The sequence below is a fragment of the Megalops cyprinoides genome, chromosome 7 (genome assembly GCF_013368585.1).
Source record: "Megalops cyprinoides isolate fMegCyp1 chromosome 7, fMegCyp1.pri, whole genome shotgun sequence".
NCBI lineage: Eukaryota > Metazoa > Chordata > Actinopteri > Elopiformes > Megalopidae > Megalops > Megalops cyprinoides.
The window spans coordinates 12728714-12800802 of record NC_050589.1 but is presented as its reverse complement, the minus strand read 5'-3'; the positions used below and the strand labels follow the sequence as shown (position 1 = coordinate 12800802).

The 72089-nt window shown below is 41.5% G+C and overlaps 3 protein-coding genes across 4 annotated transcripts in view; 1 reads left to right on the top strand and 2 right to left on the bottom strand.

Moving 5' to 3' along the window:
- The window catches only part of slc6a22.2 (solute carrier family 6 member 22, tandem duplicate 2), an 11248-nt gene extending 3445 nt beyond the window's left edge, over nucleotides 1-7803 (bottom strand). Inside the window, exons 1-10 of one of the 2 annotated variants that reach the window (XM_036534161.1) lie at nucleotides 7672-7803; nucleotides 6781-7003; nucleotides 6077-6211; nucleotides 4467-4607; nucleotides 4026-4107; nucleotides 2872-3004; nucleotides 2469-2603; nucleotides 1538-1641; nucleotides 1220-1344; nucleotides 1024-1136 (exon numbers count right to left, since the gene is read on the bottom strand). In XM_036534161.1, coding sequence (XP_036390054.1) covers nucleotides 1024-1136; nucleotides 1220-1344; nucleotides 1538-1641; nucleotides 2469-2603; nucleotides 2872-3004; nucleotides 4026-4107; nucleotides 4467-4607; nucleotides 6077-6211; nucleotides 6781-6919 — 1107 coding nt within the window. In that variant the 5' untranslated portion in view covers nucleotides 6920-7003; nucleotides 7672-7803. Of the gene's footprint in view, nucleotides 1-1023; nucleotides 1137-1219; nucleotides 1345-1537; nucleotides 1642-2468; nucleotides 2604-2871; nucleotides 3005-4025; nucleotides 4108-4466; nucleotides 4608-6076; nucleotides 6212-6780; nucleotides 7023-7671 lie in introns of both variants that reach the window. The other variant, XM_036534162.1, reaches the window with a different exon arrangement.
- A 5948-nt stretch (nucleotides 7804-13751) lies between these two features.
- Nucleotides 13752-28730, top strand: slc6a22.1 (solute carrier family 6 member 22, tandem duplicate 1). The gene is made up of 15 exons (XM_036532607.1): nucleotides 13752-13923; nucleotides 16697-16896; nucleotides 19338-19472; nucleotides 21090-21230; nucleotides 21607-21694; nucleotides 21840-21972; nucleotides 22205-22339; nucleotides 22895-22998; nucleotides 23172-23296; nucleotides 23382-23494; nucleotides 23633-23770; nucleotides 24345-24447; nucleotides 24703-24803; nucleotides 25691-25861; nucleotides 26900-28730. Exons 2-15 carry the CDS (start codon nucleotides 16701-16703, stop codon nucleotides 27056-27058), a joined length of 1842 nt encoding a protein of 613 aa, XP_036388500.1. The 5' UTR covers nucleotides 13752-13923; nucleotides 16697-16700; the 3' UTR covers nucleotides 27059-28730.
- A 10528-nt stretch (nucleotides 28731-39258) lies between these two features.
- fkbp5 (FKBP prolyl isomerase 5) lies at nucleotides 39259-65922 on the bottom strand. The gene is made up of 11 exons (XM_036533706.1): nucleotides 65639-65922; nucleotides 52567-52698; nucleotides 47973-48117; nucleotides 47051-47193; nucleotides 45548-45662; nucleotides 43255-43411; nucleotides 43026-43116; nucleotides 42743-42826; nucleotides 42214-42399; nucleotides 41121-41360; nucleotides 39259-39365 (listed from the first exon to the last, which is right to left on the bottom strand). The coding sequence occupies exons 2-11, from the start codon at nucleotides 52669-52671 to the stop codon at nucleotides 39270-39272; spliced, it is 1362 nt and encodes a 453-aa protein (XP_036389599.1). The 5' UTR covers nucleotides 52672-52698; nucleotides 65639-65922; the 3' UTR covers nucleotides 39259-39269.
- Nucleotides 65923-72089: the final 6167 nt, after the last annotated feature.

Sequence of the window (72089 nt, the reverse complement as noted above, 5' to 3'; positions counted from 1 at the left end):
ACCATGATCTTTATGTTGTGGTCATTCTGAAACAAAGCAAAAATAAAAAAAGAAGAAAAAACAATACAAAAAGATATTTGCGAAGTTGTGTTTTAAGCCAGAAAAGAAATGAGTAAATCAAAGGTGGATTTTTAAGCGGTAAACTGACTCATCTTCATGATAATCATAATCTGATGATCATAATATCATTACAGTTTTCACGTGTTTTGATACCGCCATAAATATACAATGCTATTAATTTCTTATTCCCTTTCAACCCTGTAGTGAGGAGTTTGTTCAGTAGGTGCAGGTCACAGGGGTTGGCAACCTTAGGCACGCGTGCCACCATTTTAACTAATTAATTTTTTAAACCCTTTTGCACGCATAACATAAAAAACTTATTTTTTATGCTATGTAGCGTGCAAGTTATGTTACATGGCTCATTATGTTTTCATTAGCATTATTAAGCTTCTCATAGTTTTCAGTAAGCATTTGCTATATTTTTTTATAGCAAATTAGTTAAGTTAGTTAAGAATTAGTTAAGTTTATTGCTGATGAACAAGACGAGTGGGAGGTTGGTGGGGTTAATGACATAAAATGATCATTACAATGTCCTGATTATGAGAGAAAAATGTTTCTTTAAATTGTTATGCTATGCATGTAACCTATACGGATGGAATAAAATTCCAGGTCTGTTGGAAATGTTTTTTTGATGTGGTGTCATTATTAAACTTAATGTTAAACTTAATGTTGATATGGCACACTAATTAAGGAGAACATTTCAAACTGGCACTTCATGTTAAAAAGGCTGCCGACACCTGGTGTAGGACAAGGTAGGATGTTGGGGTCAAACCTACCTGACCTAATACCGTAACCTCTAAAAGCCACCAAAAGTTGCAGATTCCCAGTGGCTATTGTTGCAAAAATTAACAGAAGCTGGCTAAATCAAATAAATGCAACTAAATGTCTAACTTTCTCATGGGTTTTGATTTCTCCAGGTACGTCAATGAATCATCAGCAAAACCTAAAAACAATGAATCCTACCTCACTGTCTAGCCCCAGTAAGATGATCATGATGAAGAAGAAGATGGCCCATAGTTGGGGTACAGGCATCATAGCCACAGCCCGAGGGTATGCAATGAAAGCCAGGCCAGGACCTGCACAGGGAAGGAAGTGGTTACAGCATGTGGAACATGGGCTATTTTACGCTCCAGTCCTGTCTCTTTGGCGAAGTCCTCACCTGATTCGGCTACCACTGAGATGTCCACCCCCTGTTCACGCGCCATGAAGCCCAGCACTGAGAAGATGGCAAAGCCCGCCACAAAGCTGGTCCCGCTGTTCAGAAGGCACAGGTAGAAACAGTCTCTGCAACACAGGAGACACGTTCAGCTTCATCTTACAGCACTGCGTCTGGATTCCATCTTCAGCCCAAAACACCATGTCTGTAGCTCTGGCCTGTTATGGAGCAATTAACGGCCTTCCACTGGAACCCAGTGACTACACACTTGGACTCTTGGGTATCCTGTATTCATGCTGTGTGCGTGTGAACCTCACTCACTTGTAGCAGTTGTTGTTGTACTTGTTGTAACTGCCTAGTGCTGTCAGACAGCCATTACAAAGTCCATAGGAGTAGAGTATCTGGCTCCCAGCATCCAGCCACACCTGTGTTAGAAATGTGCAATAATCAGCCCGGGAACAAAGAGGGCCTGAAGGAATGCCTGTCACCCATGAGAAATGACGGCTGCCAGCGGTGAAGGTCAAACAGCTGTCAGCCTTATGAATAATTTATCTTGCCATAAATCTGAAAGGCAGTGCTGACAGCCCCGGTGATAATTGGCACGTTTTTCTTGTTTTTCAGTGACATCTGCTATGCCTTAGCTCTTCATAAAGAGCTTCATTCAATGGCGCACGTGTATCTCAGCAATGCCCTTGAGAAATTTACCATCTGCATGGCAATCACACTGTGCAAGTATGCAGTCTAATCTAAACTTGTCTGGGATATTTTCACTTTATTTTATCTGTGCAACTGTGCAATAGATGCTTCAGCTTCACTTCATTCCATTTATAAGTGTCTCACTGCATTCTTCTGGTACCTCTTACTGTACACCAGCACTTGAGAGACCTGCAACACACACTACTATGTGCAAATACTTTCCTTTACTCCTCTTACAGTTCATTTAACATAGCTACACAGCCTGACTGGGATATTAAGCTCCATCTGTAATACTGCAGATATGGTTACCATTTAGATCCTTTACTCGTTGTTTCAGTATTACGACTTTAAGAGGCAGATGCAAACGTGCTTCTTCTGTTTGCTTAGTGTTGCTTTAACTGAAAGTCCTCCCATGTTGACTAACACCCTGCAGCGGTCATGGGTACAGAACATCTGATAAACACTTGTATATGGTGGCTGTAATGGCTACACAGAGTCTGGTAAACATGTCTACAGTGGAGAGGGAGAGGAGGCATGGACAGAGAGTCAGTGGTACCTGTGGGTCGGCAAGCCGGGGTGGGTCTGGGTACAGGTAAAAGATGATGCCGTCTTTGGCCCCCGGTAGCGTGAGGCCTCGGACCAGCAGCACCAGCAGCATCACATAGGGGAAGGTGGCAGTGAAGTACACCACCTGATGGGAGATGAGCTTCCGTTAATTCACATCACACCAATGCAGGTCTACTGCATCTCTGAACAATACAATCACCTGTTTTTATATACAGGATAAATTGTGGCTATGCACAACGGTAAGAGCGTGTTTCCATTGTTAATACAGAGCTACATATCACTCATTGGTGCACTGTTTTATCAAAAGGAGCTGGAGAAATGTTTGGCCCACCCACACAATTGAGAGAAAAAAAAATCATAAATCAAATAAAGAGGCCAGGTGTACACCTCACCTTTCCTGTGGACTTCACCCCCCTCCAAACGCAGAAGTAACAGATGATCCAGCATAGCAGAAGACACAGAGCAAGCTCCCATCTCACACTGCCCATCTCCTCAATGCCCGCAGACAGCCCCAGCACCCTCCTCCTACAGGCGCATTACATATTACATCACTGTCATTGAGTAGACGCTCTCATCCAAACCAACTTACACGGGTTACAATTTTACCCATTTATAACTCTCGAGTTGGGTATTTACCAACTGATTATTTGAGGCAATTACGGGATAAGTACCTTGCCCAAGTGCAACAGTGCCCCCAGTGGGGAACCGAACAGGCAACCTTCCCATTATGAGTCCTGCTTCTTACTAATACACCGCACTGTAGAATGTAAGGAGCACAGGCTTTAATGCCGTCTAGCCGCAGCAGCTGGCATGCAGAACTAAGGCTGTGTTCACACGTAGCGTCTTTTTTTGATGAAAAACGCTGGCCAGAGCATTTTTTTCACGTAAAAAAAGCTGACCGCGTTTGCACCAAAAAGCAGTTGAGAGCGTCTTTTGTTGCCATAACAGCAGTAGTATGTACATTGCTAGCGATCTAGCTGGCTACACATTGTTGCAGAGCTAACGTTAGCTAACAGGCTAGTTTTGCTAACGACAAGCAGTAAACACAAACACTTTCCAGAAACTCCTAGGATCCATCCAATTTGACTCCAAACGGCCTCTTTATGATGAATGTTATGATACAGTTTAACTGTCACGTTGTACAGTTCACTGTGTTCAGAAACTAGCACAATTAACTTCTCCACCGCCACCTTCTCCGTTTTTGGTGGTGGTTAATGGGAAACGACAGGTCTCACTACTCCGCTTGTGATTGGTCAGCTGTCAAAAAAGCGCTTCACTTAGGGCGTTTTTTTTCTGAGAAGTTGAACTTTTTTCAACTGGAAAAAAAAACGCCCTGAGCTGTAGAAAAAAACACCGGCGACGGCGTTAAAAAACGCTCAGGACGTTTTTGAAAACACGATCTACTCCATAGGATTATTATGTAAAACAGACGCTTACAGCTTCAAAAAAAAAAAAAAAAAAAAAACGCTACTTGTGAACACAGCCTAACACCACAAAGGGGAGGTTCGTGAATTGGCTAACAGCTCTTTCTGGAGTTTTCACTTACTCCCAGAATTCCATCACAGGTGATGTGGTCTTCTGGGGAATGAGGTCTGTGAGGTTCTCCTGGTCAAACTCAATGCAGGTGTCTGGACGGTTAACGAGGAGAGGGGCAGGAGTAATTACCCAAAGAAATGTAAAAATATAAGATTTCCTTTCAACTGTTATGACTGTGCTGAGGTAGGAGGGAGATAATCCTGCTATGTGTGGATAGCTCACTGTACCTTATGACACAGCATGCCTGCGCGAGCGGTGTATTATACACTGCACAGGGGTAAATAAGACTATAAAGACTCTGTTTTCTGTCAGACAATCAACAGTGAAGTACTGGTTTAGATTATACCTCCAAACAACCACAATTTCATTACGAGGCAGTACTTTTCCTATGTTGCAAACACTGACTGTTTTTTTGCTGTTATAATGTGACACTAAGCAAATACTCCAGTACCTGTATTCCAGGTGTTTTTGCAGGAGGCCCAGGGGAGCTCAGAGCTGAAGGAGGAGAAGAGGTAGAGGAACGCCCAGGCCAGAATGATGATGTAATAGATGCCGGCATACAGAACAAGGACCTGACTGCCATAGCCCAATCCTACACACACACTCAACCACACACAGAGAGAGAGAGAGCACATGGAGTTGTTATGAGGCTGCAGCACAAAGCATTAGAGAGTTGCACCAAAACCTTAACCAACATGTTTCTGAACTTCCCATTGTTTCATTTGGAAATGCGGAGACACACTAGCCCCAATGATTCATGTATATTCCAATAATCAGACACGAGATTAGTTGCTAATTAGGCTATCCCTTAACTAATTTATTAACTTCACACCACTCCGTGCATCCGAGCATGTTCTAATAGCACCACCTACTGGGGAAGTGGAATTAATTCGCTTTCAATCATGAGACATATTCAGATAAAACAGTCAAAATATGGTGCTATTATCAGGACATGGCTGAAGATTTGAAAGTGAAGATATTACTACTAAGATACAAATAAGGAAATATAAAATACACATCTTAAAATAAACAGCACACCAGATCCATAATCATGGCTTATATTTACCACAATGTGTGGAAACATAAAAACCACCACAAGAAATGGTGATTCACTTCACATGTGGGCAAACAACATTACGGATGGAATTCAACTACAAGGTCCATATGGTTGTTTCTGAATGACTATGATAATAGTTCAAATGAATGGTCATCATGCTTATTCATCACTCAACTACCTGCATTTCAAATAACAGTGGAACTTTCCAAGGTGTTCAGTGCAATATTTTCTTCCGAATTTTCACAGACATTTAATTGGTTTTTGGTGTCAAAATGCATGTGTGCTAATACATTCAATAACCTTGACACATATTTATTTAGTATTTAATTCTTTAATATTTATTTATCACGTGTTTAAAAACACTGATGGTCTATCAGCAAACCACAGGCAGTGGACAGCTATTTGAAAAACACAATACTATAAATACTAATATAACGTTTAAGTCGTGTATGCTTTATTAAATGTTCTGCAAGATATTAAGCAAAGCTTGCATGAGAGCAGTTTCTTTATGTCATGTGACATGAGAGAATATGTGTATGTCATGTATTCCTATACTAATGATGGATGTTATATGTTACACCACACCCATTCAAGAATATTTGATTGAGGAAGCAAATCAGGACATTTGTACCTTTAGCAGTTGCAGAGACCAGATTTCCATAATGAAAATATGAATGATGAATAATGACACACTCTGTATGTATGCTGGTATCATGTGACAAATTTGGCTGTAGTCCATGTGACATTTGATTGCACAGAACACACATCCTTTTTAAGTTATTGCAGCTATCGTGTAGTTACCTTTTTAAGTTACACCTGTAATACAATGTGACTGAGTATTCTCAGATTTCATATCCTGAGCAGACATTTAGGAACCGATAATCTAATAACTAAGCAATGTATTGTAGCGATTCATGATTATGGGGCTCCTATAACACAATAAGTTGTTATTTTAAGTTATACTTAACCTTTGTATTAGAGAAACTCAATGTACTGAAGTTTACCTTCAAAGAGGGGGCAGATTTTCCTCCAGCAGGTAATTCCACCCTGGCTGGTGTATTGGCCCAGGGACGTCTCCAGAAGGAAGAGGGGAACGCCACAGGTGAAAAGGAACAGCACGTAGGGTACAAGGAACACACCTATTGGACAAATTACCAGCAGCTTTAGCTGTAGGGAGGTTTCCTGCTGGTGCTATTTTTTCACTGGGCAGGAATTGCTCTCTTTTATTTACACGCATGTGATTCTTCATATATTTTTTCTGCCTTTCTCCTCAGGATGTCCCTACATTTATATAAGTCATGCAGATACACACATTTGTGGATAAATGTTGATCTTTATGTACACACAACAAAGATGTTAACATAAATGAAAAATAATTTTAAAATATGCATACTTTTTTAACACACTATACATTTCTGTTTAACATGTTAAGCAGATGTCTTGACACAGAACTATTGTTTTCATAAGTGACAACTTACAATCTTTAAGTGTTTCTTTCTCATACAATGTCGCATGTTTAACTGGTTATGTAAAGCGACTTGTACTAAATCTATGAATGGTGTTATAAAAATCCAGTTGTTATTATTACAATGGCTCAAGGAACTAGCACTTATAAGCAGCATGCCAAGCAGGTTTTTTATGGAATGTCCACCTTTCTCAGGGGTTTGCCATGGTAACACCCCGTTCTTTTGTGACCAGCTGCACTCACCTCCTCCATTCTTGTAGCACAGGTATGGGAACCTCCACACGTTCCCCAGGCCAATGATGTTTCCTGCCATGGCCAGGAAGTACTCGATTTTACTTCCCCATTGGCCCCTCTCCTGGGTTTTGGTTTCAGACAGGGTCATGGTGCTGTCCCTGTGGCCCAGTTTCAGCTGTGGCAGTGGATCATGGCATCCACCCACACAACATCCGCGGTCTCTCCATGGCACCTGCCACAAGTCTGCCTTACTGTGGCGATTTCAACCAACCAAGTGAAAACATTGTCCATATTTGTACGTAGAGCAAATAAGGGTAGTAAAGGAGGACAGCTTCACTGGGGATTTCTATAAACTCAAGATATTCCAACATTGATGTTTGTTGAGAACACACTGTGTTGTCATTGGCATATTTTTCATCTTTAAACTTATCTTTTATCTTTAAATATAGGACAAACTCTGCCCTTGGGTTCACTGTGAAGAAACACCCTTTACTGTTATTTTGTGATTCACTTGCATGGCTTGACAGACAAGACTGGCCACACAGTGCACCAGTGATTGGTGTGTAGAGTCCCATATAAGTTTGTTGTAGCTCCCATACTGTGCTAGTGTGAAATGGGAGTGTTTCAAGGTAAACCTTACCTTTTCAGAAAATGGTGCACTACATATTAGGTATACATTTATCTAATATATACATTAGAGAAATACATTATGTATTCCTTAAGTCAGTACATAGATGATATTCTGTAGTATTTGGTAGTTCAGATTCTCATTGTAAATGGCCACACAGAATTGTTACAAGTAAAACAAGCCATTTCTAGAAAACAGAAAGGTCATTAGAGAGTAAGAAGAGGCTGTAAAAATGTGAGACCGGAATGTATCAAGAATATAGCAAGTGTTACCTTACTGATGAATCTTTGTGCTGATGGTTCTCTAAGCAGGTGTATTTATTCCTTCTCTTACATGATACTGGTTCAAGCAGTGAAACCAAGCACTGAAACCAGATTTTTTATAAGAGCGGCCAGACTGGACTGGATATCTGAGGGCTTCTATTGTGCATTTGTGGTCAAGCCTGTTTGGTCGGTTTCTGTGTTTACATCACAATTGGGGGCAGGTGTTCTTTGCCAGGTTGGTTGTCACATGATTATTGACTAGGCCTAATCACAGTGAATGGCACTTGTAGTCTGCTTAAAGTTATTTTAGATTGGCTCTTGGCAAGTGGAATCCCATATGGCCATCAAAGTTTAATATTTAGCTTTGACGATAATGCAGTAAATTATGCTTCAAAACCAGGGACCAGAATCCATTTATTTACCTTGTTTGTATTGATCATTTCAGGCTTAAAACCTTCAACAAGAAAGTAGGATTTAGAGGAAATGTTTCTGTGTCATTGCGTGCGACTATCAGACCACTCACAGATCTAATATCACGTCTATTCTAATGTTGTAGCTCTGCTATTTACTGTTCCTGATTGGACGTTTGTGTGTATGTGTGAAGTTGGAGTCAAGAGGTGGGAACAGGATTAGAATGGAATTCAATATGGCGTTAAACACCCTGCCAAAAAATATACCCTTTCTCTTTTTCACGTTACCTGGCTAGTGTGGAGCATGTTTGAGAGTGAGATAAAGGCGTGCACACTGACCCAGCATCCCGTGAGATGCCACCATTGGCCCATTATGGAGAAGACAGAACAAACATTTCCTTGGCTGCAGCCGACCCCTGGCTTGCCCTAATGTCAGCACTAGAAAGGGTCGCCCTATTAACATTTGGCTTGCCGCTGGTTGTCCTGTTAGCCACGTACATCTCTGAGCTGAGGTGTACATGGTTAACAGTTTTGCATATGGAAAAAAAAGGCTGTGGCACCCCTCAGCCCTCAATGAGTTGTTCGACTGTGTTCAGACAGTGCATCAGCTATATATGACCATAACTGCCCACATAATAATATTTGCTTTAAGTATTTATCCTGCTGCATGGCAAATTGCTCTGTAAGCTAACTAGCTAGCTATAGATTTTTACTGTAGAATGTAATCCTCACCAGTAGACCTGCCTGATACTCTGCAACTACTTGACTGCATGCAACTTAACTTGAAATGCATGAAAAATCACTCCAACACCGAAACCCTTTTAGAATATCACACTGCTTATAATCACGTACTTGTGTTGTATGTGTGTTACACTATATTATTGGCAAGAACTACTAATGTCATTGTATGCGAGAGTCCAGATGGGAAAAACTGAATGATGTAACTGACTTTTCCCTTAATTCTTTAAAACTGAAAATCCTTTTAATAGTTGCCAATTTTTACTTTTGTGTTTAGCACCAACATTCTGAATTAAATTCTCAAGGTCTCTTCCATGACAACATTTCAGCATTAACTCATTACCAGCACAGTTTTTGCTCTCCCTGCACTTCCCTGCAATTCTTGCCCTTCTGATTTTAGTGACCACTCTAAGGTGTTAGTCAGGACTAACCCAGCCAGATGAAGCAAATCTTGGCAGTAAAAAGAACAGCTGACATCTATTTATCTGGCAGACATTCATGTCCAAAGTGACCTATGAAGTGGTACGAGTACAGTTAAAGGTGTATTAGTTCATGTCAGAGCACTTACAACAGTACAGAGCAACTGTTCTATAGCACAGACCAAGAAAAGATCAGTGAAACATTTAAACAAAACTGTCAATGTGTAACAGTGTTGTAACAGCTGTAGCGGCACACTGGAAAGAAAGAATGGTTTATGTTTCTTGCTTAGCTAATGTTAAAGCTGCCATGATGAGGAATATCCCCCCTTACACCCAAGAACATCAGCAAGTCCTCTGACAGCAAGGTTGACGCACTGCTCTGGGGGGTGTTAGTTAGCCAAACCTGCTTACAAACCGGTCTTGTGGTTTAAATGCATTTAAAAAAAAGATTACCGTCACAGTTCTCGGTAGCTAATGTAGCTGTGTGCTAGTGTATGCCATTTGTTACATATTATATGTCTTATATTGTTATATATTAATTTGTAATGGCAACATTAACAACCCTTAGCCTGCTAATCACATTTGCATTAATGCATGGCCGCCACGTTTTTATTTCTGATTCCAAGGCACGGTTTATTCACTGGCCATACATCAGTGGACTGAGCTCCAGCCACTTCGTTTCCTCCCTGCAAGACCGGCACTTTGCAGACTCAAGGGAGGCCGCTTAGGTGGCGACAAGACCGCCATCTAAGAGACAAGACCAACATAGCAAGGAGAGGAGTTGTGGGATGTGGGTACTAGTTTGGGGGTTTGCGCCTTAGACCGGCCAGCTATAGGTCGACGTTGGGTGTGAGAGTTGATCTAGGATCACATTACCAAAGAGTTAATATGATAAGTGGAAAGTTCCGCGGGTGAATAAAACCACGGGAAACATTGCGAACCCTACTAATCATATGCATATTTCACATATTTCGTAACGAAATGCCAAAAAGTATGGAAAAAAATATTCTTCGCTTTGTTTACTTCAATGTACAGTAATTTCAAGATGTATTAATTCTATCTGAGATAAATGTATTATATCAACATTCATTTTTACTCTGTTTATGCTGAGATATTCATTGATTACACGACTTATTTGTTCATGTATTTACGCAAGGCCTAGTTCCTGTCGCATTCTCACAGGCTAGTTAATTTAATGGTGGAACGATGGGAAAGTAGTTTATAAGTGACACAGTCCTGTAGGCTACAGATTTAAAGTGTTTTAGAGACTCAGGCCAAAACAAACTGGACAAACCTGACCTGCACAGACAGGCTCACCTATTAACTGTACGCAGATAAGTTTTGAATTCCTGTTGGGGTAAGCCCGCGGGCATCGCGCAGGGTTTATAAGTGGGAGCTCGAGAGGACCTCAGGAGTCTGGAGGAAAACTAGTTTTCGAGCTTTAATCGGTTTTTAGGAATAGCAGTGCAATGGAAGTGCTACAGAGCTGTTTCCGGACTTCAAAAAATGATGAAAGGTAACAGTTCTTTTTTAATTATTTGAAATTAAGAAATCCTATAATATTCAGTTTATTTTTTGTAGACAGCAAATCTGTTTTTAGACAGCAAAGATCAGTTGGAGGTGATGTGTCAGTGGCTTTATTGCGGCTTTTGAACACGATTAACAGTTGCATGATATCACTGATGTTTTCATTCATTTCTGAGAATATTTTAACCCAGAAACTTAATGCATGTACGAGTACTGGGGTACTCTTTGTAACTTGCTCTGGAGACAAGGATCTACAAAATGGAAAAAAAATGCTGTGAAATGTTGAAAAATATTTTGTTTTCATTGTCTATGTATGCGGCACGTCTGTCTGAATTATGATTATAGCTTTATGATTATAGTCAAAAAGACAGATCACGTTTAATACCCTAGTGCTATTTCTTTATTTGCCGTGATTGATGTAATTCTCCCACAACCGACATTTTTATTTTTGACATGTCATGTTTTAGTTGACATGTCACGTCCATTGCGGTTGAGTACACAATAAATTGTGACTACATACTTCAATGGAATTGCATGGTAATTTGAATAAATACAAGAGGTGAAGGTTTGCTATCAAAGGGCGCATGAATTGAATAGCGAGGTAATGTGATAAAAGGCAAACTAAGCAAAACATTTCTTTTTCATTTATTGGAAGCATGTTAGAAATAGCAACTCCCTGGTCGCTGATTTTTACAAAATAAAAACAAACAAAAAACATGCTTGCATCTAACTGGCATTATTGGCCATGTTGAGAATTAGGTTGGAACACAATTGACAGAGAATCTTGGTCCAGATGGCTTTACCTGTGAGTAAAAGGTTGTGTAAAAGCACCAGAATCTACAGTAGCACTGACAGGGAGCTGCAGGAGCTGTCAGTGTTTCTCAGTCCTACTACTGGAGGCCCACTGCCCTGCATATCTTCCATCTATCCTTGCTCCAAACACACTTGACTGAAATTAGTGTGATTAACATGCTCTCATCAGGTGTGCTCAGCTAATCAGCTAATCAGTTTTGTAAGTAGCTTTCATGGAATAAAAAAGCTGCCAATAATAGCTGAAATATCTTGTAGCCAAACTAGCTAACTAGTTATTAGAAGCTTATTTGCCCACAATAATATACTTACCTATAACAGCTATCTTGCTAGACTAGCCATGTCAATGTAAATTAATAAACAAAGCAAATTAGCTTGCATTCAGATGGAAAACAAACCTTCCTCCAGCACAAGGGGTCACCAGAATGGTTGAGCAGCAGCACAGGAACTGATGTATGATGATATAATATTTCACTTCAAAGTGCAATCCAGGTCAAAGGTTTTATAGGGTGCAGGGAGCACGCTTCTCATTTGGAACGAAATGGGCATCAGCAGCACCTTGGTTAGAGGCACCTGCTAGGGAGACAAGTCATGCATTAGAGCACTGAACAAGTGGTTTGTGTGGAGCACTGCTGGCAGTCAGCACATGCTCTGCAAGCATTCAGGAAAATGCTCTAACTGTTGTGTACAACAGGATAATTAACACAGAGATATATGTGTCATAGTGTGGGCAGGAGAGTCTACTTATAGGTCTCGAGTGGCTCAGCTCTGGCTCAAAACTGACCGGGGCCATGTGCCCACAATGACCAGGATCCCACAGAAACGGACCAAATTGGCTTCATTCTGCTGGGGAAAGGGGTGGGTAGGCCAGCAAGTGCTTTCTCATCTCACTGCTGTCAGGTGCCCTGCAGTTTATCGGGTGTCTGCGAGTTGCTTGGATGATGTCAGCATCAGTGAGTAGCTCATATGATCCGGTCACTCTGCTGAAGTGCACTGTGGGACTTGTAGTGTGTAAAATATGTATTTATCAGAGGATTAAGTTTGACTGATCCTGAATCTGTCATATTTTTGAGTGTAACATAACCTTTAGTGGCACATGATGTGTAGTATAAATGTATTACGGCACACACTGAGTGAAAGTTGAGTTATAACAGCACCCAGTGAACAGCTCCTGCTCACAGGCTCATTAAATGAAAAACTTAAATAAGAATAAAAAATGTTGCCTTTTGACACTCAAGTTCTCACTCACAAGGCTTATCAGAAATCTGTTTTTTATGTCGTAAAAATATTGTCACATGTCTGGACATTTAAGGCAGTCAGCTCAGCTCTGGTTATGTGACTGTGGTTATGTTTTGCTCACAACGTGCTATCTTTGCTGTAGTACTTGTCCTGAGTGCGACAGTAAGTACTGTTCCACTTTTGATTCAAATTTGCATAATTTCCCTGGGGTAGCTAACAACCTAGACTTCTGAAAGAAACATTGAAATATCAGGTGCACATAAACTGTTACACTTAGGCTGTTTGTGTAGTGAGATTTCCATGATTTATTTCAGGTTGGTCATGTGAGCCTCAAAACAGGGCCATCAATCATTTAGTGTGGGAAGGGTTTGCATAATAAAACTTTTAACACATAATCATACACATTTCTTATTTTTGGATTTTTTTTATTATTATCATTATTATTAATATTATTATCAGGAGACAGATATTTTCAGTTATGTCTTGCTTTTGTTGTAAAGGCTTGGGTAATGTATGTATGATGTCTGTACACTCAGCTCAGTTTTGCCTGAAGTACTAAAGCATTCATTCATAACAATCTGTTTGGAGCAGAGAAGCTGTTTTTTATAGAGAGGAGAGTGTTTAAATGTGTCTCCTTTAGAGTGGAGACGCTAGTCGTTATAGAGAGGGCTGTATATAAATGTGCCTCCTACGGAGTAGAGATGTTATTCTTTACAGAGAGGGGAGTGTTTAAATGTGTGCTTCCTTAGGAGTGGAGAGGTTGTTTACAGAGAGGGGAGTGTTTTAAGCGTGTTTCATGTTGAAAGAGGAGGGGCTGGTCTCTAGAGAGCGGAGTGTTTTGAGAGGGTCTCGTCATGTGTGAGTCCCCGCCTCTCTCTGCCTCAAATGAAGGAAGCCTTGTTGCCTGTGTAGCCCCGCCCCACTCCTCCACTCTTACACACAAACCGCTCCGCATGGACGCTCTCACTCTAAGCCTGCGAGAGGGACACACACTAAGAGAGAGGGCAGTGAGCCGCGATTCCAGCCAGACAGTGGGATACGCAACCTTTCACTCGCTTGCAGGAGAGAACAGCCCTCCCAAACCAACTTCTAAACTCCAAACTGGCCTCTTCCTGAAGGTACTCTTTGTCAGATATTTCTTTTTTCCTGTTGAAATTCTGTGGACTGCTCCTAGTCGGGTAGCCTTTATTCAGTTGTTGATGCTATTTCACCCAGGTTCTAGGTGGAGGGGGTGTGAGGGGGAAGGGATGGCTTAGGGGTGCGTATGTAGGTCACATCAGGTTTTGACCCAAACAGAATCTCGAATGTTCCTCCAACATCTCCTTGGCTTGAGCTTAAAGAGCAGGCTGCAGCTGAAGAACTGTACTTGCCACTGTGCGCTGCAGATGAAAGTAGGCCAAAGGTCACCAGAGCAAGGTCTTAGCTGCCACAGGCAGACACGCTTTGACATCTTCCTGTTTCAGACAGACAAAATTCTGTGGGCTAATCTGATGCCCTTCGAATTTGCCCTGCTAAGCAAAACTATGAACATCCAACTGCAGCTGGGAAGACGAGATGCAAGTTTTTTGGGGGGGGATTTCATTAAAGGGGAATGTGATCAAATATCAAGAATTGGGCTCAGGAAAGATCCCATACACTATTCAAAATTAAAGGATGATGATGTACACTAAACAAGCAGCTTTTCCTGTAATTCTGCTGTGCATTAGTGTTATGAGTGTAGTGTATAGCAAGTTACATACATGCAATGTTCAGGTTCAAACCATCCATTCTCATACATTTTTAAAGCTTTCTGTTTGTTTAATATGTTTTCAAGATTTGAAGCCACACCTGATATAGAGATGTCTTGTATGTCAATTTGCCTTAAATTATGTCATTACAATTAGTGATAGCTGTCAGTCCTGTAAGATGCAGGTAGTGATAGCAGGTGTTAGTACTGTGTGTGTGTGTGTGTGTGTGTGTGTGTGTACAGTAGCTGGTTCTGCAGAAGACAAGTGATGCAATAAAATTTCTTAATTATAAAAACCAGCAGCTGGCCAACTTAAAATAAGTAAGCTCAGTCTGTTTTGTATGGAAAGCTTCTCCTTATTCTCTGAAGCTCACCTATGAGTGTGAATGACAGGCTCATTTGGGTCATTGGTTTTGTAAGAGATGATGTCAAATGTTTTTCCAGCAGCCCTCCTTGCATCAAAAAGTCTTTGATGAGTGTCAATTGAGCTCACGGAGACCTTGTGCAATCTGTCACATTGATGCAGCTCTCAGTGACAGGAAATGCACTTGTTCCTGTGAGGAACCACCACAATGCTCTCAGTGTTGTTGCAGCCAGTATGGAACCAAAAGAGGTGTGTGTGTGTAAACAAACTTGCCACGTATTGTCATGGGCCGTGCTGCACAAACTTATCCAGGTGAGACATAAATATATAAATAAACAAATGAATAAATAAATAAGAAGAGAAGCCCATACATGTTTCCTGAGAATTCCGTGATGCCTTAATGATTTACCTCTCGAGCAGGTGCTCTCATTCTGCAATCCATGAATCACTGGGAGGGCTAGGCTGTGGGTCTGTTATGCACTCAGTCAGAGTGTGAGTGCGATAGCTGTGATATCGGCCCATTACAGGACCTATCAGTGTGGTGTGTAGTCCCATTATGGCACCAAGTGTGTCCAGTAGTGATTTCTGAAGGGTGACTTGTAGCCAGATGGTTGCATGTACCAATCTCACGGTGAGCACTGTGGGTTGTCCACATGAGCAAGGTGCTTACCCTTAACCGGCCCTCTGGATATACAGCCATATGAGGATAAGCTAAGTAAGGAAACCCACTCAGAGGCCAAATAACAGTCATAATAACAGGCCCTTACAGAAAGGTTAATCATTATTTGTCTGGATTTTGTCCAGATAAGGGCTTGCACTTCGCAAACAAATGTATGTATTTACTGTGTATGATAAGAGGACTTGCATTACTACCGTATAACAAGTATGTGCCAAGAGGAGCACAAAGGCAACATTGAGGGCAGGATTAATATGGTGACACAAAGCTCCTCTGGGTCCCTCCCACTCTCATGCCATAAATACTGCTGTTATGGAATTTTAATATTTTCTGACGTTACCAAGGAGTCAGTTTCCGCTCTGACCATCCTAAGAACCCCATTCTTATGAAACGTGTGACCCCATTGCCTTTGGTCTGATTTCTCCTGCCAGCACTTGGTATGGTCGAAATACGTATTGCCGGTGTGTGGTGTAGGGGGGTCCAAAGCCCAAGGGGAAGAGAGGTCAAGGCTGGAATTTTTGCGTGTTCTGACGCGTTGGCGTGATCTCTGCTTAGAGTTGGCCCCAGTGCGCATTGTCGGAGAGAGCTTTTGCCAAAGCCCCAGCTGTCTGTTCGCAGATCTGTGTGTCTGCCCTTTCGAAGTTGTCACACATTTTTACATCTGGGTGTCACTTTTGTCGTTTGTTTGGTTTTTTATGTGTGTGCGAATAACATTGTTATTTGCACATGGTATTCTAGGAAATTAGAGCTGTATATGTGTGTGTGTGTGTGTGCGCGTGTGCCTGCCTGTTGCCATTTTTCATAATATTGACATTCCTTTTTCTTTTCATGAGATTTTGAGAATTTAGGATTCCAATAATTCCAAATAAATCATCACACCAAATGCATTTTTCCTTTTGATTATTGAAGAACAGAGTGGAACATTAACACACCATCTAGGAATTTGACAGTATCATTAAAGACAGCACAGTTTACAGCTGTATTCTGTTTTAGAGAGAGGTTATTGTAAAATGCGAAAAGGAGACATTTTGTCCTGAAGAAACTGTAACTAATAAGATGCAATGTACAGTAATGAGCAAAACAAGAATGTAGCATCTAACAGGTGTGAATGTTTCTTGGCCATAGCACTATGGAGAGGAATTATGAGCCTGAGATGATGTTTAAACTGGCCAATAAGGAAAGCTGCCAACCTCACCCTGCACCCAAGACCCAGGAGAGGGGCCAGTGGGCCACCAAAGCGGAGTTCCTGCTGGCCGTGGCAGGACAGATCATTGGCTTGGGGAATGTGTGGAGATTCCCATACCTGTGCTACAAGAACGGAGGCGGTAAGTGAGGGGCGATGCCAAAAATCTGTGAGCCCTCCGTTGAAGTCTTCTGCGCCAATCTGACATTTTCAAAATCTCTTTACTCTCTCTGAATATGATCTCTGTTCTTTGCCCTGGGGCTGTAATCATACTGCCTGAACTCAGTGCCCTGACACTTCAGATTTTTTAAAGCATCCTCCCATGATCTTACAGCATGTCATTCATTTCACCTGTCATTCATATATTCCTCATTTTAGGCTGTTTTTCCTTCCTCCAGCCTAAAATTACTGCCTTGTCCCTGCATTCCTTTTGCCCTCTAAAACTCGGTCCTCTCGACTCCCTGTATCACTCTCAAGATATTTATTTTTTTTAGTTTCTTATTTCACATTTTTATACTGGAAACTTATTTTCATAAATTTGTTTCTAACAATGTCTTCAACGCCACTCCTTCTACAGACCCATTTCTCATCTTGATTACTGTATTTTCTCTTCCATCTAGCTCTACATCATTCTCAGCTTATAAGCCTTTTGCCTGCTTGACTTGTCCTCTTGTCCTCTTGTCCTCTTGTGTGCTGTTGTATTGTTCATTTCCCTGTGCTGGCACCCTGTTGCTGCTCCGCTTTACCTCACTCCTCGCACACAAATAAATCTAAACTCAAATCAATCAAACATGAACAGAAATCGGAGGGGCTGGTTGCTTATCAATGTGTCAAAATCTTAGTGCAGTTGTTGAGAGCAGCTGGGTCAGCTGGCTGGATGTTTTAAGTAGGTGTTAGTTATGGAGCTTTGGCAGATGCAGAACACTCAAGTTGCCCAGACTATATAACTCATAGCCTGTGTCTTCTGTATAAACAGAACAACCAGAAAAGGGTCCAGGCCATTTTTGGTGATAAAAATACTTGTGTGCTCCACAAAATCGCAGCTTACAGTTAATATTAATCTCCTCAATGTCAGTTAACGCTGCACACTGAAAAGCTGTGTGCATTCAGCAGGATGGTGGATATGCCGTTATCCCCTCTGCAACCTTGAATGGAGGGCCTGGCTGTTTTGTTATGGCACAAAAGCATGTGTGAGACTTTCACAGTAATGTTGACAAGTTCAACAGAGCTAGCATTAACCCTCTCACACACAACCCAGCTAATATTAACCCTCTCACACACAGCACAGCAAGCATTACCCCCCTCACACACACACACACAAACACCCCTCACACCACGGGAACCAGCAATGTGACCAACAATGGTGACTCCATCTTGTACCGATCCATTCTTACTTTAATTATGTATTTATTGTGGACTTTTTTACTGAATGAACTACAACTCCTCTAGTTGTACTTTAAATACATTTCAATTAATAGAAGCAAAAGCTGATGTATAGATCAATATAGAAATAATATATGGAAAATTATTTACATTTACATTTATTTATTTAGCAGACGCTTTTATCCAAAGCGACTTACAAAAGTGCATACAGTAGGTACAGCGACAGTACGGGGACAGGATGTGTACAGTTCCACAATGAGACAGTTCTCAGCTGAGAGCAAGGTCTGTTTGAGGACGCAGTACTATCAGATTTGTACAATTACAGCCTAAAGGGCAACTAGTACGATACACTTTCGAACGGCAAACTTCAACAACTTCAAACGGCACAATGAGCGTTAGGGTAAAGGCGGCAACAAGAGACAAATTTAAGAGCACAATTTAAGAAATTTAAGAAAATTATGTATGGGATATTTCAAATAACCAACACAAGATACAGTATCTATTCTGGGTCACTTTTTGTAAATGGATATTATGGTAATATGTAGGATTGTCGGTTTCATGTGTACTAAATAAGTTTACCTTTTAGCAGTAGGTGGCTTAACACTAGTTTTAGATGGAATCATTTTCATTTCCATATATCCGAATAACCAACATTTTGGTGGAGTTTTCCTTAGAACTCCAGAACATATATGAGTATGATTCATCAAAAGCGTTACTAGAGCAGATATATGGTGCAAGACCTTCCCTGGTAGACAGGATATACCCCCCAAATATATAGCTAGTTTTAAACAAAGATACGGTTGAAGATGAACGGTTGAAGACAAGTCATTGATACCACAGCAAACAGCTTTGATACCACTTCATTTCAATGTGATAAGTCAGTTCCTGTGTAACGATGTACACAGAAAGAAGGATCATACATACACACAGAAAGGGGAAGTTCAGAAAAATGGCAGTTTAACCACACAGGGTAATATCTTAAGCATGTTATTTACCCCTTTATGGTCTTATATACATCACTTATGAAGCAGAATTCTATTTTGTCTTTGAAATTAACATGAAAACACTTCTCTGATAGGTTGCTTTTGTCTCACATACTACTACATACTATTTGTAATCCTTGGTAAAAATGCTTCCATGATCATGTAACAGAACCCCTGCAGTTATTTAAATGGACTTTTTGCTGGTACTGTCCAATAGGAGTGTTCTTCATCCCCTACGTGCTGTTCCTTTTCACCTGTGGCATTCCCCTCTTCCTCCTGGAGACGTCCCTGGGCCAGTACACCAGCCAGGGCAGCATCACCTGCTGGAGGAAGATCTGCCCCCTCTTTGGAGGTAATATTCACAACATCACAAGAGGAAGTGGAGGGAGTTTCCTGGAGTAAAACACTGTATGACCCAAAACCCATCACAGCTGCACTGAACTGAACCAGCGCTCAAGCAAAACCAATACATTATGGTGTTGAGTGATCATCTGATTGCATGGTGCTTAAATTCAATGCAAGTACACAGCAGTGAAGCAACATGTAGAATTTTTAGGTAAACCATGTTTATCTAACTATCTGAGGTGTTCACCACATAAGTGCATAGCTAATCAAATAAACAGAAGATAAGATAAGTATCCGGGTGTCGTTAAAATGGTACCTTGTGGTACCTAAGTGGTACCTTGTTTGTCATGTTAAAATGCACTCGATGAAAAAAAACATTTACTCTGTATTTGAGTAAGAGGTGAGTACTGTGTTGGCCTAAGTATAAAACTTTTTTGGCAAAATGTTTTTTCCTGGCTTTCCCACTATTGCACAGGGGAGCAGTGCACTGAGGCATGTCCCGATATTTACATTTATTCATTTGGCAGATACTTTTATCCAAACCAGCTTTACTGTTACCGTTCTTTAATATTTACTGAGGCAATCTGCCTCAGGGTACAGCAGCAGTGTCCCAGTGGGGATTGAACTATCAACCTTTCGGTTACAGGTCCTGCTCCTTAACCACTATGCTACACTGCCACCTGCTCAATATGAAAAGGGAGGTCACCTTTTCATCAGAGCTAATTTATGCTTGGGCCTGTGTGGTGTTTTTTTTTTTTTTTTTAAAAAAAAAGACACTCAGCACATTGCTTCCTATCTGTTGCTTGAGAAAGTTAACCATGAAAAAATTTTAACTGGAAGGACCAGGTGGGGTAGACCAACAAACAGCACTACACACGTACATGCTGTGTATACAGTGTCATGTTTTGGTACCCTTTAAGGATTACTGAATTTGTGCCTCTATAAAGCAGGCAGAAGGGCTTTGGTAATGGAAAAATCCCATGCAGAGCAAGCAGTCTGGATAGGAGCAACGTGGCTCAAACCTGACACGGGTCCTCTCCAAGCAAACACGGGTGTAGCACTTAAAGATAACATGCAGGACGTACCCGTACCAGGCCTGCCTGCTGCCTGCATGTTCATTCACCCAACTGAAAAATGTCCCCAGTGAGCCACCCTGTGATATAATCACAATTGTGTGCAGAAACTCACCAGAATGTACAGGAAAAGCACTTTGAGAAAGAACTATCATAAGACTCTACTCATTTTTACAATGGAACCAAGACAATGTAAAACGCCAGGTTTTACACCAATGTCAGGGTTTGTCTAGTGGTTTGGGACAGGTTGTGCAAAAGGAAAGGCCACTGTACTATGCCACCATGTACTCTTCAGACTACAGCTGCATGCCTTTGCTGCTCTGTAAATTGGACAAACAACCAGTGAAAAGGCAAACAGTGAACAGAACCAATCAGTACCGAGATGTGGGTTGTATAGCCCATCAAGTGGGCTGCTATTATTTCTCTCCTCGTATTGTTTGAATTCCATTTTGTTTGCCCGGTTTTTCGCTGAGTTAGGAAGGAACAGGGGACTGCAGATGTTTGCTCAGCTCTGTTGCAGATATCCCTGTTTGTGTCTCTTCTCTCTTCAGGATTGGGCTACGGAAGTCAGGTGGTTGTTCTGTACTCCAGCATCTATTACATCATCATTCTGGCCTGGGCGTTCTTTTACCTCTTCTCCTCCTTCAGCTCAGAGCTCCCCTGGGCATCCTGCAAAAACACCTGGAACACAGGTACTAGAGATCCAGGATATCAACAGTACTGTGAGCCATGTTATCATATAAGGACGTAAAATTATGGAATTACTTTACTTCATAGATATGGAAAGGGCTGTAACCCGTAGAACCAACCAATTTTCTGCCTATGGAGCTGAACAGTTTTGCACTGAAATGACAATGACAAAGGCTACAGATAAATATGGAACGAATATGTATCATTCCGACTAACATCTTTATCCAGTTTAATTTGTTTTGCTGAACAGGAAACGTATCCATGGACACAAAACTCTGATAGCCCCCTGTACTGAGAACATGACTTCAAGAATCTGATTAAAAATGTAATTCAATTCTAACTGCACATGTTGTTGTTCGACCTTCTCTTCCAAAACAGCCTCCTGCCTTGATATTAACCAGAAGAACATCTCCAGCAACTGGACATTAGCTGAGAATGCTACGTCACCACTGAAGGAATTCTGGGAGTGAGTTGTAAAAATGTGTAAATGCTTTAAACAGGTGTGACCTTATGCAGACAGATGACTAAATATGTGATCGCTGTAAGCAGCCATAGAGATGAGTATCTACCATTAAAGCAGCTTGAAGATTTTGTGCTGTCACATCCACCAGGAGACGGGTGCTGAATATCTCAGGGAGTGTGGAGGAAGTGGGAGCCGTGAGGTGGGAGCTGGCTCTGTGTCTCCTTCTCTCCTGGATCGTTTGCTTCTTCTGTGTTTGGAAGGGGGTCAAGTCCACAGGGAAGGTGAGGTCTAGGTCTAACCTTCTTCCACCTTTATGCTTTACATACTGTAACTTTAGATACATTTTGATGCGTATTAATTATAACAAGTATTTCTTTTTTTTAAAATGATCAAAGTGCCGACAGGAGGTTTATAATAGGCCACATCTGAGGGGACCTGGTCTTAGAGGGATCTCCTCTGTACTTCATATCGAGTACTGTGAACCTGAATTTACGGAAGCTCCTCTCCTCTCAGGTGGTGTACTTCACGGCCACCTTCCCCTATGTGATGCTGCTGGTGCTGCTGGTCCGAGGCCTCACGCTGCCAGGGGCCAAAGACGGCATCATCTTTTACCTGTACCCAGACCCGGCCCGGCTCGCCGACCCACAGGTACCACTGGCTCTCTGTCCTTAGTCTTAGTCAATGTGGAAAAGCAGAGTACAATAAAACATGAGTAGAGTCCCATTTTCAGTTCATTTTCATAGAGGTGAATGTGAACACATTTAGATCATGTAGCCAAGCAACAGATAGAGTGTATAGACTGGGGATGAAATCAACATTAGCTCTGTAGTGCAAGGAACAGACTAGGGTGTAGTGTGAGAGGAAGACTGAGTTTCCAAGTGAAGCATCTGACTGCAGTTTCTGCAGGATGTGTGCTTCATGGAACAAAAATAGTGTCCTTATGTAAACATATTTTTTTATTTGCAATAAACATTGGATTGCATCAGAATAATTTCATCTTTCCACAAGGGAATTAATCTGACAGAATTTATTTACATGTACTAGATGTATAATGCAGCAACACAGTACGCCTGGACTGTTAAACAGTTCTAAGATGAAATGAAAATAAAAGTCACGCTGAAGTGTCTGTTCCATAAAAGCAAAACAGTTAAGCCTTGAGGGCTCATCATCAGAGGCACTCACTGTCTGATTTTTGAATTTCAGGTGTGGATGGATGCTGGGACTCAGATATTTTACTCCTACGCCATTTGCATTGGCTGTCTGATAGCTCTAGGCAGCTACAACAAGTACAACAACAACTGCTACAAGTGAGTGAGATTCACACGCACAGCATGAATACAGGATACCCAACAGTCCAAGCATGTAGTTGAAGCATGAAGCCCTTTAACAGCCCAGAGTTCCACACACAATGTTTTGAGCTGAAGCTGGATTCCGGACACAGTGCTGTAAGATGAAGCTGAACGTGTCTCCTGTGTTGCAGAGACTGTGTATGCCTGTGCCTTCTGAACAGCGGGACCAGCTTTGTGGCGGGCTTTGCCATCTTCTCAGTGCTGGGCTTCATGGCGCACGAACAGGGGGTGGACATCTCGATGGTAGCTGAATCAGGTGAGGACTTTGACACTGGAGTGTAAAATAGTCTATATTCCACATGCTGAAAGCACTTCACTCCACCTGTTTTGCTCCTTTGCAGGTCCTGGCCTGGCTTTCATCGCATACCCCCAGGCTGTGGCTATGATGCCCCTGCCCCAGCTTTGGGCCATCTTCTTCTTCATCATGATCATCTTACTGGGGCTAGACAGTCAGGTATGCATGCGAATGTTAACAGATTGCTCATCTATCCAAATGACGGGATCGATAAGAGTAATTCTATAAAAGACTGAGATCTAATGAAACAATAATGATAATGGTACTATACTGAATGACTTCTGACCCTCCTCTCAGTTTGTAGGTTTAGAAGCTCTCATGACTTCCATCTCAGACATGTACCCTTCCTTCTTTCAAGTCGGCCATAGGCGCAAATTCCTTCTTCTGCTCATCAGTGTGATCTGCTTCTTCATTGGCCTGGTGATGGTCACAGAGGTGAGAGGTCAACCCAAGATCTTCCATCATAGACACTCAACCAGATATTCAGCTCCACCACTACCTCCTTCCATACTTGCTTGTCTAGGAGGTTTTGGCTGGTGTCAGGAGATAAAGAGTACTGTATGCATTACTAAGCGAGCTATGAATACCCTGTTTAATACCATGCTACTTCATGAGTATTCATATCAAGCCAGCAAATAGGAATACTTCAACAAATTGGAATAGCTTCAACAATGGCAGCCAGAACTCCCAATATCAAGCACAGACAGCTGAATATCTAGTCAATATATAGAATATCTGTTTCCCACCCTGCCAGAGCAGTATTTCCTAACCCAGGTCCCAAGGCCACGCCATGTAGGCTGATTGTTTTGTTCTCTGACCTTCAAGCTCAAAGAGCCACAGAACAGTGACTATGGAATGGATTACTTCATTCAGAGAGGGGCGGTGCTATCAGGCTGTCACCAACTCAAGCCAATCATAATGTTTGCCATGGAGAGCAAAGTCTCCACCCACTGTGAGGTTCATGACCTCGCTCTCCCGTCAGAGGTGTTCTGTTTCTGTGTGTTTGCAGGGGGGCCTGTACATCTTCCAGCTATTTGATTACTACGCCTGCAGTGGCATGACCCTACTCACATTTGCCATCCTTCAGTCTGTGTGCATCGGCTGGATTTATGGTAAGTTAGAAGTCATTTGCTTCAAGTCCTGCCAGAAAGTTTTATCCATCAACAGAACTGTCAAACACAGTCTAGCTTGAGAGGTTATAATTTTAATCATTACATAGGCAGGGATTGTAACTTGGCACAAACATTCAAAAGGGACCATTGCAAATCTGCAACGTCACCATTGGTGAGGTTGTCCTGTACCATCAACTGTGAATGCAACCATCCAACCCCCCTTGTCATTCATTATTATTTTATTCTGGCCATTAGGTGCTGATCGCCTGTATGACAACATTGAAGACATGATCGGCTATCGACCACCCCCTCTGATTAAATACTGCTGGCTTTATATAACACCAGTAGTCTGCACTGTAAGTGTCTCCACAACTTTAGAAAGGCTTAGAAACTCAGATTCCAAGTTCTGTCCTGTCATGACCATCCTCAGTAAATAAACCATAATTTAATATGTAGTTTGTGATCTGTCTCTGTTATTCTGGAATTTAGGCAGAGTGGACCAAGTCCTGCTGAATGTGACTTACACTAACAACGGTCATAAACCACTTTAACCATTAACCAGTTCCAAAATGAGTAATTACATTATCCCATTTCATTCAGGATGGGTGGCAGAAACACGGTTTATAGGTTTTACTGTGTACCTAACTACTGTTATACAAGGGTAATTACACCAGCCACAAACAGGTCTATCTGGTTTAACTGTTGTGTTTACACTGTAGCTGCATAATATCTAATTTTGTGCTGTGAAATACACAGGTATAATTGCTGCATACTGTAAAAATGGACCCAAAATGAGCTGGCTTTAGGTGTACATTTTGCTTACTCAAATCCATCCAGCAGAGTGCAAGGTGCTGCCCCTCTGAGGCATAAACAGAATATCTGGAAACAGTCCCAAGTAGGTCATGGAATAACTGATTATGATATTATAGTATATTATGACTACAGTTTACTATGTCAATATTCAATTTCAACATACTACATAAAGTCTATGTAAGAATGCATTGTGCATGATGTGCAACACATTTCAACACATCATGTGGTAACATGTGTTGTGTAGAAATGAAAAATAAACAACCCTAGCAACAGTGTGCTCATGCAGTTGGACGTGATGTTAAAGGTTACCCATTTTACCTTAATCCAGGGCCTTAGTAGATCATACACTCTCGTACTCTGCATCTGTTAGTGTGACTGTGAATGTGTCTGTGACTGCCAACTTCACTCAATGCCTCACACGTTTCCTCAGGGCACCTTCATCTTCTCCTTGGTCAAGTACACTCCCCTCAAGTTTAACAACTCCTACGAGTACCCCTGGTGGGGTTATGCCATCGGCTGGTTCTTCACCCTCTCCTCTACCCTCATGGTGCCCCTCTGGCTGCTCTACATTGTCGCCGTCACTCCCGGGACATTGCGACAGGTACCTTTATTTATTCTTACTCAAACACGTATAGCAGACAGTATGTCAGATCGCCCCCCCCCCCATTCAGATTGCTCCTTTGAACGCGAGGAGTGTGCTTATATGTTTTCAAATTCAGTCTCTGTTCTTGCCAAGCCCAATTAGCATAATGCACTCTGGGGGTTAATCATGTCAAAGATTTCGTGCATCACACCTACGTGTTAATGCATCCTGTGGTTTGAAGGATAACCACTATAAGAATATTCCTCCATCGGTTTGAGTCTGAATATTGATTGACTGAAGACAGAAGACAGGCAGACTCCATGACCCTCTCTGGTTGGAGAGCCCCTGCCATGTCATTGGCTTTACATCACTAGTGAGCTAGCATGGTATGAATGACATAAATAATAGGAGTATAAACAGACACTGCTCTTGCACATCCATGATCAGCAAAGTACCAGAGATGTTTCTGCTCTTTCTTTCATTCAGGCTTATGGAAATAGTTATATAGTTAGTTATATCAACTGTTATGTAAAATGAATGCAGAAGAACATGTGCTGGAGGTTTTTAGCATTTCACCAAATGTCACAGCATGTATACAGTTGCTTAGGGTCATAGTCAGTAGTTGTGGTTTTAGTATGGACTGTGTGTCCATAATGCCAGGTCACTTCTGACACAGGAATCTTTCAACCCACCATCCACTGAAAGGAGATGGAACACTTCAGTCTCCTTTATTCGCTCCCAGCAATGCTCGGCCCCAATGCAGCACTGACTTTACAGTGTCATTTTAAATTCAAATTCAGGCTTATCATTTTTGCATTACTTTGTTTATGTTAAAATGTTCTACATTCTGTAACAATAAAACTAAGTTGAGCATCAGAAGCTCACCTTAACCCCTCTGGCTTAACCCCAAGAACCACCCAAAGCTTTATATTTCACGCTTAAGACACACTTATTTACTGAGCTTGCAGCTTTATCCAATGGTAGTTTAACCACCACTCCACTCAGCAGCCACATTGGGTAACCAGACTTGCCTCTTGTCCCCCCATCTCCTGACAGAGACTGCGGATTCTCTGTACCCCAGCTGGGGACCTTCCCGACACCAAGGCCCAAAAGGAGGCCCTCTGTGCCACCCTTTATGAGCCAGGAAAGTTGTGTCTGGCTCAGAGGGAGACAACGGCATGGGGCAACAACATCAGAGACACAGGCCTGCTGTAGAGACACCTGCCCAGGCAGGCCTTGGACTGGAGGCCTGGTGGGTGGTCACCCCTCCTCTTGGGTGGTTATGAAGACCCTGCCTGGAACATCTCCTCACTTTGTCTTCCTCCACAGGCCTACGCTACAGCTGACAAAGAAAACCTATAAACCAATCAAAACTATTTACAATCTTCAAGAAAAAAAGTTGGTAAATTGGTAAATGTAAACTGAATTGTTCGGGAAAAAGACATAGCTACTGGTGCAATAAACCAGGGAACACTAAGATTATTGAGCTAAAATGGTAAAACCATGAGTTTGGAGTTCAGTATTTTCCATGACACTTGCTGAAATTTAACCAATGCACCAGGAACATAGTCATCCATTATGAATTTCCACCACCAGCAGCATCAGAGGTGGCTTGTTCGTCATCTGATGACCATCTCCTCAGCCTGCTAAAGTGTTGCCAAAAATGTGCTTTCCGAGTTCTTCACAGCTCACCAAGCCTGTCCGTGCCCTACGTCAAATGGACTTCAAGGAACTGGGTGATGATTAATGCACGTTGGACACTGTATAGCATTTTGTATTTATGCACAACATTGTCTTTTTTTCACATTGTGTGATTGGGCGTAATTATGTAAACGCTGCAACTGGATTGGCTCCTGGAGCAAGTACTGTCTTACCCACTCTGCCATGAAGTGGCGGTATGCTAGCCTGATTAGGCACCATGTTGTTGTACATTACAACTTTGTAATGTTTTTTTCTACTTGTCATGCTAATTTTGTAAATCTATTTTGTGTACTTAGTAAGCTTTTAATACCTGTCACCTAAAATGGAGTTTGAGTGAGACTGCATTGAGATTGGTAGATGATGAATAAACGTAAATGTAAATGAGACAAAGTGAAAATATACAAAATGTAAGCGAATCAGAAAAGGCTGAAAATCAGTGTATATTCTTAATGGTGAAAGCGCAATACTGTCGCCTGGATTCATTCATACTGCAGTGCGGTTTGCTGCACACTAAGGTTTGTTTAAGGCCTGGTAGGGATTCATTCCTTTGAGCACTTCTGCAGGAGTGCCCAGGAAGAGCAGGCCTGTTTTTAAGGTTTTAGACTGTACAAATAGTTGTGTTTATCATATTTATCACTCTTATTTCACAATGAAAGCTTGCAGTGTGTGCTCAGCTTCATTGATCCTGCACCAAAGGCTTACATTCAGCAGAATGTAACTGCAGTTATAGCACAGGAGCACAGCCAAGCCCTCAAAGTGTCAAACTATCAAAACTTCAGGAGCATGGTTATGTAAAGACTGTGCAACCTTTTCCCTAGCATCAGTGAATAACACGGTTCCAAGAAAGGGGATGGCATTGTTTTTTTTTTTTTTTTGGGGGGGGGGAGTAAAAGTTACACTACATGAACTGATTTGTCCAGCGGCTTGCTTCATACTTCAGTACAAATAACACCTTGGTAGACTTTGAGTCTAAAGTATGTGTTTGGAGTGTGTGTAGACAGCGCTTTAGCTGGTAGTTACAAGGGAAGCCTGACCCTTTACATGGACCACAATGCTGGATACACACTGGATACATCTTTCAATGCCATTGTTATTAGTTTGTGATTTGTGTACAAATTATCTAGGACATTAAAAGGGTAGTGTAGTGCTTTTAGAGTTTAGATAACCATGTGGTCTGCTTTTACAAGACGGCTCTTAAAAATTGACACTGCTGTTTCAAAATAGCAGCAGGAAGAACATTCTGAGAAGCATTTTGAGAGAAAAATGTGTGATGATTGAAACTGTGGTATGAATGAATCCTGGACCTAATCTGCCAATACAGATTTGTGTAGATACACAGAGATCATGGGATACACTGTTTAATCTGATACTGGATCCAGTTGGCATGTTTTTTACTGGTATTGGTGCCATTCTGTTGCTTACAGTTGACCTAAATAATCAACACCTCCTGCAATATGGACCTCACTGCTAGGAAAATAAAACATGGTCTCTGTATTTTCCAGAAGAAGTCTGTGACATTGAGATTCTGTTAAAAAACTTGGAATGAGGGAATTGGGTGGTTATTATGTAGAGAGTATTTATGCAGTTATGAAATAAAAAACAAGTTATAAACACAGAGTAACACTGTATTAATACTGTGATTTTATTGTCATTCTGTGCATATATTTTAATAAAAATAATTAGACTTTATTAACACTTTACCAAATCCTTTTTCGTGAACTGTTTGTCATCTGTTTGAACTGTTTGTCATCAAGCACACAGTTTTGAGCAATGGCCCAGCTGTTTAATGCACAAAAATGAATTTGTATGATAACAAGAAATGTACAAATAGTTGTGTTTATCGTATTTATCATTTTTATTTTACAATGAAAGCTTGCAGTATATGTAGTGTGTGCTCAGCTTCATTGATCCTGCACCAAAGGCTTACATTCAGCAGAATGTAACTGCAGTTATAGCACAGGAGCACAGCCAAGCCCTCAAAGTGTCAAACTATCAAAACTGCAGGAGCATGGTTATGTAAAGACTGTGCAACCTTTTCCCTAGCATCAGTGAATAACACGGTTCCAAGAAAGGGGATGGCATTGGTTTTTTTTTAGGGGGGAGGGGGCAAAAGTTACACTACATGAACTGATTTGTCCAGCAGCTTGCTTCATACTTCAGTAAAAATAACACCTTGGTAGAATTTCAGTCTAAAGTATGTGTTTGGAGTGTCTATAGACAGCGCTTTAGCTGGTGGTTACAAGGGAAGCCTGACCCTTTACATGGACCACAATGCTGGATGGTTAAATCGCCTTTCTTTACATTTCAGTGCTGCCAGATCAGCTGTTCCCACATTCAGGACACAGTCTCATTACCTCATCCAACTCACCTTTCAACACCATTGTTATTAGTGTAATTTGTATACAAAGTATCTAGGATATTAAAAGTGTAGCCTAGTGCTTTCACAGTTTAGATAACCATGTGGTCCATCTTTACAAACATGTATTTTAAGACGGTTCTTAAAAATTGACACTGACTGGGACTGGCTGTTTCAACATTGCAGCAGGAAGAACATGTTCAGAAGCATTTTTGACCTTTAATCCATAGCAATGTGTGGTGATCGACATTGCGGTATGAATAAATCCCAGCCCTAATTTGCCAATTTACATTACATAACTTTAGATGTATTTAACAGACGCTCTTATCCAGAGCAATTTCTAGCACAACACAACATAAGTGTATTGATTCAAATAAAATGAGCAACAGTGTCAGACCAGGCTAACAACACTCACAGACCAGTGAGCGTGAGCATAACACCATTCAAGCCCTACCACAAGATTACTTGTGCAACTCAACTAGACAACAGAAGTACACTATGGTACATCAGTCACTGCAACACAGAATCCAAAATACATCACAATACTACACATGAAATAAACATCAAATTCTAGTGGTAGCAGGAGTTAGGAGGCAGAGATTGAGGATGGAACCTGAGATGCAGTCTGAAGAGGTGGATCTTCCATCTGTGACGGAAGATGGCCAGCGATTCTGCTGTCCTAACCTACGTGGGGAGTTCATTCCACCACTGAGGGACCAGCACAGATAGAGATCGTTTCTGAGAGAAAGACCCCTTCGGGATGGGACAGTCAGTTGCCCCATAGATGCCAAGCTCAGCGATCTTGATGCGAGCAATAACAGGAAGCCAATGAAGTGAGGTAAGGAGGAGAATAACTTGACTACATTTAGGGAGATTGCAAACAAGTTGTGCAGCTGCATTCTGGATTAGTTGTAGGGATTTGATTGCATAGGTATGAAGGCAAGCAAAAAGGGAACTACAATAGTCCAGGCATCAGAGGACCAGGGCCTGAAACTAGGAGCTGCGTTGAATACATAGTGAGGTAGGGGCGGATCCTTTGGATGTTGTACAAAAAGAATCTGAACCCCCGACTTACCACTGAAACCTGAGAAGAGAAGGACAGTTTGCTATCAAATGTTACACCAAGGCCTTTGACAGTGGCCTTGGTGAAAAGACTTGTAGAGTCTAAGCTGAGGGAGAGGTCTTGATACGGGGAGGACCTGCATGGGATGAAAAGCATCTCAGTCTTGGTCAGGTTCAGCTTTAGATGGTGGTCCACCATCCACTATGAAATATATTTCAGGCCAGCTGAGATGCATGCAGAAACCTGTGTGCCAGATGGCAGGAAAGACAGGAAGAGTTGTGTGTCATCAGCATAGAAGTGGTGCGAAAAGCCATGGGAGATGACAGAGCTGAAAGATTGCATGTAAAGAGAGAAAAGGAGGAGGCTGAGCACAGAGCCTTGAGGGACACCTGTAGACAGTGGGGTCTAGACAACCCACTGTTCCAAGACAAACCTAAAAGACTATCCAGAGAGGTAGGATTCAACCCAGAGAAGAGCGGTGTCTGCGATCCTCAAAGTAGCCAGGGTAGAAAGAAGTAGAGTGTGGTCCACTGTGTCACAGGCTGCAGAAAGATCTAGAAGATATGTGTAGATACACAGAGATCATGAGATACACTGTTACTGTTAGATAATCTGATACTGGATATAGTTGGCATGTTATTTACTGGAATTGGTCCCATGCTATGGCTTACAGTTGACCTAAATAATCAACACCTCCTGTAATATGGACCCCACTGCTAGGAAAATAAAACATGTGATCACTGTCTTTCCCCAAGAAGCCTGTGAAATTGACATGCTAATAAGAGATATGGAATGTAGCGATTTGGGTGACTGTTATATAGAGAGTATTTATTCACCTGAGAGTTTCTGCGTAAGGTGATCTTTAAATGAAAAGTGTGTACTTTGTATACAAATTATCTAGGACATTAAAAGGATAGTCTAGTGATTTTAGAGTTTAGATAACCACGTGGTCCGCCTCCACAAACATGTATTTTAAGACGGCTCTTGAACTGATGCTAATTTGAACTGGCTGTTTCAACACAGCAGCAAGCAAAACAGGAAGAACATTTTGGCAGGCAGGAAGAACATTCTGAGAAGCATTTTACGAGAGAAAAAAACTGACCTTAAATTGATACTAATGTGTGATGACTGAAACTGCGCTATGAATGAATCCTGGCACTAATTTGCCAACAGTAGGTACACAGAGATGTTTAATCTGATACTGGATACAGTTGGCATGTTATTTACTGGCATTGGTCTCATGCTATGGCTTGCAGTTGACCTAAATAATCAACACCTCCTGCAATATGGGCCTCACTGCTAGGAAAACAAAATATGTGGTCACTGCATTTTCCCCAATAAGTCTGTGACATTGAGATTCTGTTAAGAAACTTGGAATGAGGGAATTTGGGTGGTTATTAAATAGAGAGTATTACTGCATTCATGAAATAAAATAACAGATCATGATCACAGAATAACACTGTATTAATAATGTGATTGTACTGTCATTTTCCGAATATAGTTTTACAGAAATCATCGGACTTTATTAACACTTTAACAAATCATTTTCTGGTCTGAACTGTTTGTCATTAAGCACACAGTTTTGGGCAATGGCCCAGCTGTGAGGGAAGCCAGTCACTTTGGGGCAGCAAAAATGTATTTGTAAAATCAGTTTCTACATGACTATTTCTAGAAGAGTATCATTATTATTCTGTTTGATGAACTGTCATTTTGTAACCTAGCCTAGTCTGGGAAGTATTCTACCAGTCATTTTGTAACACTCTGCACTGTACACACACACCTGAAATAACCGAGCATGCTGAATGTTGTCATCTTATAGTATTATTTTTTTTCCAGTGTTTCTCTGTTTCAAAGATTCCTTTGCTATCCTACCATTGCTACCCTGTCATCAAACATGTCACAACAGGAGCAAGTGCAGAAGGAAGGAGTCAATCACTGTAACTTTCCATAGATTTAAAACTGCAATTTAGATATAAGCAAATACTTACTTTTGAACACCAAGATTACATTACATTTTTTTTTTTTTGTGCAATATTTATTTTTCAAGCTTCGGTCAGTGAAAAAAATATATCAATTAAATATTCAATCAGTAATTTTGTAAATCTCAGATTTAACACTAAATATGTATTTTTAAATGTAGGTTTAAACATTTGTTTTAGAATATTTAGATATAACATATATAATTGTTTTTATTAAATGCTTGAATTAGAAAGTAAGTATTTAGAGTATAAAATAAATATTTTGAACAAAAATTATATACATTTTTTGGAAATCCAGATTTATGATTTTATGTATTTAAAAAGCACGCACATCTTTTGAGATCTGTGGTTTACATCTCTAGATAAAAAGATAAAATCAGGGAAGCACTTAAGATACTGAAATTTATTTTTAGATATTGCAAAAAAAAAAAAAAAAAAAAAGCCCCAGATGTAAATCTGTGAAAAAAAAAACACATACAAGGTGATGCTTCACATTCTGCGCCCTGTAAACTGCAGTCTTTTCTGACCAATGGAATTGCTTATGTGAACAGCTGTTCTTACCACTCACAAGTCACATTGGCAAGAGGTGTTCGTATTGCATGCACGCCTCGTCATCTTAATCTGTATCTGATTGGTTCAGATGTTTGAATGAACAAATCCACACAGGCTTTTGTCTTCAGTCCTGCACACGCACTTGTTCATATTCACATCTACTGGTGCTGTGTGTGTTTCAACCTGTCCGCTCTACGAATGCAGCTAGTCAGATTCAGTGCTGGTGCAGCGTCCTTCTCTTCAGATTTTCTATGATTGCAAATCTGACAAAGTCGTGTGTATGCCCAAAACAGTCATATACTCAGCTATGCCATGCCTGTTGGCACAGTATGTGAATATTTAGCAAACACAATGTGCGGGGCACGTACATTAACTGCTACACTTTAAATAACTACACCAATACACTTGCCCACTACATTTTGCAAAAGCAGATGTCTATGAGGTTGAGCCATTCTTCAGACGTGTAAGCACGATTAAGGTTTGTCCTCCGTTTCTGTTGTGAAGGTGCTCTAAAACTTACCGGTATTTTTCAGCCAAGCATTCCATGACAAGAATGATGGAATGGATAGAATACTGTCATGGTCGAAGGCTTGATTCAAGTCAAGGATGCAGTGTTTGCTAGGTTACAACCGTAATTTTAGGACCTGAAATGGATAGCAGCTGTTCTGTTTTGTTTTAGATAATAGTAATGTTATTGTGTCACACCATCACCTAACATTTCTTACGGTTAATGTATTTATTGTTGATGTTCACCAGTATAATAGTGTTTTTTGAATTCTATTACTGCTACTTCCTCTGAACGCTAATCTGTTCTATACGACTTTTTATTGTTTTCAATTCTAATTATAGAGACCGACTACTTTATTTCGATAATATAACAGCATTTGTATTTAATTAATTTAGTCTTCTCTCCTGCACTTCACATAGTGAATGGCAAAGAGAATGAGGAGAAATCCTAAATTTGCCTTTTTTTCTAATGAATATCCAGTGAAATTTTGATTTCTCCTATCCATGAGGAAATGGTCATATATACAGTATGCAATATAATGTATAATCTAATAATAATGACATAGTTTTTATATAGTTTTTTGCAAAAGCTCAATGATACTGAAGATTCACAAAATAAGTCAAAAATAAGAAATTAGATTGAAAATGCTGATTATTGTAAAATAGCTGTTTTCAGGAGTTGGGAAAAACAGATGCCATACAAAGTTAAAATTAACTTAAAATTTATCGAAATATAAAAAATTTAACCTCACACAATTTATGGTATGGACACCACAGTGACATTCTCTGGAACAATAGGAAGCTAAACAGCTTTGATGTTTAGTTTAAATCTGGACAGGTCACACAAGCAGTGCCTTGGATTTTGCAAGTTACGGTGGTTTTCAGTTATTAGTAAGACTCATATAAATTAAACCATCCTTGGCCATGTGGACTGGTCTACAGCAAAGGGCATTTTTCTGTTGGGTCTTTGCAGGGTGACTACATTTTACATCTGATTGCACTCATATTTCTCTTTCCATTGCTCATAGCTCTGTGATGGGTCTGCGCCGCTCACAGGGACCGCAGGGTGTTCCTCACAATGACCAACCAGAAAGAGTTCTCTGTCGACTGCTTCCTGTGGAAAAGGAAAGGGGCAGTGAGAGCCATGGAACAGGAACAATACAATGCAAATGCCAGGCCTAAAATACACATGAGACAGAAGTAGACGGGGAAGTTCCTGAGCTGGGGCCAGAGTATGAGGATATATTTTTAATCCATCTCGAAACAGCTACCATAACAAAAAAACTGACATCGAAATAAATAACCGAGCAGCATGATGGTAACAGCTGGCTATTTTGTTTGTGCAGGAGTTATAGTAAGCGCTTTATAACCTTATAGGGGAGCATCAGTGACCGGTGGGTGGCACCGTACGGCCATGAAACCGAATCCCGCAGCAGTGACCCCATTTTTGTAAGCCATGTTGTAATGTGTGCCAGGTTCACTCCACAGCACAGTCACTTCTCATGCTAACGTGTTCACTGCACCGACTGTAGCGTGGCATGTGTGATTGTGTAAGCGCCTGCCTGTGGCATTCCCGGCTATCATGTTCTCACTTGTCTACTCAGAGTGCGACTGAATGATTCCCCAAATCAGTTTTCCAAGGGATCTAAAATCAGTAAAATGGTGTCACCCTCTCTTGTCTGGTTTCTTTTTACCAAAGCAGCGGGATCATTCTGTTTTCTGACAGTTCAGTCCTGGCCAAGAAACAAATTATGATTGCCTCTCTTGAGCTGTCAATTACACATGTATCTACTTATTCAAAGGGGGAAAGCTTTTCTCACTGTTTTAAAGAGAAGGTGCTGTAAATTGTGAAGCAAACTTTACGCTAAAAAAGGCTACTGGTAACCTTGAAGGACAAGCATAGCCACATTGGGCCATCAATACAGAGAGTAAAAGGCACAATGATTTAAAGTATAGATTCCCCACATTTCCCCAGCAGTGATTTTGCACATTCACGCCAGGCAACAATGCACCACACCAACCAACCTTCTCTTACATTTAATGCACATATTACATGCCTCAATATCATTATTACATCATAACTATCATTATAAATATCTGTCACTTACATACTGCTCTATTGTTTCACACTAAAAATGTGGCAGTTTTGGGTCAGAAAAGAGCCACTTAGGGCACGTGGCTTTGTGATTGGTCCAGACCAATGTGTGCAGAGTTCCTCTCTCACCCCTCCTGTGCAGGGCGGATAAATTCCATCAGGCACTAGATCCTTACCACTCCAGGCTAACACATACTGAGATGAGCCACTGTAACAGTGATCAGCTACATCATCATCACTAAGATATTTTTTGTCTTACGCATTTAACAGTGACATATTTCTGATAGTGGAGGAGTCCCTAAGGACGACAGTGCAGTTGACCACTAAACCCCTGGAGGCCCAGATCAGCGGAACAGTCCCTCTTAATTGTGACTGTGTGGCGCCCCCCCCTTGTCAATGCTCTTAGTGCAGGTTGACAGTATTAGATGCACAAACAATTTTAGGATTGTATTGTTATTTACAACAACATTTTTACTGTTAGTGCTCTGTTTTCATTTAACAGTCATGTTACTTACATTAGACAGTGTCTTAGAAACATTTTATTTTATTTATTTTTTTCTTCTCCTTTTTTTGCATTCCCCTCCTCTCAAGTCCTATTGATACTACGGCGATCTCACCGCTATAAGCACCAAAGCGCATGTAAGAATTTCATCATTTTTACTTTCCTTTATGAAAAAAAATAGTATCATCTAATAGGTCACCATTGATGGGATGGCATTTGAATATTGAATATTGAAATATTCAGTTTGCTGACAGTTTCATGTGGACAGCACTAAATGCATACAGTGCCAGTCAAAAGTTTGGACATACCTGATTAAGATAATGGGAAACATGCATTCAAAGACATTTTGAGCTAAAGACTTATGCTTAAATGCTTGTTTCTTGGACAAATATAAATAGTGAAGTTGATGCCTATGTATGAATTTATTTCCAATTTTTTTTACAAATATTTTTGGGTACTTCCAAGAATCTAAAATATAAGATAGTTTAGATATGTTTAACACTTTTTCCGTCACTGCATAATTCCATTTGTGTTAATTCATAGTTTTGATGTCTTTATTATTATTGTAAAATGTGGAAAATAGTAAAAATAAAGAATAAAAGATGTGTCCAAACCTTTTATCGGTACTATACTTTTGATTCAAAAGAATTATATCAAGGATGAGTAATGACAGGTATTTTAATTTATTCATGACTTTTTTTAATGAAATAATCATCCTCACCCTCCCCCCCCCAAAAAAAAACAAAAACCAAAAAAAAAAAAACAAAAATGAAGACAAGAGTAATCCAATTGGATTCCTCTACTGAATCGAAGTAACACATCCCTGTGTGTGTGTGCATTAATGCTTTTAGCATCCATCCTCGCCGTTCCGTTTAAAACAGACTGATGTTTCCTCTTTCCCTATTCCATTTACATGGAGTCATAGCCATTGGAATTAATGTAAGTTAATTAAAATGACCACAGCAATGATGGTTCAGCAACAAGAGTCAATTCAAGTACAGTACCTGCAGAGTTATATATCACTCACTTCAGTGATCAAACAGGTGTCTCCTTCCACAGGATACGCAGAGTCATCTTTCCACACCCTGACAGCAAAAACAGGTAAAGGTTTGGTAGCGACACAGAGATAACATATGCTGCTCACTTAGGTGAAGAGCCATTCATCAAAATGGTGTCTTTCTGCAGGCAAAAGGATTTCTTAATTCACCTTTGTTTAAATAAAAAATAAAATAAAAATGTAGGTGGAAGTACTCCCTCAAACACATTTCCAGCTGGAAGGGGGTCGGTCTAATGGCACTTTGCAAAGAGTAGAAGTGACACCCCTGCTGTCTTAGCCTGATTCCAAATCTGGCTTTCTCAGAATGAACACTAATTTATCCCCTACCCCTAGGTGATGAATACATCACTTCCTGTTGCCTCAGTTAACATGTGGAGAGCCTCCAGGACAGTAGAGGGCAGCAGTGCCTTGCACTTTAGGGAGATAAATGTGGTAGCAGGCTCTCTGAACCACCCATCTCATACATAGCATTATACCCATGCAACACAATGGTTTAATCTCATTAATGGAATCCACACATAACTGAACTCAAGAAAGTAAAGAGGAAATGCAGAACATGGCAGAGAGAAAACACTGGATATGAAACAGAGCTCTTGGTTCCTTGAAAGCGGCACATGGCTCCGGCGACACCGGGGTGGTATTTAAAGCTTTGTTGATTTCTGTCCTCCTTTGATCCAGCAGACACAGATGCAACGTGAGTAAAAAGGGCACACTTTGGCATCAACTGAGTTAGTATGTAAGCGAACTTCTGGAAACCATTTCTGCCTGTGAAATACTTTCAGCTTTGAAATGTGTGTGTGTGTGTGTGTTTGAGTGTTTGGGGTGGGGGGTGTGTACCCAGTCTGGAAGAGTGACCGGGCCCTCTTCCACACCGTCTCTGATTTTAGGATGATCGCAGAGGCTCAGCCAGCCAACAGTGTTTTAGTGCACCCTTCCTTGAAGGTGGACGTGGGCCTGCTGTATTCGCTGTTTTCTGTAGAGGGATGTGGTTCACAGTGCCTGCAGAGCCAGTCTGTGGGTAGGGCATGATGGTTCCTGATCAGAGGACTGTCCATTGCTCCTCCAGTGGTCCAGGTACTGTTCAAGTGTTTATCTGCAGCCGCCCCCCACCCCCACCCCCCCCAAAAAAATGTCCCCCTATGAGGAATCCAAGGAGCCTTGCTCCCACCCAATCAGAACGAAGCCCCGCCCACTCAAGCATTGAGCTCCACCCATGTAGCACTGCATTCCACTCTCACACACAGCACTGAGTCAGCTTAATCAGTAGTAGTAATAATAATTATAATAATAATAATGATAATAATAATAATAATACCACTGACACTGACAGAGAAAGCCAGGCTGGAAGCAGGGCTGGTGTGGATTGTGCGTGGTTTTCGTAGGAATGCCGACAGAGGCACGGCCTCTTTCGTTCGCACCCTCACAGCCCAGCAGTCGCCCCCCCTCCCCCCAACACGCAGGCCACACGTGTGCGGGGAAACAGGGCAAGGCAGCGGGGGGGCCGCAAGGTGCTCAGAGTTTATGGGTCCAGTCCTTGTCTCTTTCACCCTGTCCTTCCCGCTGCGAGAACGCCAGGGCGGCCCCGCCTGACCCCCCCCCCCCACTTCCGCAGGCTCAAGGACACTCGTGGCTCTTGTGGCGCCGCTTAGCTCCCAGTTCGCTGTTCTCATTGGACCCACCCTCCTCCTTCCGCCTCTTCAACCTTCCCACCTGCAGAACACATGGACATCAGCCAATCAGTCAATCGAGCAACCAGACAATCAATCGACCAACCAAGCCATCAGCCCATTCATGATTCTGTGTTTACGGTGCACTCCAGAAACACATTTGTTGCAGAGCAGTTTCTGGATCCTGGGCCAGCATGCTGACAGCCATGCCCGACATATAGCCATGCTATAAGCTGTGCCAGTAGGACAGAGGCTGAGAGCTCAAAGCCCCCCAAGAGCCCAGGGCCACAGAAGGGAGAGAGAAAAAAACCCTTATTTACTAAATATCTCAGAAACAAAGGACCCTCATGGAATGGCAGAGACCCTCAGAAAAGAGCGTCTCTGCAGGGGACCCTTTCTCCGTGGGCCAGGCAGAGAGTTATGCTGGGCAGGCTAACTCACAAAGTGCATTATATCCAGGAGATTCAGACTGCAGTTCATTAGGGAGATTACAACTGGGATAACTGAGTGGTATGCGCAGGTAGTTTAGTAAAAAAAAAAAAGACATTTTCTTTAAAAAGTGTGTAAAAATGTAGCGTGGGTTTTGCAGTATTTAATGTAAATTCTTATAGATCTCCTTCTGCTTAAGAATATTCAAGATGCACCACTGAATGGTTAGACGTCTTCCACATGAAACTCCCAAGTACAAAGGATGGATTCCGTTACAAAAATGAAGTACAGTGCAGTAACCCTAGATCACCGCTAGATGGCTGTACCCTGACTTTTTTTAGGGAATAGACTCAAACTGTGAAAGGATTACAATGTTATTACAATGAGTTTGTGTGTGGGTGAATTGACTGTGTCTTTCAACAACAGGGCCAGTAATTTGCATAACGCCCATTTTACGTGGCATGTTTTCCATCTAAGAAAACAACATCAGGTGCCACGGTCCCTCTCTGTCTCTGAATGATGACCCATGAAGGAAAGCTGAGCCATACCATCCAGCTTGACTAAGAAGGCCTGCTGAGCATTGAAACAGCCACAGGACATCAGCGGGAAATTTCACCCGTTCTAGCGTGAACCTTCACGGAACTGGAATGTGTCTTTCTTTGAGGTAAGTACTAAGACAAACTGTCATACGCAGCTCCCCCTAATACCTAGGGACATGTAACGGTTCTCTCTCACATCTCACTGCTTCATTAAAATCACAAAAAAAAAACTGTAGATCATAAAAAACTCTTTTCATAGATGCCATAGCACATTAGCAGTGACAGTTTGTTGCATTTTCGTGAATGAACATTCTGCCGATCTAAACCACCATGCATGCATAAACACAGCCTTCAACAATATCAGTAATTGGTTACTATTAGTTACCTAAATAACTTACGCCCCTAATGAATAATAACAGAAGTAAAGCTAATACAGCCTTAGCATGTCAACAGGTGGCAAGAAACCTTTCTGAAGTTAATTATGATAGCTATGTGTAATGCAAGCTGTGTGTACCCTAGTGGCAGCATTAATGCGCAATGTGAAATGAAACACAGAGAGGGCTATGGCTATGTCTGCACCTGCATGCATGCATAAACTGCGAATATTTAATGCAAACAATGTGTGGTTTTACAGCAATGCTCAGAGGCAATTCAAACAAGCAATGTAGCAATAATAACAAAATCATGAAGGCAGGAGTTCTTAAATGGAGACTCTCTATTTAAGAACACCTTTTGCCAATCCCAGCTCTAGCATGTGGCAGGTGAGCTTATCCCAATGATTCAGATGCAGAGGAGAGAGGAGATGGGGGCTGTGGGGGGGGGGGGCGGACCTTGGCATCATGCTCTGCGAATTTCTGGAACATGTTTGCGTAGATCTTCTTGTCGCGTTCATGGTGCTCTCGGATCTTGCGCTGACAGACGGAGATCTGGGAGCGAGCCGCACGGTTGGAGGGGTTCACCTGCAGCACGTGCCGGAAGTCGTCCATGGCCAGGCTGAACTCGTTCCGCAGGAGCCGGGCCTCACCCCGCCGGTACAGGGCCTTCTCATTCTCCCCATCCAGCTCGATCACCTGACACACACAGACACACACACACATAAAAAACACAAAGGCAGGGAGATGGACACAGATGTACTTGAGAATAACTGAATATACTGTACAGCCAAAGCATACACACACACAAACACACATGCTTTGCCGTGATCATCAGAATGGCTTTTATGTACCAGTGTGACAGGATTTTAGTGATACCCTCATATACTGGCTGTCTTCCAAATGTCACTTCCAGCTACCTGAAGGTTTACCCATGCAGAATAAATACTTGCAAATAAAAGCTCTGGGATTGTTCTGCATGAAGCACTCCTGTGTGCTTACAGTGGAAAGGTTTAGATCTGCTTGGAGGTTTTCTGAGGCAAGTCCCTTTATAATACAACCGGAGTGAGGTTTGCCTCGCTGAGGATAAGGTTATACCACACCATATACAATACACCATATTCTATATATATATATTTATATATATATTTCTGGGTAGCATGGGCCACAGCCACATTGGACAGAGAGAGAGAGAGGTCTCCGACATGGACTCACACACACAGGCAACATCAAAGAACAGCTTTAGGGGCAGCAGCTTCGCTGACCCACTCTGGACATACACACAGCAAATCCACCAGCATGACCAACTCTGCGTGAACCCAGTTGAAGAAGTCAGTCTGAGAGAACTGACGTGGCAGCACTCTTAAACAGTAGGCCTTGTTGCAAAGTATAATTATTACAGCATTTTGCAGTCCTAGCTGCAGCACCATATTGTAGTTCTTGCTGCTGTACAATACCGTGGTTCCAGTTGCTGTACCATACTGTAGTTTTAGCTGCCATGCCATATTGCAGTTATAGTTGCTGTATCATATTGCACTTCTGGTGCTTGTACCTTGTTGCAGCTCTCCACTGCCTGTGAGTACTCTCCCAATCGCAGGTGGCAGAGTGCGAGGTTCAGCTGAGCCACCAGGAGGAAGGCGTGGACTCCCTGCTGCTGCTCTACCCCTACCCCACACTCCATCTCCAGCCAGGACACGATGCGCTGGTACTGGATCATAGCCTGGCAGAAGCGGCCCACCTGCCAGAATAAACAGCCACACACTGTCACTAGCACGCAGAATGCCCATATCCCCTGAATCCATAACCACGAAGTTACAGAAATAACACTTTGGGCCAAAGTTTTAACACAACATGCTAATGCTGATGTGCAATGGATTTAAATCACTAGCATCTGCAATACACAACAGCTGACAAAAAAAATATATCAGACCCCAACATCAGGTGCTTTGATAAGGGATTTTTTTCCATTTGAAAATATTGGAAAAAAGCATTCTTTTTATTCAGTAACTGCAGCAGGTAAATGTCTTTTTTAAGTAAATTGGGTATAGCGAGTATTAAAGTACGGAGTCTCCATCAGGTACCTTGAAATACTGGGTTCCCTTCTGTTTGACCTTAACTGCCATTTCCAGTTTCTCCTTCAGGTCCATTTCCCAGGATTCCTTGGCCTAGATACATCCAGAGAAAGTGAAAGAATCTCAGTGTTTTAAGTTAGACAGTTATTTCTATAATTATCTACTTCTTTGCAGTCCTGAAAGCCTGCGGTCACATTTGGTTAATCCACACTACATAAAAACAATTACTTCTGAAGTTTATTTGTCATTGACCTCAGACCACATGCCACTGACATTTTCTCTAAAGACTCACCTTCTCAAAATCCTTGAGTGTCACTTCATACACAAGTTCTGCGTTTGGCCCAATATTAAACTCTGATTTACCTTCTCTCCCAAAACCATACCTGCAAAAACAGAGATCCGTTACATGAGGATGATGGACCTAAGAAAAACAACACACACACACACACACACACATACACACACATACACACACACTAAAGATAGCGTGGTTCTCTTTTCACATGCATGGATATACTGACTTGGGTTTAAGGTAGAGCAGGCAGCACTCTCCTTTCTGCATCTTCTCCATGGCCCGGTCCACTCCCAGCGGGATGCCCACATCCTCCGACTCACCCACCACAAAGCGCACGTCCCGCGAATCAAACACCCGACCGGCACAGCTGCCCTGTAAGTGCACTGCGCAAAATACGCAACCCTTAATTCCCTTAAATCAGGACAACAAAGGCCCTATCTGAACACGGAGTCAACTGGTCCCCCTAACCCAGCATTGAGCCAACTGGTCCCCCTATCCCAGCATTGACTTAACTTGTCCCCTGATCCCAGCATTGAGTTAACTGGTCTCCCTATTCCAGCATGGAGTCAACTAGTCCCCCTATCCCAGCAATGAACAAGACTGGTCAAGGAGCCTTTGGTCAGCAGCAGCATGGAATGTTTGTTAGGTCTTGGGGGTTATGACCAGATGGGCATGAATGTTCAAAGCCCATAATTAAATGCACTTTCAAGCCACTCCTTCTCTTCTGTGTGAATGTACATATACAGGTCATCAAATGATTGTCCTTGAAAGTGCTGAAATTAAAACAAAAATACAAACAATAAAAATATTTTTAACACAATGATAACTGTGGCTCGATATTCATGAAAAGACACATTTTCACATATGTGTATTTCATACATGTGAGGCTCTGTGTGTCACTTGCTCTTTTGCATCCAGGACCCCGCCCTTGTGACAGGCACTTGATGGTCTTGGGTGTTACTCTGGATAAGAACATCAGCCAGAGAGATAAATTTAATTACACTACATATGGAAAATGAATTTAAAATATCTCCTCCCCCCCCCTTACACCTTTGAATTTAACTTTTCTGAACAATATTTTTGTTTGTTCTTTTTGGCTTGAAAGGCACTGCAGTCAGTGGATACAAGTTGAAGTTCAACAAGCATCAATTTACTTTAACACTTAAATCAAAGTCAAAACTATATTTCTTTGATGTGTCACTCATTGCGTAATTGTTGTGTTGGGTTACTGTGGTGCACACTGACATGGTGTGGTGCTGTTGAATGCAACAGTGACACTGACATCTCTTAAATGTTATGAGTACATAAGTAGCCCTGGGTAAAAGTTATTTCTGTAATCACTGTGAGCCTCAGTCAAAGGATGTTTGGGGGCGCCAAGGAATGCATCAGTCTGGGACTGTTTGCACCAAATGGTGTATTTCTAATTGAAAAACCTGAAGGCGCCCCTGCAAGCTTTTCCACAAGGGCTTTGTGTCTGGCGTGTCTCTTCGTACAACAGGTCAGAGCTCACACCCCAGGTATGTGTGGAATGGACAGAGGAAGAGAGGACAGCAGAGGCAAGCGTGCGCTGCACAAACACTGTCCCCCCGGAATGTGCAATGCAGCCAGCCTTTTGTTTGGTTCCACTGCCCCATAGCGCCACTGGATTACATATTACCGATTCCCTTCCACATGCTTTGAACAGTACTGGAGTCTCTGTTTTGGGTTTAAAGTGCTGACCCCTTCACATTCTCTTCTCCTACACCACCACATCTTTACCAAATAAATGACACACAGAATTCAATACTTTTCCCAGTATTTTGCTTTTAAACCAGTTAGCCTTGGATGGTAAGTGATTACAGAGTAACAGAGGGATGACTCGAAGTGGAAAAGGATGATACCGTGACATGGTGAGCACTCTAATAATGCTAAATTTGTGTTTCAAATGGAAAAAGTGAGTAAAGAGAACAGAAAGCACTCATGGTCCATGACACGAGGCCTGATATAATTGTGTCCGGAAACTTCAAAAGGTCATGCTGACATACCAAAGTAAAGATGGAACCTCCACATAATGACACTTAAGGTAAATTATTCTTTGAATATTATTTTCTTATTTCCAAAAGCTCTATATAATGTACAATTACAAATTTCAGTGTACAGTGTACAGTGAGTTTACTTGTCTACAAAGGGGATATGATTTGTGTAATCAATCAGATTGAAGAACTGCATTTCATTACTATTCAAAACACAAAGAGAAGGTCTAAAGTGAAAGCTTAAAAGGTTTTGACGGCAAACATTTTACACCCCATCCCACCTCCATACAGAAAGCAAAAAGCTGCCTGCTGAGGTAGTTACCCCTCAAACTACTGTTACATCTCTGCTGGGCAGGTAAATGAGAAAGCCATTACCATGAACATTACCACCATTACCATCAATTTACATTGTTACCATCGACTATTACCACCATTGCCATGTGGTACACTTTAACTGGCACATTGACAGAGGCTGATGCCCAACTAGCCAATCATGAGCTCTCTTACCGTAGACAGTGGCCCCCTCGTTGGGGTTACTGAAGCCTTCGCCCTTCGTTTTGATCCTCCTCAAGATTCCGCCATCTTCCGTCAGTTCCTCACCTTTGAAATTGAGCAACTCCACCTGGAGACACAGGTGCTGGGGTGAGGCCAGGACAAACGCTAACAGTGAGGTAAGCTTTACACCTAATTCACATGTAGGTGTTAAGTAATGGTGTGACTAACACAGATGAAGGGTTTCAGTTTCCTATTCTCTTCTTGTATGAAACTCTTTGGAATAAGGGAGACTGTCTGAGACATAATTCAACCCCCTGCTGTGTAGTCTAGCCTCAGCTGAGGAAGTGTTATTTTGCTCATACTCGACTCAACACTTTTATTTATCACTCCTATCATGAAAAAATGATGGAAACATTGTAAAAAAAAACCCCACTTTCTTAAGTTTATTTAAAGATTAAGAAAGTGGAGGAGGAGGAGGGTTGAATTTGCTTCAGATGACCTGGGGCTGTTACTGTTGAAAATTGCTGAAAAACTTTTTTTTTCCACACACAAAAAGCAAAGTTAAAAATGTTGAAAGCATATATTCCCCTATTATTCACGGAATAAACACCAATAACTTCACCATTAATATGATTATATCAAAATGAAGCCACATTACAACAAACATAACCACCTACAGAACAATGTAGCACTATTCCAAAGCAGGCAATGCTTCCTAAGGCCTTTTCTATAGCTTGGCCTGATGTAGAGTGTGTGGTCTTTCAAGCTCTATGTGTTATACCAGGACCAATCGGAGTTCCCCCTGGTTTAACATCCATAGCTAACATCTGCTGCCACTGTCTGATAGTGTTGGCTGTAAGCGTGAGTGAAGCATAGCGTAATCTTCCCCTTTGGTCTTTCTGATTTAATGTGTCACATAATGAGTCATGGCATTTGTAATGAATCAAACCAGAACCCAGGGGCTATCTTGGATGTGTGTGTTGTTTTTTTTTTTTTTTAAAAGACAGCAACTGTAGCAAGTAACATGTTTGGTTAGTAAGAGATAAACATGCAAAATGTCCCATAATTTGGCCCGATCTTTGTCCTAGGCCTGGATTTAGATATTTTTCTTCATATGTGGTCAATTCTGAAGCCAAATGCTACTTGTCAAAATTTAGTACAATTAACCACATCACCACAACACCCGCTAATGGCCATCTTCATGCCAACTGGTGTTAATTTAGGTTTTTGGCATGCTACCTTGTGAGGCCACTTGTATGCAGTCTGGCTAGGCAAGATACACAGTATAGCAGTGGCTAACATGTGGACCCTACAAGCTTTGTGCATGACCCCTGAAGTGAGTGTGAGGAAAAAAAAAAACATCCATCACCACCTGGATTAATGCTATCATTAATAATGTCACTCTTGGGCCCAGCTGACACAAATGAGGGCACTCTTTAATAAACAGAGGTCTGTGTGTCCCCGTCTCCTCGTCAGTGTCTATTTAGCTCAGACTCTCTGTCTGAATTTGCCCACCTCGAACAGTAGTGTGGAGTTGGGGGGGATCTTCGGGGGGCTCCCTGCCGGTCCATAGGCGTATTCTGGTTTGCAGAGGAACAGGCACACCTCTCCTTTGCGCATGGTGGACACTCCTATATCCCACGCCTTGATTACCTGACCTGCACATATGGGAGAGATCAGTCTCACACGCGCATCTCTTAAAGTCCAGCTACACAACAACTTCTACAGCCTGGGCTGTAAGGCAGGTTTTGGACTCTCAAAGGCTCATTGGTGACCATACATCTGAACAGAGCAGAGGTATCTGGTCTAGTATGTGGCTACCCTTTGTCCAGAGGTTATCGTCTTAGAACTTCAACATGCTGCCTAGAGGGGGCGCTTAAGCTGAAAATGTCTCTATCAAATGGAGCTGGACACAAAACTAGAAAAAAATTTCAAATTAGCTCTTTTTAATGTTTACTATTAAACATAAATGGCTCTCTGGCGTGGATTCCTGCTGTAATAATGCTGAGGAACACAAATGTTTACAAACCTGTGGTTAAATTATATTTTAATTAAGCTGGTGATCGATTCATGACCAAGTTCAGGAACTCACAGCTCAGTTCTCTCAGTGTAAAATGCGCATAGTCCAGCAGGGAGTGCTAATGTGTACAGTTGAAAACCATGCAGCTCTCTCACATGGGGGTGCATGTTGAGTGATGCTCTGCTGTTAACTGAGTGATGTTAGGGGGCGCTGTTGGGTACTGTGTGTGCTAAGTGAAGGCACAGTGCTGTTTGCTGAGTGTCCGCAGGGGGGCGCTGTTGGTTGCAGGTGTTTGCTGCAATGATCCTGCAGTGATGTTTGCTGGGTGACAGAAGGGGGCGCTGTTGGTTGCAGGTGTCTGCTGAATGATCCTGCAGTGATGTTTCCTGGGTGACAGCAGGGGGCGCTGTTGCGTACCTTTGCCCAGCCTGAAGGTGAAGGGCTCCTTTCGGTCCTGACTTGAATCAAACTTCTTCCCATTGAGCAGTTTACCTGTGTAATGGACAAATACCTTGTCCCCAATCATCGGCCTCTCTGCCTCTATGCCAGGGCGTGTAACCACCTGAAATACAGGAACACAAAGTTCTTTCAGATGAGAGCCAGCTCAAGTCAGGTTAGGTAGACCTCATCATCAGGTACACTGTGTTCTCAGACTTTATTAGCAAGCCTGAGAAGCTGGCCTTTAATGCAGATTTATCATCTCTCAAACACAAGATCTACAAGCGCTGAATAAAATGGAGAGTAAATCCATTTAAAAATATGAAATCATACGCAGATAGCTAACTTTGTGTTAGAGTCTAATTTTGATTTTTATGTGCATTCTTTTTAACAATACAGTTGTCCTCGAAAAAATAATGTCACATTAGTAAGTCAAGATTTTCTGCCAGACATCTATGCACAACTCCTCATGAATTGACCTACTGATGTGAAATTTGGTACAGACAGTTCTACATACAGACCAGAAATAGAGAAAAAGCAAATGGTATCAGCTCAGCCTATTAGCATGAATGTATGTCAGTACCCCTTATAAAGGGCCTATATCTGAATTGTGAGTGAAAATGTAGAAAAGTAGGAGGCAACTGGAGGAGATCTCAGAATAATGGCAGAAATAACAGGACCAATGCAGAAGCTGCCCCAAGAGATGCAACGGAGATGCAACAGATTTGCAAGTGCAGCAGCAAATGTCTTCACTGTGCCCCATTGTCCCCAGTAATGGGAAACATTTAGTAGTCAGAGTAATGGTTCTTTAATTGGGCAGGGGAGACAAACTCTCTCAGATCCATGTCTGAATACTTGTGGCGTGAAGCATGGGCATTCTGAATGTTCTGCTCATTTATTCGTTATTTTGGTTTTTTTGTGACGCGGAAATGAGCTGCTCTGCAGGGGGTCAATTTGATCATTTGATCTGGACAGCTCCTTCCTCTGCAGCGCATGAGAACAACAACAGAAGAAATCCTTCCAGAATCCCCTCCTCGGCACGGGGGCACGCCTCCAACCCCTGCATTAGCAGAAAGCTCTGGTGAAGCGTGTGCCTCAGTGAACTTTTTCTGCAACATGCTGGCTACATTAAAAAAAAACTTTCTGGTTAATAAACATATCTTCCTTTGATGGAAACCTTTATCTGATTGCCTCGTCTTGTGAAAACATCTGGCAAAACGATTCCAAAAGTTGGGCCCTGATTTGGTGAGAGATTCCATTAGCTTCTTGTCCTCTGTTCAAATTTTGAATTAAATGTGCAGAATTCCAGCTTTTGCTTTTCATCATATGTTCTAATGTCAAGGCTGACCTCCCCTCTGTGTAAAATACACTTCATCTCTGATGAGTCACCTGATCCTGCAATAGCTGCCTGTGATTGTTCATTCCTCTCACCTGACCCAGTGTAAAACAGCCATCCGTGATTGGTCATTGCTCTCATCTGACCACCTGCTAAGTAGCACTGAGTTAAACACTTGAAAATCCCAGTGTAAATGTGTGGACATGGTACTGCTGCCCCTCTGATCTCATCACTATTTAACACATCATCCTGCACCTCCAAATCAAACAGGCTCGTACCTGCTCTGGCAGCCGGGAGAGGCAATTTACATGATCTGCTAAATCAAAGCTGTTATGTTTGCAAATGAGATGGCTAAGATACTTGGATGGTTCCCTCACAAGTTAAAACAATATATGTTTTATTTATTTTCTTTGTGTCGGCTGTAATTTCCTGTTACTCGGCTTCAGCGTTTCAATTAGCCCTGTGTGTAGAGTTCTTTAAATGTGTGTACTTCGTTGTAAGAAGATGCTAAAATGGGGGGATGAAGGTAGCCATTGAGTTTGCTTTTGGTTTTGTTTTGGTTATACTTACACTCAGTGTGTGAAATACCCCGTGGCAATCGGGGGTCCCCCCTACCCATGCCTGCCAACATTTAGGTTTCAAAATACGGGAGGTTTTTTCGGCCGGGGGGGTGGTGGTGTGGATAGTAAATAAATAAGGAAATAATTAATTTTATGTAGTGTGTGGATTGTGTGTGTAGATTGTGTTTCATCTGATCTGGCAGCTTGGGTAACGTGTGGGTAATGCGCTTTATTTTCTGAAAACCTGCACACGTCTTTTGACCACAACTTTTGAATCACTGCAATGAAAAGCAAATACATTATTTTCTGTTCATTTTTCATACAAAGTAGGATGTAATGTCAGCCCTATGTTGGAGACAATGCAGAAATTTGCTGTGATTTCAAAACCGGATTACTCGACAACTCGAAACAACTAGTATCATTGGAGAGGGTATGTTCTGCTGTTTATTTTGATATGCGCTACATTGTGAAGCGTTAGGGACTTCGTGACTCAACCGAGGAGATAGAGTGTGAAAATGGGTGAAGAAATTAGTTTATTACTTTTAAGATATTACTAAGATATTACTTTGCAGAAGTTTGATCTGTCTTCATAACGTGATTACATCGGTATGTACAAATATGTGACTAGCATCATTACAAAACTCTGGTTCTGCTCTTTCTTGTGATATGTGTTTCATATCTATGCAATGACGAGTTCATGAGTAATTCAAACAAGAATAATGGGTGTGGAGATGGACACAGAGCTGTATGCAGATTTTAACTATGATTAAATTTGTTGTAAATTCAAAATTATTTTTCTTGCCAACACTTCGTGACATAGACAAGCAACTAGCATCATTAGCGATGAATACTTTGTGAGCAATATAACCGAGAAGAAGGGATATGAATTTGGACGCAGGCTGCGTCTGTCAGGCTTTAAGGGTTAAAAGGGTTACATTTTTAGTGACAATTACAAGTGACAAATAATTTTTTAAAGATTTTTTCCAGAGACACCCCAAAATTTTGCTGTTGAGGCTTTCAGGGGGTCTCAAGTGTCAATCAAGGGGTCTCAGACCCCCTGAGACCCCCCGTATTTCGCACCCTGCTTATACTACCTTTGCACAAATCATTACACCTCGGTTATTTCGTTAAAACAAACCATTGTGAGGAAGTGCTATCTTTCATGTCATTGCGAACGAAGTGTGTAATTCTATAAATTGCATTTATAGAACATAAAAATCTAAATATGGTTTCTGAACAAACCTAAAGTGTGGTTTCCTCACCATGTAAAGAAGGCCACTCCCAGTAACGTAAGGGTCAGACTAGCACCTCATTACTTTCCTTTTTTAACTGGTATTCAATAATGTAAAAAAAATTGATCTGCAACATGAATAATGTGCATCCTGTCCATTAGGAGGAGTTTGATTTGAAGCAGTTTTTTTTAGCTAAAAACCAGGATCCTATCGAATCAGGGGAGATCTGGTAACTTAAAAATCTTTGTAGTAACAGGGTGATTCTGAAGCTGAGTGTAAGCTTCACCATATTTCTGAGCTTCTGAACAAGGATTACATCACCCCTCCTGGCTGCCAGATGTCAGCACTCTCTCCTAAAGCACAGGTATGTGGTTGAGGTGAGAGCAGGTTCAATGACTACAGTGCAGAGAGGCTGTTACCCTGGGAAACCTGGCCATAGCTCTGCTTGTACTCTGCCGTACCCGGGAAACGGTAAACGCCTGCACCCTTTTCTCCAAAGCAACCGTTACTTTGCCGAAGTCATAACACTCACACACAAAAAAGAAATCCATCTTTGAATTGGAAAAGGTGCACACATTTATAGGTACACCCCAGCTCCCAACTCCCAACTGAGGAAAAAAACCTTTCTGTGAGATGGGAACTGCCAGTATCACAGTCCTCAGGATAAGAGTCATTTTTCAAGCTTCTTTCCCTTACACATAACTTACAGAGATCTGTGCGTCCATCAGCCCCTGGTCTCTGCAGCACTGTGTCCAATTAATGTGTCAGCATTGTGTCATTGTGGCTAATGACAGTCACAGGACTGGGCTGACCTAACACAGCAAACGTTTTTGTATCACAGCACATCTCTGTTTCATCACAGCACAATTTCTGTGCTATCACAGCAAGCCCCTTGAGTATCACAGCATATCTCTATGTTATAGAAGCACGCCAGGGTGTTATACAAGCACACCTCTTTGTGTTATAAAAGCACGCCCCTGTGTTATAAAAACATGCCCCTGTTTTATAAAAGCAAGCCCCTGTTTATAAAAGCATGCCCGTTGTATCAGGGTCTCCACGTCTGTTTTCTGGTCAGATTTTATCATGTTCGAAAAGATAATGAATTAATAATACAAAACTCACCATCCTCAGTTACACTGAGAGTTACTAATGAATGGAATGACCTAAGACCACTCAAGAACAGACATGATACATTGCACATCACACCCTAGTCTACGGGTAAAAATTAAGCCTAGCTGCAATGAATACACTGTTCTCATCGCTGAACTTCTTATATTTTCATTCAAAAGCACAATTACACATCACCTTGTTAAAAAGGAATCATCGGTTTTGGACTGTCGTATGTTATACCACAAACACACATTACAGCAGCGCTTCGCCTCTGTCCCCGCAGGATATGAGTGATCTGCACCTTGTACGGTGTGTGTGGGCCCTCGGTTGCCTACCTTGCACACACCCTGGTCTTTCCTGGGTGTGATGTCAATGCCCTGCAAGGCAAAGACAGCCGTGGGTGACTGTCCATCCACTAGCAGCTCCCTGTCGGTGGTCATCTCAGCTATACATGGGCCACCGCACTCCTGCAGAAACAAAGAGATCAGCACACACTTGCTCATGCAGACACACAGACTGCACACACAAGCACACACAAACACATAAATATTTGTAACATTGCATGCACCAGTACATATGTACAGAAACAAAGGAAAACACACACAAATGCACATGTGCACACACAGGAACCACTCTATACACTACACATCACTCCACTCCGCACATACACACACACACAGACACAGACAAACTCACATACACACAGACAAACACACACATGCACATGCACACTCACACACACATAAACACACACACACACAAACGCACACACATAAAGACACACTCAAACACACAGGCTCACAGTCTCTCTACACACAGAAAAATTCACACACAGACACACTCACTCTCTCACACACACACAAAAACACACACTCAAACAAAAACAAGCTCACTCACACTGACACATGCAAACACAAATACGCACACACACACACACAAAAATACACACACACACACACACACACACACGCACACATACACACACACACACATACAGACACACTCAAGCACAGGCACACCAAAACGTACAGATTCGCACACATACTCAGACCCACTCAGACATACAAACACACTCAAGGACACACACACTCACACACAGACTTATTCAAGCACACTGTGAGACACACACGTAGAAGAACTCATACACAGACACACTCAAACACACTCAAAAACACACAGACTTACTCATGCACACTCAGACCCACTGACACACACACATCAACACACACACACACACACATACACAGACACATACACAGACACACACACACACATAGACTCAGGCGCACACAAACACCCAGACAAACGGACTCACACACAGCCACATTCAAACACACTGTGAGACACACACAAACACTTTCTCATACACGCACACACACATAGCTCCATTGTACAGAATGTTCTGTCCCTCTCAGACTCGCATGTGTTCATTCCACAGAGTACATTTTTATCACCATGAACTCAACGACTCAGCTCTCCCAGACAGTCAGAGACACGAAGTCTAACGTTTTCAAATCCAAACTGCGTATATACAAGCGCTGTGCATGCCGCTCGCCTCTGTCCCTCTCACCCGCACAGAGCCACGCTCAGCAACCCCCCCCTGCGTGCGCGTTCAGGGCCACCCCTGCATGGTCCCTGACCTGGTGTGACATCTGAACGGAAACCAACTTTCCACCACGCCGATCTGGGGTCATGTGGGGACTTGAGAGTGAGAGCAGGGTGAGGACTTCAGCTTAGACACCCAGACAAAGGGGAGAAAAGCTCCCAGCCTTAAAGCCCACCGCTCTTTCTTTCTCTCTCTCTCTGGCACCCTCCCAGGTCCGGGGGCCGGATCGAGTGCTCGGCTCTGCTCCTGACACAGTGTGACCAAGCCTATCTGCACGGGCCCTTTACAAGCGGTACGGCTTTAAAGCCAGGGGCTTTTCTCTTTCTCAGCCCGAAAGTCGCTGTGATCATGAGGCGCTGTCAAACTACCCAAAACCACCTGAAAACAGCTATGAATGGGCCGCAGATATGGGCTGGCACGGCATGCAGCCATGCCTATTATGCACTGAAAGTTAAGCCCTTTTTAGGGTTTTTCTACAGAAATAATTGACCTTTACTTCTGTAACATCTAAGCGCCCTTAAACACAGAATTCTGATATAACTTCAGAGGGCAATAACATAAATGCACTCGCTTAGAGATTTCATTTCTCATGTGGAATGGACTGTTTGAATTTTCAAAGTTAAAGAAGCTGTTTTTTGAGATGATCATCCAGACTCTGTATCTAGAGACTTTGTCTCACTACAACACTAATGTAAAACATAACTCATTGTTACGCAAAGGATTTGTTAGCAAAACAATTTTGTCAGTCAAACATGTCTAAGTATCTGGAAAGAACATTTTAGGACTATTTTTCATCTGTTATTCCTGGCTCTAACACATAAATTGTAAATGAAAAATAAATGTGAATATTTTCTGAACCCCCCCCCCCTCCCCTCCAACACTACCTTGTAGTGCTAAACTTTGGCAGTAGTGGAAATCAAACCCTTGTTAAGAACCTAGACTGGAATTAAATGAAGGCTTAAACCCTTACATTACAGACAAAAGACCAGTTCTTTCTAGGTCACAGGCTTGATAAACGCCCTTCCCAAATTTTTTACACCCAAATTTAGACATCAGATTTAGGTCAAATGTAATGGGTTATCCCTTTCACCCTTTGCACTGCTGGGAGCTTTATTCTTTGGGCACAAAAGTACTTTAAAAAAATCAAATCAATTCAGCACATTTTGGCACTTTGGGTTAGTGGACTGGTCAGTATTGAGCATTTTTTGCGAAGCTGCAAATGTCCACATAGCTGTTCTCTCTGAGGCCCAGAAACAGGCTGGAGTGTCCGGTGCACGGACAGCGAGCTGCCAAGCTGCGTGAGGAAGGCTAAATTACTTCGACATGGTGCCGCGTGTGTCATGAGGAGGAAGAAGGCTCAGGAGAGCTTCCAACTGGCAGTGCCTCCACGCTGTCAGTCAAATCCTAACTGTGAATAAAAAGCACAAAAACTAAAGAGGTGTCATGTGACGCGTTCTCCATTCTACATCAGTAAATGCTGAGTCATGAGATGGGGCTCGCAGATCACCTCCATCACAGTGCATTACTCGGCACAATCACAGCACTCTGCTGCGTTCCTGTGGAAGGTGCTGTGCCTCTCTAAATGACTTTTGGTAAAGGCATTTGCAAAATGGGTTCACAATAATACTAATAGTAATAATAAGCACTGTTGCTAGCAAAGGTTAAATGGGGACAAGCACAGGTCTGGTGTACCTGTAATTACCACAACATAGAACCAAAAGCAGAATGTCTGCAGGGGAACCAACATCCTGTTTCCTGTTTCTGTCTCATATTACATATTTTATCTTGATAAACCGTAGAAAGAACAAAAGTTTCAGGATAAGAACATTTCTTTATTTTAGCTTAATACTGCATTATATATATATACATAATATACATAACATATATATGCACGTGTAAAAAAATATGATATGTAATATATGTATTTATAAATAAATATATATAACAGAGAGAGAGAGGGAGAGAGAGAGAGAGAGAGAGAGGAACGGCAAATGAAAATTGTGAAAATCTGTTAGAATGTATTTGTAATAATTGTGAAAACCTGTGAACTTTAGTTTGAGATATTTTCCTGGCTGTGCATTCCTTGCCCTAAAGGGGAGGATGCCGTGCCAAACTGGATGTCAGACAAATCCTATAATTTACACCAACAGGGCAGGACCTAGAATAACAGCAGAGAAAAGGAACACAAAGGGCCAGGCATGCTGCCCGTTAACCTGGCGTACCGGGAGCAACGTGTGCCGCATCTGCCTCACCAGCACACGAATAATAATAATAATAATAATAATAATAATAATCAGAGACTCAAGGCTGAAAGCAGTATCTTTACATTCAGATATGAACAGAGGGCAGAACGGTATATTTACCGTCATCATTCTGTTCATTTGAAATTTGATTAGGAAAAAAAGGTCAAACTTATTTAGATAAACAGAGGGAATGAGTTCGGATTTGAAAGACATTCCTCCCATTTCTTTCTATAGTGAAGTAACAGTGCAGCTCTGCTCCTTTCCACTGCGTCACACAAACACATTTTCATTTGACAATCAAACGGGGAGAAAGTAGATTTTTTGGTCAAATGTCAGCTGCCAATATATACACAGTAACAAAGTATACACATATATACAGATATAAAAACATATTTCCTGTCTTTTGTTGTGAAATATATCTTTTACTTTCTTCTTCAGTAATTTATCAGATAAAACTTGTCAAAAATATTCATCTGAAATGTTTATTTGTGGACATTTTCCCCATTTTAAAGTAGACAGGAATACTTGGGGTATTTTACAAGCCTGCTGGAAAATGTTTATTATTAGTGGTAGTAGATGATTTGTATTGAATGTTGATCAGTCTTTATTTATTAGTGTGACAGAAGGACAAATGGTGTTCAAACTGGGGTACATGATCACTTACTAATTTCTTGTAAAATATTTTAGAATAGTTAATTAGCCATTCATACGTTCTCACAAAGAGAGCTTTATATAATCACTTCAGTGGTTTTTTTGAAAATTAAAAGTTGGATTTTTCTGAGTTGCTAAGCAATTTCATCAATGACGTCCTAAATTTGGACAATGTCCTGCTGAATTTTGGAAACGGACCTATCCAGCCACACAATTAAGCAGCTCCAAAAAGACTTTCGGTTACCTGGGAGGTGTAAGACAGGCCCTGGGCTTGAGAACTGAACAAGTAAATGAACAGGCACCTTCCTCCATCCATACACACGTAATGGGCACACATGTATGGATAGAGGAAGGTGCCACTGACCTCTGATAGTGCAGAGAGACATCCAGAGTCAGACATACCCGCACACATTCATCAAAAACCGCAAACAAGCATTCTAGTGCAGCCAGTGAGAATATGGCATTGTGAAAGGACAGCAGACCTTTGTTCGCGGAGGTAAAGACGCTTTAAAAAGTAGGTTTCAACGTAAATTTAAACTGTAGACAATACAATTATTACTATAAACTATGAACATCCTGGCAGGTGTTCCCTGCTCCTACCGAAACGCGGTACGTGATTTGTCAAAACACATCTGACAAAAGCAAGACTGGATATAAGCCAGTTTTAACAAATACGCATAAAATTACACAGAGCGCTCATTTCCCTTTTCCCAAGTATAACACACATTCGCCTGTCCTTACTCCTTAGGCTCCACACAGCACTACTATTTAGCCTGATGTTACTCAAGGACACAGGTCTCTCTTAATAAAGAAGCCACAGCCGGAGGGGGGAAGTACATGTGAGATATAGCTGAATTGGCAGGTTTCAGAGCACAAGAGACACCAGTTACTCAACATCTCATCTAAATGTACAGGAATTAGCTAGCTATATATATTTAGTGTGCAACCATCATCAAAACACTTCCCAAACACTGACACTGAGTACAGCATTCAGAACAAAAAATAAACTTTGCATACATGTAAATTATGTAGTTATATATTTGAATATTTTCTTCACTAAACCAAAACACAGCCATCCTGTTGAATTCTGTTATCAAGCTGCAATTAGCTTTAGCTAAAATTAGCAGTTAAAATACTGTCTGAAATCTCACCCTGCACTTTCAGTTCTTTAAACTGGCAGGTGAGAGCTCAGTGACAGTAAACTGGGTGGAAGCCTTGTGTAATTCCAGAGGCAAACATTTTGTGTTAAAATTGATTTGAAGCTTATGTTTTTTCCCAAAAAAAAAATCAGCGTCAAAGACATAGATCAAGGACATACTTGGCTGACCAAGGGCTAGTCTGACTGAGGTCTAAAGTAATCGGTAGACCACAGCAGCTACAAACATGAGAGGGCACATATACACACACACACGCACACGCACACACACACATATCCTGCCTCTGGTCTCCTGAGGTCATCATGCTCTGGTATCTCTTTCTCTTTGTTCTTATGTTGCCTAATCTCATTCTTTCACCCCTGTAAATCCTCAGCAACTGCTCAGCAACGGAAAAGTGTCTTATTACCTTTACTCTCAGGAAGACTGTATTAAAATACCACTGCCTCCCTCTGCACTGTCCGTCCCCCCCAACCCCCAATTTACCCCTTATTCAGTACATTCAGTATTCACCTTTACGTTTACATTTAAAAATATCTCCTGTCCTGTGATAATAGATTTTTTTATTGGAACAGTCTAAGACTTCTTGCACATTACATCATTTCAACGTGTAAGACGTTGCTGATTCATTCCAAAGTAATGAGGGTTTTGTTTCGGAAGAAACGTCTTTTGTTCTTGTAACAAAATTCTTATATAGTTTTTTGCTCTTGTTTTTCTTGGTTGCATGATGCTAAGACAGCACTGATTGGCTCTAGTCCACTCACAAGGTATAGTTCGGTTTGCAGTGATGAATAAAGTACACAGCCACACCCAGTACCACCAAAACCAGCAGATTCAAAACTGTATTCCACGCTGCACAGCTTTTTCATATCTGAGGTGTATCGAACAGACAAAGGAATCACTGCTAAGTCACATGGTATGGAGACCATACCCTCTAAAATTCAAAATACAACATTTTTGACTTTTTGGCAGATGCGTAATCCTGCTAGAGCAGTTTGACTGGAATTAGCTATGTGCGGTTTAAAGTCAGTGGTCTACCAAAATCATAGAGGAATTGTGGATGTGCCATTCAGCTCATGGGCCATTTGCCATAACGTAAGATGATGCACTTCTGGCACACATTCATGTCGTGAACCATAGGGTGCTGAACCCTCACATGCTACTTATCACTTATTAAGACCATGATCCCTCATTACTGATGTGCTGCGCCGCATGGTTTGGCAGCCACAGTGTGAAACATACAAACATATGGCAATGTACAATAATGTCTCTCCACAGAAACCACTTTCATATACTACGAATGCAATTATCATGCAATATTTCATACATGCTTACACAATTTGAGTATTTTTGTCTTGAAAGCCTTTGACACAATATGAATAAATGAATGATTTGTACATGTTACTTGTACAGGGGCTTGCAGCAGTCACTTGATAGTGATGGGGGTTAGGGGGCTAACTCAGCTCAGCCACCATCACCCATGTGTAGCCCCAACCCGAGTGATCCACGGCAGCCATTTTGCCCTGAACATCACTTTACGTGGAGAGGGAAGGATTTATTCTGCCAATTAAACAGGGGGTGAGCATGAGGCCAGAATTTTAGAGCAAAATTGGGAACTTAGCCAGTTAAGTGAAAAAAATCTGCAGTAAATGATTTGTAATGATCACAGTGAATCAGGACCTCAGTTAAGCGTTTCATTGGGGGGGGTGTGACCTCCTACAGCTCAGTGTCCCAGTCACCACCTCAGTCTACAGGGAAGACTGGTATATGTTAGACACCCATTAGTTGTTTAATATTTTAAACATATATTAACCAGTTACTTTTTGTCAGATGTGAGGAAATAGTCTGTAGGATTGAATGAAGGAAAAAGTGAACAGCATGTTAGGGAAAGGGACATACAGCCAGCTTCCATACTCATCTGAACATTGTAGCTGAAACTAACAGACCAGGAGACCACTGGACAAAGGACTTGGATTAGAAAGAAGACTAAAAATATATAGAATTATAACAATTCAAAGCATAATTTAAAGTAAAATTCAAAGACTTTGATTCAAAGTAAATGTAAATATCAGACATAATGCAGCAAAGTCTTAACAATGCTATCTAAATGGTTTGGTGTTGCTTTGTTAACAAGAAATTTCTGGAAATAGGCAGACCAGAACGATGGGACTACTGCAGATCTCTGTAATCTATGAAACTGGGTATGTAAATGAGACAGTCAAATATAAATGATGGAAGTCAGGCGACAAAGTGGAAGGTACGGAGGTCACAGGAAGCGTTGACCTGTTTCTCAGTGATAGTGTGACTGCACCAGAATAGATCAGTACCGTGTGTGTATGTGTGAGTGTGTGTGCGAGTGTGTATGTGTGTGTATGTGAGTATGCATATGTGTCTGTGTATGCATGTGTGTGTATCTGTGTGCATGAGTGTGTGTGTGGGTCTGTATGCACGCATGTCTGTGTGTGCGCATGTTTTTATATGCATGTGTGCGTCTGTGTCTGTATGTGTCTGCATATGTCCACGTATCTGTGTATATCTGCATGTGCGCACGTCTGTGTGTATCTACATATGTGTATGTGTTTGTGTGTGTGTCTGTGTGTGTCTGTCTGCGTGTGTGCGTGTCTGTGTGTGTGTGTCTGTGTGTGCGCGCGTATGTGTGTGTGTCTGTGTGTGTAGTGGAACACTCTGTTCCTTCTGCTCCACAGTTGCTGGCACAGTACACGCTCCTCCACCAATTTCAGCCCCATTCAGGCACAGTCCTACATCGAGTGCAGCTGGCAAACCCTGCGCAGAAATCGCACAAACACACACGTCCCTTCACAGCAAAAAGAACATGACAAAAAATCACGCAAATGTATATGTGCCTTCAAACCAAAAGACAAATATCACACAGATGCGTATCTCTTCACGACAAATGAAGACAAACTCATGCAAGTGCTCACATCTCCACACAACAAGAGACAAAGACAAAAAATTCATTACCAAAAAAGACAAAAATCACGCAAATGCACGCATCTGTTGGTGTGAAAATGAGTCCATAGGGAATGAGCCAATCCTGATAAAAACAACTACTGTTCTGAAAACTGAACTTCATGGTAAAATACAGTAAAAGTATATACTATACAAACAAACTAATATAATGTTTGATAAAAATAAATAAAGTCTAATAAAAATGTATGAAAAATATAAAGCATGATGATAAAATCCATGGCTATTCAACACTTTACAAACTGACTGCATTTATTTTTGTAATTAAAAATAATGAATCACAACTTAGATTGTATTTTTAAACAGCTGAGAATATTTCAAAGCAAAGACAATAAACAAACATCTACATTCTAATGATTTCTGGACATTCTTCAGTGAATAAAACAAGAATAAATTATCTTGTTATGACACAATTTGCTGTTTATTGCTAGCCATTGTCTTAGCTGTCATGGAATTTTCCACGTCCTGACGTGTAATGTTTCTGTAATGAGGCAGAACAAAGAGTATGCAAGGTTCATACTTTTCATTTTGAGTAGTAAACGTAGCCACTTCCCCACAATCAATTCTATATAGAGCAACTACCGTGTGGTTGCACTGCCAACATTTGGTTGGGCTGAACGTTAACAAGTCAGCTTTCTAAAAGAAGTGTTACTCTACAGAACAATCGCACTTGGATTGAGATTTAGAAACAAATTTGGCATCTTCTGAAAAAGAAAAAGTAATCCAGAGAATGAACACTTTCATGCCTCTTTCTAGGGGAAAGTGTTCAGCTGCTCAGTGTATGAGTGCTCTTTTTCATACGAGCCCTTCCAGCTCTATGGCACACCCATGATCTCTGTCGTGCCGAGCTGCCCGCTCACTGCTTTGTTTACATACACTTTGAAATAAACCTTGTTAAATTGTTGTTCAATTGATCATTAGAATAACTGGCTTACAGCTGCCCTGGTGTTCTAAAAGAGTACCCTGGCAGAACTCGGCGCTCCTGTTTGGTGCCGACCAGAGGACTTGCAGATGATTTTTTTTTTTTCATCAGTAAGAGCGTGTTTAGCGCAGTGGTGCTGCAAATTTCACCATGTCGATGCTGAAATCCAGCCTGACAGGTACTGTAAACAGCCTTGTAAAACTGGGAGTTTTTCTCTTTATTTAAACCTTTTTGTTCAAAGGCTCTGCACCTCCAGCACTTTTCCCACACATGGAAGTGTGTTTCTTATGGTTAGCTGTCTCCTTGTCCTACCTCCATTTAGCCAACAAAAATGCGTCAGGACAAATAGGTTAAGCGCAACAGAGTGAAAATACAGAACTGCAATTAATTACAATACAAATGAACGCATTTCCCACGTTGTAAATAATCATCTGAATTAACATGAATATTGACAGCCCTACAAGAACACAGCCAAAGGACAAGATAGAAAACGACATAAAAAAGGAGGATGAAATGGAAGCTAATTCCCTATGCACATCAAGGCATTTGTAAGGCGACCCCTCCAAATCCACATTTGCAGAAGGAATTCCTGGACACATGAGCGCAGCCAAAACGAAAATGCAAAGCTACAGAGGTGTTTTTGCTCCTGCGCTGCGCCCACAGGACCAGCCACACAGAAAGGAATCGGCACACAGAACTGTATGCAGGCTGTTGGGGTCTCATGGTCACCCAGCTGATAGGCAGAGCAGCTCAAGGATGTTCATAAGCACGCAGGGTGTCCGTGCCGAGTTCCACACAGGGTCACTGTCTGATGGTTACTACAGCATTGTCTGTGTGTTGAGAGGGTCCACACATCCATACGGACATGTGATGCCCTGCTTGTATTCATGCAGCGCGGTTCCTGCCGTACCTTATTTGAGTGCTGAGGCTTTCCTTTAGTTATTTTTTTTTACATCATGTTATTTTACATTGGAAACGTCCTATCTGGAGTGAAGTACATATCTTCCAGCTCATCCATTTACACAGGTGGATATTTACTGCAGCAATTCAGATTAAGTGCCCCAGCTGGGAGTCGAACCTGCAACCCGACGCGTCATAGTAACCTACCACCTCCTACCTGTCACTCACACTCATAGGCCTGTCTGTGGTGTTTGCGTGGTCCTTGTTGTACAGCTCAGGGCTTCAGTGTGAGACGCGGGGCCGAACCAACCACACACACAGACACAGCAGATAGGAAAGTCAACCCCCCCCCAATCCCTCCACAGCGAATCTTCAAGAGGAACGAGAGCTTCGCACCTACTTCTGCCTACAACACAGTGCAAAGCTCACAACTGTTTCATTCACTGCAGTCTCACCCAAAAGAGCACAGCTGTTTACATAATAATACCTATATCAATTATCATTATTGCTGTTATTATGAACTGCATTAATACAGCACCATTCATGGATGTCAAAGTGCTTTACAGTGTGGGGTGAGAGGAGGTAACACCGCTATGTAGCACCAATGCGGGTGCCAGGACACTCAGCACACATCAGAGGAGGCCGAGAGGGAGGGATTTATTCCAGCAATTAAACTGGGAGCGATTATGTGGCCAGGTTAAGGGAGCCGGATTGGGAATTTGGCCAGGACGCCAGGGAACCCCCTACTCTTTGTGATAATCACCATAGGACTTTGAATGACCACAGACGGTCAGGGCCTCAGCTTAACGTCACATCCAAAGGCCAGCGTCTCTTACAACACAGTACTCACATCTCTGAATTGGGGCATTGGGCGTATACTTGCTCTACTGGGAATCCTTCCTCCTAAAGGCCCACCAACACAAATCTGGTTATTCCAAGAGGTCCTATCCAAGTATAACCATGTCCGGCCTCACTTAGCTTCAGCCATTCACCAAAGGAAAGTTACAGAGGACAGAGGAAAGCTACAGGTGCTAAGGCTGAAAGCAGGAGAAATTTACAGTGCACTAAGGATTAAGGCAGGAAAACATTACCAGTACTATGGCTGAAGGCAGGAGAAAGCTACAGGGTGCTATGGCTGAAGGCAGGAGAAAGCTGCAGTGTGTTATAGCTGCTGCCCATCTTACCTAATCATACTGGTTTGCTCTTTCATTGAAATGCTCTTCAGAGCTTTTTTTTCTACACTCTGACGAGGATATTTTGTTCTGCGCACTACCAAGACGCAGTACATTCTTAGTGCTATGTGCATGCTTTACCTTTTATTCTACAGTTCTCAGGTCCTCTAATTTTGTTGTCAGCCTTTTACAATTTCATCAAAGTTGTCTAATGCTTAATGGGTTTTCAGAACATGTGAATTTATTATTTTACTTGCACTCAACATTTATTCTATTCATATAATAGCTTCAGTACTGGGTCACAAGAGAAAAAAAGGCCACTTTTTAAAATGTTGTTAAAATGTCTATTCCCTGACAAAAGGATGCACTGATGCTCAGATCCCACAGAAATACAGCACATCAGACTGACACACAACCATTCGACACCCTCTGCTCATGCAGTAAACGCAACTCCTTTTATAACACTATCTCCAGTGTCATTTGCACCCTACATCTGCATTTAATGTGAGTGTCATGATACCTTATGAGTCCATAAACAAGTTTCAAATAGTACTTTTTAAGCCTTTAAGTGGCTTTTCACATATTGTATTAATTAACACAGACTATCTTTTTATCATTAGTAATATATATGTGACCTGGCCCTATATAAATCTAGTTGAATTTGTGCATTGCATGATTTAATGCAAATCATTATTAACAAAAAACATCATAAGAGTGAGCCTTTGCATCTTGTGTATCAATTATTTTTTCACTGCGTCATATTGTTACCAGCTTACTAAAACTGGTGATTGCTGAGAAGGACCATTTTCTATAAATCTAACACTTAGCTTTTAGAGTAAAACCTTCCAATATATTTACAAAGAGATGGGTAATGACTTAAATGTAGTTTTGATATAATTCTTGTTTTCAATTCAAGATGTTACATAAAATACTTATCTCTGCTGGATTTGTCTTCACCTGGACCAGTTTTTAATAAAGTAAAAACCACAGCCACATGCAATGTTCTTTTCTCTGTAATGTGACACAGTTACGGCATTTCATTTTTTATCTGTTTTGTTAGTGGTTTCACATGCAAGGCTACGGTGGATTGTGTAATTCTAAAAGGGTGTCATTACGCACAACACACTGGTCGTTTTGCGACTTCTGAACAATGTTTGTGGAATGAGACAGTGTGCTGCTCATCTAATTAATTAAACACGTTTTGATATTTAAAAGACATCACGTTGTTTTTGTTTGTAATAGTGAATATTTGCGTTTCACGTAACTCACCATTTTTTCAGGTTCAATACATTCGTAAGACACGGCAAATACGTTTATGAACACATGGGGCGTTTTTACAGGCTATGCACATGCAATTGACAACAAGACTATGTACACGTTCCTCTCAGCAAGTAAGGTAGAGTATAATATACAACAAAATACGCTTCGTTTGCTACACTTATCTAGGGTTGCATAAACAAAAAACATTTCATCTAACTAGATTATATTACAAAACTATTCTCTTCAACAGAATTAATGTAGCTATTTATTTGTTTATATATTTTTTTTATTTATCGTAAGATATATTACTACCTAATTATCTGGTTTTGGCTTGTGGAGCTTGACAACATAACCTTTGCGAACATAGGTACCTTGCAAGAGAGGCATGCTAGCTAGTATGTTAGCTAGCTTCAACTAACAGTGTTGCCGGCTGCCAACAAAACCACACGTGCACGTAAAATAAAATAATGTCAAATGTTGACAATTAAACGCACATTCATGATCAACTTACAGGTTACTGTGTTCTCCCCACTGACACTTAAGGTAGGTTGTTCTCCGCGGATCCACTTCTGCGAGTCTTTGCCGATGAATGATCAGCGCTCCGCTCACGCGGCGGAGACAGTGTTACTGAGAATTCAAGCCGCCTCCTCAGAGAGAGGGTACTGAATGTTCTACAGGCGGTACTGTACGTACGCTCTCAGCCCTCGCCACTAAAAACGAACAACACGTTAGCTAAAGCCACACGGAGGACGGAGACAGAGTGTGTGAGGGGGGGTTAGAAAGGGAAGGCGGGGAGGAGCGACGGGGAGGGAGATTTAGTGTAAAAATTAAGGGCAGGTCTTGGAGAGCAGCCACAAAGTAACACAATGTACCGGCTGTACTGTAGCTACGCTGATGGGAACACAGTGTTCTACTAGACACCCTGACCTGTAACCCATTACGTGCCGACTCAGGCGCTGTAACATATGGACACGCACAAAGAACGGCTTACTCAGTGCGTGTAAGTTCAGCGACTGAATGTCGCGGTGGGATTTTTTTTCGCCGGTTTTACGTCTTTCCCCGTGTTATTAACGTATTTCTTATTTATATTTTATTTATAAATAATATCTCTGATTTTTTTCAATCCATTCTCGGTTTTCAAGCTCTCCATCTGTGAGAGTAGCTGTTTTTAATTTATGATAACATCTTGGAAAATATTTTTCTAGGGATGGCAGCTCTGTATCTATAACCTGATTTATTCTGTAAAGGAAAACCACCATGTTTATAACACAGAAACAGCGTGCGGATTCACACAGTTTTCACGAAAGTGTGATACACTTGTTGTTGAAGCTTTGTGACTTACTTATCGGCATCATACTCCTAATCAAGCACCCATCTCTGAAAAAGATGTTCAAATAAACAGCCCTAAAAAGCAATCGATCAAGCTTTTCAAGAACTTTACAATTACCGATATGGATATATGCAGCAGGTTATCTAAAAAATTATCGCTCTGTTGAACGATGCATGTTAATATTACATGAATATAAATCTCCACGCCCGAAAGGAAAATAACTTACCTTCGCGCACTTCACATTCGATCATTTTAATTACAAGACGCCAGAGTTTATCTGAAAAATAACTGCTTCTTTTCCCCTCATAACTACATTTACTTCATGTGGAATACTGAAACACAGTGCTAGTAACTACAACAGACGCAGTTCAGTAAAATGAAGCAGCTGCTAATGGGTGACTCTTAATTTGGCATGATTTCGCGTAAAACAATCGAACACAGGTTCGGCATGACTGTTAAATAAAGGCAAGTTCTGTGGCTCCAGTATGTGTAGCACATGTAGCCATCACTGCTACAGTGAGAGCTTGTATGATGAATGCATTGAATGGATGATGTCTTTTTAGCTGGCGAGTCGAAGAACACACATTCAACGGAGCCTAGATGAGCATCCTAGGTGGAACATTGGCAGTGACCTGAAAAGGAGCAATACGGCCCCAAAGTATATGTAAATGCTTACTCTGGAAGATGACATTGCCAGAGCAGTAGTGGGGGTCCAGAGCAGATGTGGGGCTTGGAATATTATTGACTACTTTGTCTAAAGGTCATGTAGCGCTTCTAGTATTGTTGACTACTTATGGTTTTTTGCTTGTTTACTCTGCCTCACTTGTAAGTCACTTTGGATAAAAGTGTCTACCAAATGAATAAATGTAAATGTATTTTTCTTTTTTATGCCTTTTCCCATTTTTCATCCTTTTTGAAATCACTAATTGCGTATCAGACTCGAACATCGCTGATGTATAGCGAATGTAACCTCTTATACATTTGAATGCCAGTGAATATTTTCCCAACCAAAGGTCTCTCAATGCACCAGGAGAGTGGATGCCAAACAGAGGCGCATTTCTATGACATCACCAGAGCAACTGCCACCTGAGGAATTTGCAGTGGAGAGAAATAGTGCCAGGAGGAAACACCAGCCAGCACAATCTTCTGTATTTATGTTGGCGATGTAATGTCATGGTTTTGGCTTTTTTGGCTGGCAGATGATCTCACGGTGAGAGTTCACCAGAGTAGGATCTGGCCTACAGCTACAGCAACTCCTCAGCTAACGCCTAGCCTTCTAGTCATATTGCAATGTAGCTACATGGCAACATTGAGAGGATGTTATGTGTTAGCTGGAGTGGGACAGGAACAAGGCCCTGGCTAAAGATAAACCTTCAATAAATAATTGGCTAAATAAACAATTGTCAGTGTCAGCATGCTAGCTTTGGGGCAGTGTAGAGGCTGTGTAACCACAGAGATCAGATTAAGGTCACTTGGGCATATGGATCTTTTTTTCTCCAAACGAGTGACTGCGGTATTGTGACTGCATAAATATGGTGAATTCTTCCTGGTTGTGATTAACCCAAAACATTAATAATTAGCATTTTCACATGCTCTAGTTTGAAGACAAATGAAAAACAAATTAAACATTTAAATACAAAAACAAAGTATATAACAATTAATCTGACCCACAAACTTCACCCTCACTCACTGTCTGTTTTAGTCACACTGTAAAATATAGAAGTGCCTGTGTGGCCCTTTGCCAGCACCCCATTGGCCAAAACAGTCACATGACCTCCTAAATGTACTTGCACTCGATACGAGGTAGCGTTGCCAACTTGGCGCATTTGTTGCCAGATGTAATGACTTTTCTGACCCCGTCGGCACCTTTATTTCTGATAGCATTGACCTAGTGGCAAATCTGGCACTTTTTCAAGAGCAGTTCGGGAACTTCCCAAAGTGAATTAATTAAAATGTCAGAGATCTTTCCCGTCTGCACTGCATCTGTGCCGTTCAACTGTGGTCTGAGGTGCTTCGTTACAGCGTGCTGTAAACAGCTAGGCTCCTTGGGGGGCAGGCCCCGCCCCCGCTCTAACTATATTACATAGATGATTGACAGGTGAGTAGATGAATCGTGGCATATCCGCGATCACGTCACAGGGTTTGCACATGGTGACGCGTGTTTAGTGGCACTCCGTAGCGCTACGGCGCAGTTCTTCCAGCAGGATCCGATGGGAAGAAGCTGGCAGTGGTGATAGCAGCCAGCGCTGAGAGGAATTAACTCTGACACCAGCGTGAGACTCCTGCCCCTAACAGGAAGCAGCAGTGACGCTGGGGTGTTAGTGCCAGATTCTTACACTGAGTCTGACCCTAGTGATACCTCACCTCTTCCCACCTTGCCACATTAAGGTCCTCCAAGCAACAGAAGTGACCCATGATGACCATGAGCATCTAGGCAGGTGAAGACAGAACAAATACATACAGTGTAGTTTAGGTTCTTATAAACACTACATAATCAATAGTTTTGTTTGTTATAAATGTCTGCTGTAGTCTGTAACTGTCTGACTGTTCTCTTACAAAAAATATTCACAGACATGATATGGTTGTAGGTGAAAATACACTGCTGGCCAAGAACTTTGCACAACGTTCCCCATGAAACGCAGAACAATGAACCCACAACGAAGGGGACGATGACACACCAGGGCTGGGATTCTGCTCTGAACAAAAACCTGCAGAATTCAGGGCAGTAACTTCTTTGTAGGCATTTGGAAGACCCCGGACCCTGGTGCTCAACTACAGATACAATCTATTGTTGTATTAATGAAAATTTCTATTTTAAAAAATCTGTTTTTTTTTTTTCCTGTATGCTTTATTTCTACAGGCAAGTACGGCATACCAGCTCCTTCTGTCTGTTGCAACATGAAGAACCTTTTCCAGTGTTTTCGACATTCAGTTGAGCACAATGCGTTTTACAGGGTTGCTCGTTTATAGAATACAACAACAGTCATCATGACGCTGTATAAAAGACTCTCACATGCAGACACATGTGCCTCACACAGAGGCAGGAGAATAGATTTCTGTCCCATGTGTTCTGTGTCTGGACAAAGCGCCCAATTCCTTAAACTGCTCAATCTTTTCTGTTAACTTTCTTTCACACAGCAGCACAGTGTGTTCCTGGAGACAAACACAGTAGTGCAATGCCACAGAGCATAACTCTGCAATAATCACTGGCATCCTCTGAATAATATTATCGATCTATATACCTATAATGACGTACATTGTATTTAAATATTCAAGCCTTTGCTAGATAAAATATACATATGTATATATGCGTAAACATATATTACTCTGTAGGATGAATTTATGATTGTAGAGCGCAGAACTGAACACATTTTCAAGTGTTAGTCATTGCATACATTCATAACCAAAACATTATGTGAACTCATAACAATATTGAAATGTTTAAATGAATAATCTTGTATTCTTTGAAGCAGGTCATGTTAACAGACATTGTTTTAATTCACTTTTAGCTGTTTTAGGTGTGATGGAGAATGTGAGCATTGCTGTCCTCTCCTCCCTGCTCGTGGGCATGGTTATTCTGCCCCTGTGCTTGGCTCTTCCTCTGTTTTGGTTCACACAGTGGGAAGTGCCAGTGTCTATTGTAAGCTCATGAAAAATGATTCAGATCAGTGTAGGCTCTGTCGGAAAAGAACAGGACATTCTCTCTGCTGTGTGGAGTCACACTTTTGCAGACAGCTGGGTGCTGGGTGTTTTTCATTCTTTCTTTCGAGGGTATTTCTTTACTTTCTCCTGTGTGCCGGGTGTTTCCTCATTTTCATCACCAAATGCATTTTTCATCATCTCTTCACTCATGCAAGATTACAGAATTTCCCTCTATTAGTCAATACAGTTTTTGTATAAAAAACAGGTTCTAATGTTCTAATGCAGCAGAGTTAACTGATTCATGGTTATGATGCAACAGTATGGAATGTTTTTTTAGAGTTGGAGTCATGACCCAAACTCTGTGGAATACTGCCTCAGGCCACTGAGGATAGTACTCTAACTGATTCGCACCAGAGCGTAGCTATATATGAAAGGGTCACACATACAAACAATGTGAAGTATTAACATAAATCATAGCAGAAATATTTTTCTTTTGAATTAAGAGTCAGCACAGCATTGTGCTAGCTCAGTCCACCACATTGATGTAAAGTACAATCCAGCCCTCTCTAGCTCCATACCCTTCCTTGCTGTGTTCACATGCTCAGGAGATAGTTGTTTTCATGTCATGCCTTCATTTACCCCAAAAGCAAGAAAACCTCCATCCCTCCCCACACCCAGCAGTAAAATGTGTATAGTATCTCTATTAAAATTCTAAGGACCAGACATTCTAGTTTGGGCCAGTAACCAGGAGGACACAGGTTCAAATCCTGTCTGGGGGCTGTATGTTGTGTCTAGCTGTACTTGATAAGTGTGTGTGCCAAGCAAATAAACAATAACATCACCACCACCACCACCAACAATAATGATAATAATTGGCAGCAGTAGTAATAGTAGTGATGGTAGAAGTAGCAGTGGTAGTATGAGGATGATACTGGACTAAAGATTGTATTAGGCAAATCCTCTGTTGTTAATCACTAACAGCAGTTTACATAAATGAGACAAAAACACAGGCATAAGATATCAATTTTCAGAAGTAAAACATCTAAATAATGTTAAAGCTAGAAGTACTGAAAGCAAAACATACAGGTTTGAAAAATACTGTTTGACTGATATGAAAGAGGACATACTAGTCACAGCACCACCCAGGGCAAGTCTGTTTATAATTTAAGAAAATTGCAAAAAAAAAAAAAAAAAAGAACAAACATGTCTGTCATTATAACCCCCAGTTTTTAAAGTGCTTAACCAAAACATTCAGGTCTCCAACAGGGTATGAGCCAAGAGAATTAATAGTGTTGTGCAATGCTGTGCAAATTTTTAGGCAATTTACCGTGCTTGAAAAACAATTCCCATTTGAGAATATTAAAAATAACAAAACGTTTCGTTTTTCAGAAAACACATAAAACTGAACAGAAGTCACATTATCAGGCAGGTCTTAGATGACAATAATGGAAAAAATACAAAAAGAACATGTTATTATTCCATTATATGAGGCAGTTCACGCTTCCTCCAGCAAGCAAGGCACATTTCCACTTTCCTAGGCTGGGACCTCCCCTCTTTGGATGCCTGTTAAAATGTAAACCAAAATACAGTACAGTCCAAACTACAGATTCAGCCTCACTTCATTCATTACTATTTCCTTCTAATTTATTTACGGTTGCTTTTTTCCATTTAGCCTCTTATTTCAATCAAAGTATGTCTGCTTTGAAAAAATGCTGGGAGATTACAAATACCAATGAACATTTATGGCTGCTGCTACTATTATCTGATCATGTCTATTACATAATTACATTACATTCACACTCTGTTGCTGAGCAGAAGCTCTCATCCAGAGCAACTTACAAAGAAGGAGGGTTAAGAGCATACAGTGCAGTGGCATGAAAGACACTACTGACAATGTTCACGCAACACACGTGTAGCAGACCCTTACAGAAGTGCATCATCACTCGTACATACATGCTCCAATGCACAAGTACAGTACAGCATAGCCTAC

Coding starts and splice junctions, on each gene's coding strand:
- fkbp5 (XM_036533706.1), bottom strand. CDS start 52,671: ATGACCACCGACAGGGAGCTGCTAGTGGATGGACAGTCACCCACGGCT. Junction 48,118..52,566: donor AAGACCAGGGTGTGTGCAAG/GTAGGCAACCGA, acceptor CCTGTATTTCAG/GTGGTTACACGCCCTGGCAT. Junction 45,663..47,050: donor ACTCCACACTACTGTTCGAG/GTGGGCAAATTC, acceptor CTGTGTCTCCAG/GTGGAGTTGCTCAATTTCAA.
- slc6a22.1 (XM_036532607.1), top strand. CDS start 16,701: ATGGAGAGGAATTATGAGCCTGAGATGATGTTTAAACTGGCCAATAAG. Junction 21,695..21,839: donor CCACTGAAGGAATTCTGGGA/GTGAGTTGTAAA, acceptor CACATCCACCAG/GAGACGGGTGCTGAATATCT. Junction 24,448..24,702: donor GTGCATCGGCTGGATTTATG/GTAAGTTAGAAG, acceptor TCTGGCCATTAG/GTGCTGATCGCCTGTATGAC.